Raw genomic sequence first — 72,089 nt, 5'->3', positions numbered from 1 at the left:
GCATCCTTCCATTTTTTTTTGTTTTGAATTTTTAATAAATTCTACTGCTACCTAGATTATAGGATGCCAAACCAACCCACAAAGGTGCCCCCAATCAAGAAAAATGCAAGCCAACCCCCTTTTTTTGTTTTGGTCTCCTGGGAAAAATGCTTTGGTCCCAGTGTTTACCCAAGATCGTCTTTGAAGCATGTAGGGGTTTTGGGGTCTTAGATCTCAATGGCTTTGGTCTCAATGCTTGTGAGGGACACAGAGTGAGTGATGGAAGCAACTAGAGGAGAGAGAAAGTAAGAGAGCGAGAAGAATGACATTGACGGACGAGACCAGTGGGGGAGGACTTGGAGAGAGAAAGAGAGAGCCCCAAAAGTCTCCAATGAAACGCTCCGTTTCATTTTCCACATCAGCGTTTGGTGCGCAATTGGTCCGCGAGATCACCTGATTCAAGAGTTTTCCTAAAAATAAACATCCAAATCTAATGCACTAGAATTTGGACAGTCCAAATTTGGAGCAGATGGTTGGTTTTGGTAGTTTTGGATGTGCTCCAGTAGTGGCACGGACTGCAAGCATGTGGCAGTGGGTGGTTGATTAGCGACATAGTGGAGATGTATTTGAGGGTGAAGGGTGATGATTTTGCGATGTTTTAGGAGAAGGGAGTGGTGGCGCATAAGATCCACATGCGTCATCTCCCGCATGAGATCCACGTGCGTCGGAGACAACTCATGTGACGTATGCACTTATCATTTGGGGACAAGACTCTTGCCAACAAAAAGCGGACGGTGCCAGGAGTTGCTAGAGTCAATGCGTGGTGGCTGACATGGTTTGCTGAGCTTGTTTGGGAAGTTAAATGATCCCATCTCATTTCAAAATTTTTCATAATTATTTTTTCAAGTATCATTTAAATACAAATACTTTTTAATTTTTAATTTTTAATTTTTTCATTACCTACTCGTTATAACTTTTTCAAACTTTCAAATAAAATATAAAGAATAATACTATTTTCAAATTTTAAAATAAAAATTATATTAAAAAATTATATTATAACAATGTTGTAATTTTAAAATATTTTTATTCAATTTTCTTTCTCTTCTTTTCCAAAACTCAATAAAACATCTTAACTCAAACTCTTTCTTTACTGTTTACAAACTATTTCACTATTATTTACAGAATTCTCATCTCATCTTGCTTTCCAAATGAGCTCTTAAGGTTATAGGTGAGGAGGGGGGAGCTCCTCCCTTGGCCTTGGTGGTGATGGCAGCTAGAGTGCCGAGTTGAGACTATTTTATATACAACATACGTAGAGTAAAGTTAGAGAGAAAGAGTCCAAATGCATATCATTCAGCAACTTGCCCAAGTGAAAACCTTGATAACATCTGGTTACACAAGAAAAATGAGAAACTACTCAAAAACTGAAAATTATATTTATACGTGAGTATGGAGGATATGCCCTTATATGTGATAACCATGATAGGTTGATAACATCTGCTGATATAGTAAGATTTAATTTTCAAAAGAATTTCATTTTAAATCGTTTTGTAAATTAAATTCTCTTATGTCAACAGCCATACCTGTCGTAAGCGGAAGGACTTTTCAAAAGATTGGGAAATTTGATGGTAGAAAAGAAAATTTGGGGCTAGCGACCAAACTTTAGCATATGATTGAGCTTTGGCTAAGGCCTGGTTTGGATGGTGAGATGAGATGAGATGAGATAAAAGTTGAAAAAAATATTGTTAGAATATTATTTTTGTTTTGTGATTTGAAAAAGTTGAATTGTTTATTGTATTTTGTTTGAAAAAGTTGTAATAATTAGATTATATGAGATGAGATAAGATGAGTTGAGATAATTTCACTTTCCAAATCAGGCCTAATGCAATAATGGGGCTTACATCAGTGTTGCATGCACCACCGTGATATTTCATCCAATATTTTTGCGAACGAGTTCGCATGTACTTCTCACTAATCCAATAAGATCTAATAGCTTTATAAGCTAACGTATTATATCAAATTACATCAATTTGTAAGTTTACTTTTATAAGATCTCTTTTTGGCTGTAACATCCCTCTTTTTGTACAAATGTACTAAAGATCCCTGTTTCAATATCATTGCAAGTCTTTTTTAAGTTGCATAAAGCAGAACAAGTCAAGAAAGACAACTTTGAGTTCTTGTTGTTAAATAAGGTTAATTTGAATTACCTCAAGGAGCGGAATTCCCACAAGTCTGGATGTTTGATCATCTTACAGTCCATGTCACTTTGTTGTTTGCATATCTACGTTGCTTAGGAGGCTACTAGAGTCTCTTAAAAAATTTTACGTTAAGATCAAGAGATCTAGATAGTTTTTGTAGGAAATTGTAGAGAGAGAGGAGAGCTTTTCTTTTTGTACATTTAATTTTTTCACACACCTTAATTTGATATACATATAACTCTTACTGAAAGAGTTTTCATATGGGAGGTTAATTAACTTCTTGGAAGTTAAGTGGTAGTGGTGGGGAGTTAATTAATAACCTCCCCACCCATGTGGACACATCATAGGACATGGGGTACCCACTACCAACATCTCCCACTTGTCCACGATGGGTGCTATGCTTATTAACAATTTCCTCCTGATCTCTCAATCAATTATCAATCATATAGAAAATGAAGCGTGTGACCTGAGGAGAAGGCAAATGGTAGGAGTGCTATATTAAGTTACCAATATACTAACATAGTACAGTACTCATAATATCTTGTTTATGCCTCGGACTATTTGATCTCACTAGGTCAACGTCCTTAATCCCTAACGAGCTTATAATTCAAACCAATTATTGATCTCATGTTATATAATATGCTCACGATTATATCAGGTAAAAAATGACATAATCACCCGAGCTATGAGACATAAAATAACAAGTAAGAACCCAAACAATCTTTCCTAAACATTCATGTCAATTCAACTAGACTTGACTGCTTTCTTAAACATGCTCTGCGAGACCATATCATTCGTTGCCTTAAGAAAACATACTAAAGTAGCAACATTAAGTTTTCATTTCATTAAATAGTTTCGGATTCAAGGGCATAGGAATAGATCATTTATTGATCTATTAAGGCTCATACAATGATGGAGCAGAGACCCATCCAATCACCCCCTCATATGGTCATCTATAGCATATATAGTATGAAATGTATGTTACGGCGAAACCCACACTTAATTGGGCTTGTCACATTCAAACGTTGTAGGAATCTTAGTCTAGTAACCATAAAGGCTCTCTAACTTGAGTTTCTTAGCATAATCACTTATCTAGCGCCTACCTAAGATCTTACATTCTACTTTAATCAGGCTTCATGAAGTTGTGCAAATATTTCATCTACAACTTTTGAAAGTCTCATCTTAGCTAAGCTAACACGACAACCTTTATATTTATCTTTAATGCTTCAAAAGCATTAACATGTTTATTTGCTCGCTTTCCAAGCACCAAAGTAATCGATTTGTCTCATCTTACTCAGTATTCAAGCGCCATTGTGATCATCCATGTGAGTGGATTAATCTTTGCTTGGTGACATATTTATAATGTGTACTTTTCACTTAGTATCAATTAATTAATAATATGAGATAAACAAAATAATCTCAATGTAATAGATACTAACAATGTCAAATATATAATAAATTCTAAGGTATTCTCAATACAACATATATCAAATCCGATGAAGTCTCAAACTCCTAACATGAGTTTGGAAAACATTTCTACTAGTAGCCTTAGGAGGATCAGCTACCATCTTGCTAGTAAAGATATGTTGTAGGATTAGCTCACCTCGCGTAACAACATCTCAAATATAGTGAAAATGAATTTCTTTGTGTTTGATTCTGCCATGGTATTTGGGATCCATGGCATATGCCAAAACTGCCATACTATTGCTGTATATCTTAAAGCTTCATCTGCAAGAGTTGTAACCTCTAGGTGTTGAAAAAATCTTCTTAGCCAAACAGACTCTTGTAAAGCTATTAAACAAGCAACTTACTCTGACTCCATCTTGGATAAAACATTGCATGATTGTTTCTTGCTACACCAAGAAATAGCTCCCCAACAAGCATAAATGTGTAACCTGTCGCAAATTTTCGCTCATCTTTGTCACTAGCCCAATCAGCATCACTATAACCCTTTAGTCTCATAACTCCACCTGATAGCAAAGAATGAGGTCTGTTGTCCCACGAAGGTATTGAAAAATCCTCTTAACTGCTTGCCAATGAACAGGTCTTTGGTTACTCTGATAATGACTAACCAATCCAACTGCAAAGCAATTGTCAGGTCATGTACACAACATAGCGTACATCAGACTTCCAATTGTAGTTGCACAAGAAACTCTGGTCATTTTTTTTTTCTTTTCCTCATCATTCTTAGAGCAATGTTCTAGGCTCAATGTATATGGGTTTTGAGTTGTGCATATGAAATCGTCCTAGAATTTTCTTAGTGTAAGTCTTTTGAGACAGACTAAGAAGATTCCTAGATCGATCCCTTGAAATTTTAACTCCCAGCACATAATTAGCTTCACCCATGTCATTCGTAATTTGCTTTACCCATGTCATTCACCTCAAAAGTAGAGGACAATTACTCTTTTGTGGCAACAATTATACCTCTTCCAGCTTTGATTTAATCCACTGTGACATTTGGGGATCTTATTCTCAACCATCTTTGCAAGGGCATCATTATTTTCTTATAATTGTTGATGATCATAGTCGGGTCACTTGGGATTTATTTGATGAAATTCAAGTCTAAAACCAAACAACTTTTACAAAATTTTATTCACATGGTGCAAACTCAGTTCAACTACAAAATAAAACAAATTCGAACAGATAATGAGATGAGATTCCATATGCCCAATTTCTATAATTCAAATGGAATTCAACATAAAAAAATCATGTGTTTACACCCCACAACAAAATGGAGTCGTGGAGAGAAAACATCAGCATCTTCTCAATATGGCTCGAGCTCTCCTTTTCCAAGCTTCTCTCCCAACTAAATTTTGGAGAGATGCTATTCTAACTACCACTTACCTGATCAATAGAACCCCTACTCCTCTTCTAAACAAGAAGTCCCCTTATGAGGTTTTGTTTTCTTCTCCACCTTCCTATGCTCATTTGAAGGATTTCAGTTGTTTGTGTTTTGTCTTAACTCTTAAGCATAATAGGACCAAACTTGACCCTAGGGCTGCAAAACACATTTTCATTGGATATCCTGTTGGTGTGAAAGAATACAAAGTCTATAATTTGGAAAATCATACCACTTGCATTTCCTGAGATGTCACTTTCATTGAAACTTTTTTGCCATTTCAAAACTCATCCTCGAGTCAATCTTCTCCTCATTCAGATCTTGTTCTTCCACTAGCACTATTTGATTTACAAACTCCTATTAGTACAACTGATTCTCCTCCCTTAGCTGACACTCATCTCATAGTTTCAGAACAATCCACACCTCTTTTCCCTTCACCTTGACCTTCTCAATCAATTGGTTCTTCTTCTTCAATTGATTTCGTCCCTATAGAACCTACAGAACCATAACCAGAACATGCTCATTCTTCTCCAGATTTGGAACCAAATTCTGCTATTGTTCCTAGAAGATCATATTGGGTAAGACATGCTCCTTCCTATTTGCAAGATTATCATTGTCATATTGCTTCACAACTTCTATATTATGCCTTATCTCATTCTTCTACCCCTTACCTCCTTACCTCCTTACCAATCACATAACATATGTTCATTTATTTCCCTCTCACCGAGCATATCTTATCTCTCTCACTTACCCATGAACCTAAATCATACGATGAGGCTGTGATCTCTACTCATTGGAGAGATGCTATGAAGTCTGAAATTGAAGCTCTTGAGGCTAATTATACCTAGTCTATCACCCTACCTCTTGGAAGAGAAACTATTGGTTGTAAGTATGTTTACAATGTCAAATTAAAATCGGATGGGACCATAGACAAGCATAAAGCTCGTCTGGTAGCCAAAGGCTATACTCAATGAGAAGGCTTTGACTACTAAGAAACTTTTAGCCCTGTGGCCAAATTGACTACAGTTTGTCTTTTGCTTGCTATGGCAGCAACTTAACTAGATGTGCATAATGCGTTTCTTAATAGAGATCTCGATGAAGAGATATATATGGATTTGCTACTGGGTTAAGTGGTTTTGTGGGAGTCTTCTCAGAAGAAGAATATGGTCTGCAGGTTACATAAATCGCTTTATGGCTTGAAGCAAGCCTCTAGGTAGTGGAACTCAAAATTCACTACTGCTCTGACTTCTATTGGTTTTCATCAATCTAAAAATGACTATTCTTTGTTTACTAAGACTGATGTGAATGGTTTTACATCACTCTTGATTTATGTTGATGATATAATTGTGAGGAGCAACAACTTAGTTGCCATTGAAACTGTCAAAACCTTCCTTCACAATCATTTAAAGATAAAGGATCTTGGTCCCTTGAAGTTCTTCTTGGGGATATAAGTGGCCAGAACTGCAATTGGTATTCACATCTGCCAGAGGAAGTACACCCTTGTGATCTTAGAAGATGCTGGCCTGTTTGGTTGTAAACCTATTAATACCCCAATTGAAACAAACCATAAGTTGTCTCACTCTTCTACTAATGTGCTGACAGATGTTACAAGCTATCAGAGGTTAATTGGGAGGCTTATTTACTTAAGAATCAGCAGACCAGACATTACTTATGTTGTGAGTGTTCTTAGTCAATTTATGGATAAACAAGCTCAGATTCATTTACATTATGCTCATAGAATTTTGAGATACTTGAAGGGATTGGTCAAGGGATTTTCTTTTTAGCTGGTTCTTCTTTACCTTTTAAGGCTTACAGTGATTTAGATTTGGTAGCATGCCCTGAGACTTGAAGGTCAATTATTGGTTTCTGCATCTTTCTTGGAGACTCATTAGTGGGTTGGAAATCCAAGAAACAAGCTACAGTGTCTCAATCTTCTACTAAGGCAGAGTATCGAGCATTGGCATACACTTGTTGTGAGGTTGTTTGGTTGATCACACTTTTAAAGGACTTCAATATAGAGCACAAGAAACCAGCACTACTGTACTCTGACAACCAAGCTGCAATCCATCTCACCAAGAATCCCATTTTCCATGAAAGGACGAAGCACATAGAGTTGGATTGTCATTTTGTTCGAGAAAGAGTAGTTTCTGGTGTAGTTGTTCTAGTGCATGTGGGATCAAGGTTTTAGCTAGCAGATATTTTTACAAAGGCGCTGCCAACTGTAAGCTTTTATTTCTTATTCTCAAAGATGGGCATTCTGAACATATATGCCCATCTTGAGGGGAGTCTCAAAATCCAAGTCAATGTGATCAACAGGAGGCCACGGCTACCTGCAGTAAAGGTAAGCAACATCGAGACCTCACACCAAGCAACAGAAGGAATGGAAATTTGCTCCCTCCAGCTCAGCCTTATTAGTTAGGATTCTTTTCTGTTATCTTTTTGTACAACTAGTCATTGTTCTAGAATTGGATAGAGTGGTTGTAGGGTAATTATTCTTTCTCTCTTTTGATTGGTTAAAGTGGCAGTGCTGGAATTATATATAAGTCACTTTGTTTTGTACATTCAGGGTGTGAATGAGAATTATATAATTTTCCCATCTTTCTCCTTCTTATTCTTCTTCTTCTTCTTCTTCTTCTCAGTCTTCTTCTTTCAACAGATATGAAGACTACACTCAATTTCAAACTCAAAATTTCGAAGTTCTTTACCTTGCATTTCAGGGAATGTTGGAAATAATATCAAATCAAGAATTATATTGATTTGATTTCATAATTATCAAATCAACTGATTTGATTTTTGTATTATCAAATTAAGAGATTAGATTTTCAAAAATATTTACCTTATCTGTTCTCCATGTAATTTTTCTATAAATAGGGATTAATGATTTGTATTCAGTCACAATTGAGAATAGTAAATATGTAGCAGTCAAAGTCTTTCTCCCTCTTTTTCTCTTCTCCACCTCATTTTTTACTATATATATATATATATATATTATAATGATATTAGAACCGCTAGACTTGATCATGTGGACCATTTTTTTAAAAATATTTTACTAGTTTTACCTCTCACAAATTTTAATCGCTGTTCAATTAGTCTCATCTCATATCCATACATTTGGAGTATCTGTATTAGATGTGAGCTTGTTTTATTAGGTTTTGATTTGTTGTGAGTATTATTTGAAGCCCTAGATCTATTTTGGGCCTTTTGATTTTGGTTCTATAGTTGACCAAGACTATATATAGTCCATTGTTGGCTGCAACCCTAGATATGATGTTCTAGTTGCCATTCTCTTCATAATCAACACAATTTTCATCATCTCATTAGCAATCAATCCATGGATATGAAGTCTACACTTAATTCTAAAGTCAAGATTTCAAAACTCTCCACCTTGAGTTTGACGAGTGATGGAGATAATATCAAATGAAATTCAAATTTAATTTGATTTTCATAATTATCAAATCACTATGATTTATTATTATCTCGATTAGATTTTCATAGTGATTAAAATATTTACCTTGTCTTATCTCAATGAAATTTTTCTAGGCATCTACGCCTTATATTTAATAACAATTGAGAATAGTAAAGATGTAGTCCTCAAATTCGCTCTCCACTCCTTTTCTCTTCTCATCTCCTTTTCTATTATGTTTTATTTTCTACCAGAAGCTATACTGAGGCTCTAGGAATGATGTAGAGAATGGCATTGGCCTATGGTAGTTTTGATACCATGAAAGAATATTTTGAGGAAACAGATGTGATCAATATGATCAACATCACATATTGTGCTATTGATATATAGTGCTGTACATAATCATTAATAAATGATTATACAATCTAGATGATATACATAATCTCCTATGCACTGAAATAGAATCAATGTTTATTCATAGATTGAGAGTATCTTTCTGAATCAACGAGGAGTTTTGCTACTCATCATCCTTACATACCACACACCATACTTATTTTAATTTTCTTAATTTTTATTTTATTTTATATATTCTTTCCAAACTAAATGATTTCTTCTACTCATCATCCATAAACCACATATTTAGTAAGAGAAAAAAATAAAAATATTATGTGTGGTTTGTGGTCATGTGAGGATGATGACTGATGAATATAATCCTTCATTGATGATGGTTGTCATATTATTGACTATGGCTGAGTGATTGGCAGGAGTTGGCTACAGGCCCACTACAAGAATTATGGCCTTTTGCCATGAGGGGGTGCGGTCGAAAAAAGTGCATCTTTCGTGGGAAAAGATCTATTTCCTACCAATTCTTGTCTAGGAGGCTCGTGGAATAAAACGGGTGGGGAAAGATACTTTTTCCACCAAATTGAGATTTCATGGGTAAAACCTCAATTTTTTCCACCACATGAACGGTGGATAAAGCATTCTAACTTCGTGCCAAATAAGTTTACTAACATCAACTCGTGGTCAGTAATAACGTGATTACCCATGGCAGTAGGTCGTGGAAAATGTCCTATATCCATAACCAAACTTCGTGGCAAAAGTCATGTATTATATGTTTTACCCACCAATTTATTCATGGGAAAAAATTACTCTGGATGGTGACTTTTGGTGGAAATAAGGTATTCCCACCACAATCAATTGGTGGGAAAAGATCACTTCCTATGAACTAATCGCGTAGTAAATGGTTTTTTCCGGTTAAGCTCATTTCATAGCAAAAGCGATCATTACTATATCCCACGGGTACTATTTCATGGCAAAAGAAGGTGTCTCATTACAATAGTCAGTGGGAATATCAGTTTTTACTCAGTTTTGTGCTATACTTTCCATGAACGTCATACACCGAAAAAGTTCATTACCCAGGAATAATAGTCGTGGGAAATATAATTGTTTCAGGTACGAGTGTTTTCCCACCAAATCAACTCCTCATAAATAGGTTTTGATGTGTAATATCTGCCACTATGAAAAAAATCAGTTTCCTGCCAATCAATCCCACAAACAATCCAACCAAAAATATAGTCACTTTCTACATTTATGCCACAAATAGGCCTGTATTCAACCTCTGTCAACACAATAATCCATCAACAAATGTAACCAACACCCAAAAAACTAATCCAACCAAACCACCAAAGTTGGTAACATATATTATACATAATTAATATTGTACTTTACAATTCTGTCCACTGGGTTAACCAGTCAATTAAGGCCATCAAAATACAATGAATAGAGCAAATAAAACCAAAGTACAGCCCAACAACATGGATGATATGCAGCCTTGGGATTAAAGGACATCACTGCAGTAAACCTGTCATGTGATAGTAATGTTGATTCACCCGCGACAATCTTCATTCTTGAAAACATCATTAATATTCCCCTCTTGATCCACAAAGCATGGTGTCCTAAAATCCACCCGAACCAAATTGTCATCCATGCTTAACTGTATTAACCAATAGAAAATATTTATTTAGGCAAAGGTAGTAGCTAGAACATTACAATAGCCGTTACCAAAGGCAAATTACAGGAAAATAGTGCACAATTATATTAAAGAACTGGCCAAATTAAAGCTGGTCTTTCTTCTGAATCCCCCTTCATTTCATACACCAATTCCTAAGTCTTTCCATTCATGTTGGGTATTGATGGGAAATGTTTCTGATGAGAACTATGTCCATCATATATTAATACTTATATGGCCAAGGAAGTGAGATGGGCTGGGAAGCTTACTAATGATATCAAGAGTTGAATCACAAATAATGAGTCTTAATTATCCATATAAGTTTTGTTGTAACATGATAATTGTTGTAACATGTCATATACAGATTTACTTATTTTCATAGTGCATTAATCACAAATAATGAGGCTTCCCAAAGAGAATATCCTAGGGTCATGCATGGAAAATGCCAAATGTCCTAGGAGTTGAATCTCAAATTAATTTCGAGCAAATTGGTAGATATATATGCTTTTTTTGATAAGTAATAAGTTATTGTATTCATATAAAACATGAAAGTATATATATATATATATATCTACCAACTGTTATGCTATTTTAAATACTTAGTGACGTATACATGATGATTTATTCTGCTATAGCAAAATACTTGGTCCTGCCTGTCACTACATATTTCTTGTCAATTAGTTATGGTTCTCATGGCTGACAAGTCATCATGCATGGACCAAATTAGGAAAAACATATCATCATGCATGGATAATTTGGGTGACTTAATGCAGGTAATTAAAGCATGCATGGAATTGTCTAAGAGCTTGTGCCCCCACAACCCCCTAGTTTTAACCAACCAAACCACCCAATGGATTACAAATTATTTTCAATTCAGTATTTGTAAATGTCAATAACAACCAATCATGAATTTTCTAACACCTACCATCATCAACATAATAACCACCAGGTCTCTAGGGGATGATAGAATAAAGTTATTAAACTATATATTTTTTACATGGCCATTAGTCTCATGTTTCTGATGCTCAACTATCAATATATATACACATCTATATATAATGAAAACCATACTACTGACCATGTCTGAGATGTATATTTGAATTACAACCTCAATGTAACATGTGAACATTATATCTAGTTGAGAGAGAGACCAAAATAGAGTTATATTCTGACCAGAGTGCATATCCAACTAGTTTGAAGTTGGTCTAAGCTACTTGAGAATCATAGTCTTATAATAAGATGGGAATAACAATAACCAACCTCCATTCTGCACCTTAACACCTTCAGGTATGTGCCAACCGAGGATGTAGTATGACAAGTCATCCACCATGTACACAAGCATGATTAACTTGAATAAAAAATAGGAAATGGGCTGAAAAATTACTACTTACTGCTATCAAATCCTTCCAATGCGAATGTTGCCAGCAACCTTCACTTACTGTATCTCCACCAATTTTTGTTCTATCCTTCCATGGAATTTTCCCCATAGTTATACTTGAGATAGCTTAAACCTGCATACAGTGAAATCAAATATCTAATTAGCCTAAAAGTGGTCTGGTTTATTATATACACAGTCCACAAAACGTTACTAGGAGAATTATATACACAAATTATAGCCAGGAATTACCCATTCATTACCACAAGTCTCTCTGAAGCAGCAAGACATGAAAAATTATGTGACTTCCATATCATGTTGCCATTACAACACGCTAGCAAAAAACGGCATGACCAAAACTCCTGTTAATTTGCCTGCACTGGTTCTAACATACCCAACCTAACAAATACTTATAATAGAAAAATATTTGCATTTCTACAAACCCCAATGGGCATTGGACTGTTTTCATTCACAAAAAATATCCACAAAAGAAGTCCACAAAAAATATATACTGGACTTGGGACGCCTATGCATCCTGCTGAGTCTCTCTATGAGACTCAGTATTTTGCTCCAACTCCGATACCCGAAAGTTTATTTCTTTCTCGTATTCAGAAAAATTCCTCCTCAAAGCCACAATATCTGCCATCATCTGGTCTAGTTTGGCCTTGTACATTTCCGCATCACTCTTATTCCGTTCATTTTCCTCCGCTAGATGCATATAAGCTTAGTTCTTCTTCATTGAAGGAGAGGGGTCAGGAATGACCATGTGCCCCATCCCCTATGCGTACCCTGATTTGAACCCTAACATGTTTTTGACAATGTCAGCTGCCGCTTCTTCATAGTCCTCGGGATCTTTTTCATTCAATCTCTCCACCATGATATTCTGAAAATAATATGAAAGAAAATCAAATATCCTGTTAATTTTGATATACTTTATAGTCTAACACAAGTTATTTCAAACACAAGAATTTCCCACATAATTGTGTTCAGTTGTGACATTCAAGAATTTCCCCTTCCATGCTGACCAATGTGTTTGTTTATAGAAATCGACCATATTTGGTGTTGTCTCCCGCTGCCACACATCATTAACCATATATGTTAATATTCAAGTCTCTTCATATATATAATACTCACTAAATACATCATAAATTTAACAAACCTTCTCTTCCAAAATCCTTACAAAGGATTTCCTCCTGCCGGTATGATTCACCTTTAGTTTTTGCCTATTTGACGTGTTCCTTCGTGACTTCTCCTGCATTTTTTACCCAGAAAATGTATAAACATTTTTCACATTTGTTGCTGTAATTTAACCCAATAGGATTATATATATCTATACATACATATATATATATATATATATCACAGCTAACACAAACCCCAAAAAAAAGGTTACAGTCATGGATAGCCATACTTGAAGCTGAAAGTTAAGGCATATATACCTTGAATGTCTTGCTTGCCCACCTCTCAAAAAGCAACTCCCAAACAGGTTTCTCCACCATGGGTGTCCCACCATGCATGGCCTCCTCATGCGATCCATATTTTTGGTAGATTTTGTGCAGTTCATAATAATATGCATTATACTCGTTGGACAAATGCAACACAACCATTTCCCGATGGTTGTCTTTCCCCCAATCCAATACAAAATCAGCCTGCAAGTTTAGTTATGATTGTTGTTACATATTTTCAGCAAACTCACTATAAGCAAAATTATTCAACAACTACATTTTAATTGGTTACTATAAAATAACTCTCCTACCCTAACCTGGTCAACCAGCTCTTGTTTCTCCTCCTCAGGTACATAACTCCAACTTTCATGCCTCATGTCGGCATAAACTTTAACGATCCACATAACTCGACCAATGAAGATGGAGGCATTCTCGCACGAAGGACCTCGATGGCCATCCTTTATATCCAAAGAAACCTTACCCACCTTCCAGAGGTGTTTAAATAGTGTGCCTCGCGCAGTCCCTCGACCCCGTTTCTAAATAGGTGGATCTATATCTTGAAGAAGGTATGGAGTTAAATCAAGAATTAAAATACATGTGAATACAAGACTAAATAAATTCTCCAATTTAACTCCTCCATGAATTGATCACAAAAGATGCATAAGTTATGAGTACTATGAAAGGCTTACCTGTATTAATATTCCCCTCTCCACCCTGTGCTGCTTCCATGCACTCTTGTACACCTGCACCTCCTACTGCCTGAGTTGATTCATTTGAGTCCACCTCGTCTCATAAATTATTTGCCGGAGGCAACGCTTTTGAATCTGGAGTGCTACATATGATCGGTCTTGAGTGTCGGAGTCGCCCCCTCCTTCCCCTCTTTACAGATCTCCACATACTTGCCTTTGCTTGATTTCAATTGAAAAACGTTGTAACATGTAGCAAACAAAACACTAGTAAGCACTTTTTATTAATATACTATCCAGAACATAGTAAACCCAGATAATAGATCATTCCGCCTCTGTATGTAGAGTAAATCATTATAAATACACCACTAGAGAGCATGCCTTTATAGATGAACAGATTTATAATAACTTGAGATTCACTACTACACATATATCAGCATGAATATTACTAATATTGCAACCATTTATTCACCCAACTTAGATCATACATGCTTAACTAAGAAGCTTTGATGGATATAATTCCTGTTGTAATTATATATTGTGGGGTTCATAGATAAATCAATAGTAATGGGAATGTAATGCAAATGTTGCGACCTTGTAGGATTCTGAAGTGCCTTTCAGGTTATTGTTAACTCGATAAAAGTTAGAGGCAACTGGAGTATGTGTTGCCTCTTTTATTATACCTTCAGTCATGTAGATGTTAATTTTTTTTTTCTTGCTCATTGAACATTTTTTTAGGCTGAAGCTCTTAATCTACCAAATCACTAAGTTTGAAATTGATGTATGACTTTATATACTTGTGGTTTTTCCGTCCATTTAGAATGTCTATTAGGTTTTAACTTTTTTTTTTTTATTATTATTAAGTAGATTTTAACTCATTACTAACTTCTTATAAAGTGTATTACCATTACACTTTATGAAATTTTCAAACCCAAAACATCTATGACGTTCTGTTTTTGTGAAAACAATTAACCATGTCTCTTACATCTATGTATTAAATAGAGGTGGATGACACTCTACGTTATTCTCTACTGAAAACAACCATCTTTATAGGGAAACATCTAAGAAAACAGCCTCTGGATTTAGAGTAAATCATTATAAATAGACCACTAGAGAGCATGCCTTTATAGATGAACATCTGGAGTATATTAGCTTGAGATTCACTGCTACACATATATCAGCAATTGAGCATTACTAATATTGCAACCATTTATTCACCCACCTTAGATCAGACATGCTTAACTAAGAAGCTTTGATGGAAGTTAGAGGCAACTTCCATAGTGTTACCTCTTTTATTATACCTTCAGTCATGTAGTTGTTAATTTTTTTTTTCTTGCTCATTGAACATTTTTTTAGGCTGAAGCTCTTAATCTACCAAATCACTAAGTCTAAAATTGATGTATGACTTTATATACCTGTGGTTTTTCCGTCCATTTAGAATGTCTATTAGGTTTTAACTCTTTTTTTTTTTTTTATAAGTAGATTTTAACTTCATTACTAACTTCTTATAAAGTGTATTACCATTACACTTTATGAAATTTTCAAACCCAAAACATCTATGAAGTTTTGTTTTTGTGAAAACAATCAACCATGTCTCTTACATCTATGTATTAAATAGAGGTGGATGACACTCTATGTTATTCTCTACTGAAAACAGCCATCTTTATAGGGAAACATCTAAGAAACAACCTCTGGATTTAGAGTAAATCATTATAAATAGACCACTAGAGAGCATGCCTTTATAGATGAACATCTGGAGTATATTAGCTTGAGATTCACTGCTACACATATATCAGCAATTGAGCATTACTAATATTGCAACCATTTATTCACCCACCTTAGATCATACATGCTTAACTAGGAAGCTTTGATGGAAGTTAGAGGCAACTTCCATAGTGTTACCTCTTTTATTATACCTTCAGTCATGTAGTTGTTAATTTTTTTTTTTCTTGCTCATTGAACATTTTTTTAGGCTGAAGGTCTTAATCTACCAAATCACTAAGTCTGAAATTGATGTATGACTTTATATACTTGTGGTTTTTCCATCCATTTAGAATGTCTATTAGGTTTTAACTCTTTTTTTTTTATAAGTAGATTTTAACTTCTTTACTAACTTCTTATAAAGTGTATTACCATTACACTTTATGAAATTTTCAAACCCAAAACATCTATGAAGTTCTATTTTTGTGAAAACAATCAACCATGTCTCTTACATCTATGTATTAAATGGAGGTGGATGACACTCTATGTTATTCTCTACTGAAAACAGCCATCTTTATCGGGAAACATCTAAGAAACAACCTCTGGATTTAGAGTAAATCATTATAAATAGACCACTAGAGAGCATGCCTTTATAGATGAACAGATTTATATTAGCTTAATGTTCACTGTTACACATATAAATCTAGAAGAGAACTAGAATGTGTTGGGAAACCAGAGATACATAACACTCGGCATAGTATTCACTTTGGTCACAATTGCACAACCAAACACAATAACTGAAAAAAATTTTGAGGCCATGTTCTGATCTTCCAGGTCTATAGGGTTCTTCTTAATAAGTTAATAATTATTAAGAAGAAATTTGCTGTCACATATGGGTTTCACAGCCCATTTGAAGTCAAGTGTAGACCCATATTGGTCCAGCCTATTCCAAATGCCAAAAGTGCTGCCACATCTGTGTTCCTTTACTTTTTGAAATGCAAAAAGTAAAACTGAAAATGTCTAAGCCTGTGTTGGCAGACTTGCATTTGCAGCCCAATATTCTAAATAATCCCAAAGTCAGGAAACAAATAACAGTTGAAATGAAGCAGACCACTATTGTCGTTATACTGTGTAAAACATAGTATAACAATACAGAAATTATCAAGGAAGGTAGAATGAGGCTAAGGAATAAATTAGAAAAGCAAAACAACTTGTGCCTTGTTTTGGGTCTGGGTTGCGTGTACCTGATGCTTGGAGAGAAGTAGATCTTCTTGGTGGAAATGAAGACTTGCTCAAGCTTTAACCTTTTGTGGAACTGGGAGCTTTCTCGCTGGAACAAGAAGGAAGGCAAACTGACTTTCTTTTCTTTGACTACCAAAATGTGTTCCCTCAGTTTCTCTTCACGGAAAAGCAGATTACAAGCAAGTCCAACCAAACCATGTCACCCACTGCCAGCTGTCCAGGAAACAGAGCTAACACATCTAGTCATATGACCCCTGGCGCCATTTCCGCACCAATTCACACTTATATGCCAAATTCTCATTTTGCACCTTCCATTGCAATATTTACCAAAACAATTACGTCCAAATTGTAATTTATAAAAATCTGCTTTGCATTAATTATACTTTGACTACCAAAAAATATTTATCATATAAGCCTAATAATTTGTAATATCATTTTGCCTTTGAGCCTAATAATTTGTACACCACCTTTGTACATAATATAATGTAATACATGAATATTAAATTTGTATATAATATAACGTAATACACATTTTCACAACACCTTTGTACATAAATTATACTGCAGTGTCCCAAAAGATTTAGGTGCATGAATAGTAAATTTATTTAATTTGTAATACATGACTAATTTTTTGTCTTTTCTATATTTGTCCATAACACCTGATTCAACCATCAAAACCTCATATGACATGTGTCTTTTCTTATTTTTATTAACATATGTTAAAAATTAGCATACTCAATACATTTGTAGCAATATGGTTAGGTGCATGAAGTTTAAGTTGCTTTCATTTTGAGATATCTTCTTAAATTGTGTTCTTAGGAGATTTGTTTATATTCTTGGTTCACCCAGCTTAACCACACCTAAATATTTGTGTATACTTTTGGGGTTTTTGCATATAGCTCCCTTCAGAGTTAGCATTTCCTGACTTGCATTCACAGCCTTTTTTTCAAAAAGTCTCCCCTAATTTTCCAACCCCCTGTGACAATATATGTTAACCATCTTGAGTGCAATCTAGATACTATGTCATGGCCATGCAGTTTGAATATTATTCACTTATACATTTACACATCATTCCTATTTTGTGACAATATTACTCCATTTAATGAAATATTGCGTGGTAATCACGTGGATCTCCTATATCCCATAGTTGGCACTTCAAAGAAATCGCTCATCATCCCATTGCAACTACTTTCGTGCCTCGTCCTTTGATGTAGGTGGACCAAGAACATCTCTTGTGTGTAAAGTAACCATTGTATCTGCACACAATGTAATTAAGAATCACATGAGACATTCTTTACTTCCTTTACATAGCTAATAACCTCGTATGCTTGCTAAGTTTAAAATGCCAATGCAAGATTTGTCTTTCATTCATCCATGGATCTTAATAACATGTTATAGGCACATGTTACAACTCTTCTTAAATGTAAAACAACACTTTTGTACAACCCCTAGTAAATTTTAATATCTACCAACAGCCTAGACGCAACACTTATCTAAACTCAGCTGTTAAACTTAGATGTCTGGACATATGACACCCAACCAAGACTTATACAATATATAATAAACGAATCCAATGTGTTTCCCTCGGGAGGTTATTGGCTAAACATACATGTGAATCCACAAACTTCATATCTAGATAATCACATGTTTTACGCAAAACCTACCCCCAAGTATGAACCAACAACGTCCAAATACTAGTACTCATGTAGTTAATTATAAAATACCTGATGTATTGCTGAGCTATCAACAAAACTTGGTTCTTACACTAACTACTCACCCACCTTCAACGATGTCGACAATTGAACTCATGCGATGTCTGCGATAGCCACGTATACAGTAGTAAGCTAATAGAATAGGTTCTCAATACATTAGTAACCTGTAGGTAACAATTTTACTTATATCAAGGGTTGTGAAATGGAAATCATGACAATAATGCATGGTACCACAATGGGTGCTCATGGGTTATTCATGCATGAAGGGAGAGAGTGGATGCAGGCAACCCATATGTGCCTAGCACATATGGATTATATATCATGTTGCTCTAAATTCATTATCCTTTATATCGAGCATGTCATGTCTGCCTTATGAATTTGAACTTAAATTAACATACTCAATACATCATTAATATTACCGTCATCATCATCTGTCTCCTCGTGAAGATGTTGCCCAGACTCGCTATCGGAGTTATCATCGTCATTTATGTCATCCATCCCCAACTCAGCATCTAGTGGGTCATCATCAATAAATGAATCATCGTCAACTGATTCGGATGGGACTCGACGTGATATGATTGCTGGATCAACGAACAAACTCTCTTCATCAACTCGATTTAATAGATTGCCCATGGCTGATTCACTCTCGAGAATAGGGGATAGTTATGGAGATCTGTGTAAACATCATCTTTTGCTTCACCCCCAAACGAGTTGTCATCACCATTCTCATCATCAACAACAGTCATCAAGCGAATGTTGTAAATATTCCTATTTGTAATCTTATGTACAACTTGCCAACTTCCCCCAATGTTAGGTCCGTGAGATAAAACACTTGCAATGCTTGGCAGCAAGGGCGAAAGGCTCATCTTTATACATGTGCCTAGCAGTATTCACTATTGTAAAGTGGTCCCTCACATGTATCCCCCTTCTTGGGTCGCCAACGTCATACCAAGCACAACTAAACAGATAAACCTTGTGCCAACCCATATAGCGTAATTCTATAATATCATGCAACACGCCATAGAAGTCAACAGGAGATCCATGGTGCTCGCCATGAACCACCACCCCGCTGTTTTGGGTGCGCCGATGCCTTTCACGCTCTTTCGTATGGAAGCGAACTCCATTCATTATGCATCCGGCATATGATGCGACCCACGGATCTGGACCACATGCTAATGCATATATGTCATCGGTTACCTCACTTGGCCTAATTGCACGCAATCTCGAATCTAGGACATAAGAAAACACAAAACAATCATTTTTCCATCATTATATATAGAAGGGAAACATGTGTATGCTAAGTAGTTTGGTATCTTACACGTGATTTGAACCATGAGGGGAATTGACTCTGATGCCTACGATCGATATTATGAGGGTCCTCTTCTTTCAATATGTTATAGTGCTCCCTGCATATGTGTGAGCAAAACGTTACTAGGAGAGTAAATACTATAAAGTTGAAGTTAATGCTGGAGCGGCAAAAGAATGTTGTACTTACTCTATGTATCGTTCAACCTCCGTGCAATTATTAAGTACATACCATTGGGCCTTTCTCATTAATGTGTCAGACAATTTCTTAGAGCTTGCTGTCCCAAGTGGTCGAACCTTTTGTGACAAAACAGATAAACAAGGCTTATTTCCCGACTCATTCGAACCACCAACCACGTCACTGTTACGTTCCTCTCGGTTATATCTAGTCTCAATATCGCGAAGATACATAGAGCAAAATGTCAGACACTCGAGATGAACATATGCCTCAGCAATTGAGCCTTCTGGATGGGCTCTGTTGCGAACGTACATCTTGAACTTCCCTAGATACCTTTTAAAAGGGTACATCCATCTATATTGCACGAGTCCTACTAGCAATGCCTCCTCTGACAAATGAATGGCTAGGTGCACCATGATATCAAAAAATGCGGGAGGGAATATCATTTCCAGTTTACAAAGGATAATAGGAATATTAGCTTGAAGTTGATGCAACACTGATAAGGGCAAAGTTCGTGAACATAATTCTTTGAAGAACGAGCTTAAGTCTATTAAGGCTTGACGCACATTGGGCCATAAGAACCCACCAATAACAACCGGCAACAGTGCTTGCATAAAGATATGACAATCATGGCTCTTCATTCATTTGATTTTTCCATCACTAACACTAACACACCGTGCAATGTTTGAGGCAAAACCATCCGGGAATTTAACTTCTGACAACCATGCACAAAATTTCCTTCACTCATTTAAATTTAACATGTAGCAACCAAGACTCATAGAAATACAATCGCCATCATGTTGTAAATGCAATTCTTTTCTTAGTCCAAGATTAGCCAAATCCCTACGTGCATTGGCGGAGTCCTTGGTTTTCCCATCAATATTGAGCAAAGTTCCCAACACGTTATCACATATGTTTTTCTCAATATGCATAATGTCCAAGTTATGTCTCAACCCCAAGTCTAACCAGTACGGAAGCTCAAAAAATATAGACTTTTTTGTCCAATTTAGTTGATTGGGAGTTCGTTTCCTCTTCAAAGAAGATTTACCAAACTGGACATGTGACACCCCACGTAATTGTTCTAGCAATTCCTCTCCCTCGACCCTTGATGGTTGGAGTCGATGCTCTTCGTACCCATTAAAAGAATTCTTTTTCCGTCTCCAAATGTGATCTGGTGGCAACCATCGTCGATGACCCATATAGCAATGTTTGCGCTCATGTACCAACCATTATGAATTTGTGTCAACTGTACATGAAGGGCATGCCATCTTGCCCTTTGTGCTCCACTCGGAAAGATTGGCATATGCGGGGAAGTCATTGATAGTCCAAAGTAGCGCTGGATGCAACCTAAACATTTGCCCACTATAGGCATCATAGGTATGAATACCCGCTTCCCATAACTCCTTCAACTCATTGACAAGAGGACGTAAGAACACATCAATATCATTCCCTGGTGACTTAGGACCAGGGATTAACAAAGACAGCATGGTGTATGGATCTTTCATGCATGACCAAAGGGGCAGGTTGTAAGGAACAAGTAGTACCGGCCATATGCTATACGGTTTGCTCAAGTTATTGAATGGGTTAAACCCATCCCTCGCCAAAGCAAGTCTAACATTGCGAGGATCTTGGGAAAACCTGTCATGTTTGTGATCAAAGTCTTTCCATACACTAGAATCTGCTGGATGTCGCATGCATGTTGGATCGTCAACCCAAGCTTCTACATGCCATCTCATGGCTTGGGTTGTCTTCTTTGACATAATTAGCCTTTGCAAGCGCGGCTTCAGGGGTAAATATCGGAGAACTTTTTGTGGTATCTTCCGTTGCTTACTTGTGCATACAGTCCACCTGGATGCGTCACATTTAGGGCACTCATTTAACGATGCATTTTCCTTCCAAAACAAGGCACAATCATTTGGGCACACATGTATCTTTTTGTAACTAAAGCCCAAGCCACGCTGTAAGCGGCGAGCATCGTTATATGAGTCAGGGAATAGAGCATTGGGAAATGCAGCTTGCAAGAGCTTTATCACCATGTCAAATGACTTGACGGTCCAACCACCAATGCTCTTGATGTGAAGCAACTTGACGATGAATGATAGTTTTGAGAACTTATCACATGAAGGATAAAGTGGACGTCGTGCATCGGCTACCAACTCCTCAAAATTAAGGTTTGTTGGAGTATACGAGGTAGATGGTTGATCATGTGGGTTTGCATTTCCTTCATATCTAGCTGAATTATCCATAAATGAGCCATGACGAATGTCATCTAACATCTCGTCGACATCATCAATGTAGTCACTGTAAGCAGATGCATTGTCTGCTTCTTCGTAAAAAAATGTAGCATCTAGGAAAGGATCATCTTCTCCATGGAATATCCATTCCGTATAAGTAGGATCAATCCCTATGATGAACAAATGATCTTCAACTATATGAATAGAGTAGAAAGATCTATTCCTGCATCTCCTACATGGACACCTAATGTGATCAAATCCGAGTGTGTTGGCTTGCACCATTGCAAGGAATTGTCTAACACCTTCAGCATACTCATTGGATTGCAATCTATCTTCGATACGCATCCAAGCCTTATCCATCTTATGCAGGTGACCAACAAGTAGAAAAGAGATTGTTACGTCCAAGAAGACTTAGTGCAATGACAAGTGTAAATATTAGTCTCCATACTTGGAGACAAGCTTTGGAATTCATGAATATTAGAATAAGGGACATGAAATAGCTAAATTTGCATTTCAGACAATGCTCATTGTTTCTGATGAGCATTAAACAAGGGAAACGTGCCACTACGACATAGCTTAAAAGGTTTTTATAGTTGTGGGGTAACAAGATTCCATGCTATTTACATTTCACATGAACTAGCTTAGAGTTTTTAATCTTAAGCACTTATTTTGCCTGCTTGGGGGTTCACTACAACAAAGAACAATCAAATTGCATGGAAAACTTTACACATGACTAATTATTTTTCATTTTTACCTATTAACACAACAGCCACTAGTAAGTATCACTATATTTAGCTACCATTTTGTTCTTAAAATCTAAATTGCAACCACAAATGTTGATTGCCAGGTCTGACGTATGTATATGGAAAAAGGTTATGTCAAAGGGAAAGCTGGGATTTTCTTAATTTTCTATTGAGGAGATATGGCTTTGGAGTTTAATGGTGCTCATGGATAAAGCATTATGTATCAACTTCAGAATTTTCTATTTTGGCGAGAAAAGAACAGGCTGGTTTCCTTTATAGTTCTCGTGGTTTGAGGCAAGGTGATCCCATTTCCCCCATTAGTCTCATGAAGTTATGATTATGGACGCCATGAGTAGAATGATTGAGAAGGTTGTGGAGGGCAATTTTTGTCCAGTTTTGTGGTGGGTGAATGAGACAAGGTAATAGTTACAAGATTTGTAATGTATTATTGGATGATGATTCCTTTGGTAGAATTTTAGTTTGCCCAATTATGATAATTTATGTGCGTTGAGGGCACTATTGCTACAGTTTGAAGCTGCTTCAGCGTTAAGAGTTAATTTATCGAAGTCTTAAATTGATGGACGTGGAAGCAGTTTTGCTAAATTTATCAGTTTTGGCTTAATTACTGGGGTGCAGAATCTCTTCACTGCCTTTAAGGTATCTTGCATTAATAATGTAATTAATAAACATTGGTTTAATTATTTTTTTATAGGAACTTTTAATTGGCCACACTTCAATTTGTGAAGCCTATATATGTAGTAAAACTTAGTACTTCCAACATTATTTTTTTGTTTATATATTATTTGACATGGCAAATAACTCCTGTTAATAATTTAACGGGTGTTACCTTAATTAATTCGCTAGCTCACTACATACACCAAAATATGTGAGATTTACCCAACTTTTCAAAAGGAGGCATTAATATTGGTGATTTATAAGATGTTGACATGGAAATAGAACAACCGATATACTGCAGGTTACCAAGCTAAGCACAAAAAAAGTAGGGGAAGAGTGCATGGCGAGAGATGAATAGTCGTGATGAAAGATATTATCATCATGTTTATGTGCTTCAAAATAATTTATACTTGAGTTGAACAATGTCCACATGACTCTGTGGGTTGTTCTCCATTCAAACTCGATGTAGCAATTACGAAGATCATGTGTTGCTTTAGTACTACATGATACAAGTACATATATAGATCAGAGATTGAAATAGTTACACCGACCATGCTAAATGATCGACTTTCATAAACTGACCAAGTTAATAACGTGGTCCATGGATCTTATGATGTAGCCAAATCTGTTTGTGAAAAACGATCATCAGTACAGGCCATTATCTCCTCTGTAAAAAATAGAGCCTTCGTTAAACCCCCACACCTCCCTTGATCCATTCTTGGGCCCTTTTTGTGTAGCTATATGTGTTTGGGATTCATAGCTCCCACTATCTATTAAGTATTATTTATAAAATAATACTAGTATTAATTACTAATTAGGAAAATAATCGGTGTATTCATTTAGTTACATCTATTTTTGTTGCACCAAAACGATACAAATTTTAATCATGGAAAGGCATATATAGGTCTCCTATACTAGTTTTAGAAAGTATATATGAGGTTAAAAGGTAGCTAGAATAATGTTTTAAATACCGTACCGAACGCCTTACCGGTCAAGGCACTGGAACGAAATATTTCGGTACTGGTACCGTTTCGGGATAGCGTTTCGGGATAACATTTCAGGATAGTCGATATATAAATAAATTATATATAAATACATATATATAAAAATTATAAATAGTCTAGTCTGAATTGGGGGTTAAAAAATAAGCTTGTAGTTTGAAAAAACGAAAAAAAAAACACACAGGCCGAAATATCGGCTGGTATTGGCCGAACTATAGGCCGGTACATGCCGAAATTGAGGTACCGGCCGGTATTTTGGCCTGTATGGAACAGGTATAGTACCTGTACCGGCCGGACAGTCGAAACGAAAAATTTCGGCCGTACCGGCCGGTACGGTGCGAAATTTAAAATACTGAGCTGGAACCAAGACATTTTTCCTAAGCATGCTAATGTATTTGGTAAAGAGCCATCATATACCAAAACTCTCGACGTGTCACATCAAACTTCTCTGTGTTCCCTTCTTTCTAGAAAAGAAGAAAAAATTGGAAGAAAAAAATAAAAGTGAGAAAAAACAATTATCGATGAGTTTCACCCTAAATATCGTACTCCAACTGTTGTCCCGACTCATTCAACCTTTCTCAAGCCGTCCACCTAGACAAGTCTTAATTGAAGGTTTGACGTTAATTTAAGCTGAGCTGTTTACTTTTAATATCTTTGAAATAAATTGACAAAGTAACACAATGTTATTTAAAATGTTGATGTGCATTTTAACATGTGCCATTGAAGGTTATTGTTCTTGATGTGAGAAGTGAATATGGCATTTTATATATGTTAAAGTAATGCTACTGAAAATATCATATGTGCGTTGAGGGCACTATTGAAGTGTTTTGAAGCTACTTCGGGGTTAAGATTTAATTTATCGAAGTCTGAAATTCATGTTTGTGGGTGCAATTTTAATAAATTTATCAGTTTTGGTTAACTTACTGGGGTGGCAGAATCTCATGGCTGCCTTGAGGTATCTTGCATTTCCCTTTGGGGGACTGTTTTAATGCTGTAGACATATGGGATGGGATGATAGAAAAAATTGAAATGAGGTTAGCTGGTTGGAAGAGGATCTACTAGTCTATGGGGGGAAGATTAACTCTTATAAAAAGTACTTTGTTTAACCTGCCCACCTATTTCCTTTCTATTTTTCCTCCTCCAACAAGGGTTTCAAAGAGATTTAGGAGTTTATTTACTAACTTTTTATGGGGTGCAAATGTGAGGAAAAAGAGTTTCATTTGGTTAGTGGGAAGAAGGTTTGTCAACAATTGAAAAGTGGTGGTTTGGGGATTTCCTATAAGGATTGAATGAACACTTATTTTTCAAATGGATGTTAATGCTTTAACCAATGGATGTTAATTAAGGCATTGCCGGTCCAACATTTACGTATTCAAAGTTGGTGCTAGAAAGAGAGGATTGTGGATTATTGCTGGAAATAAACTGGTCTGATGATCGTATTGCCAGGTAATAAGCTTCTCCTGATCATCTATCTCACATGCCACGTTTCATTCAAATTGAATCATACTCATATCCTAGATCTTGTTTACATTTCCTAGTTGTGCGACAGGTGGGCTCTAAAAATAGCCACCCATAAGAAATAAAAAAATAATGTCACTGTTATGAATCTTCCACGAAGATAACTAGGTAAGCTAACTGGTCCCTAAGACACATTAAGGCTCATCTGGTTGGTGGTCCAAGCATAGAGATAAACCCCCTAGCAATCTAACATGGAGTATACTAAAATTGAGAACCATGCATTATGATACCAATCCGTCCACCAATTTGGTAGGATACATGTGAAGTTGTCTATAATTGTTGTATTGTACCCTACGATTCTATTGGAGAAAGAGTATGAGAGTTGTGCTGTAAAGCTTGGAAGGGATGTGGGCAAATGCAACAAAATGGTTTAGGGTCAGTTACAAGCAAAATGGTTTAAGGATCTGTCTTTAGGAGAAACGTGTAGAAATAGAGCAGCCCAAAACTAACAATAATATGAGACTCAGTCCTTCCCTAATATATTTTGTTTCAATCAGAAACAAAGGCAGGGTTTTATTGTGATCAAAATTATGGAAATATGTTTTACACAACCATGCATATCATCGTATTCATATACAGAAATTACATAATCATATGATGGCAAATTACACAATATGTTACAGAATCACCACCACAGATTCACATTACATAGATTCACAAATTACAGAGAATACACATGACACAATAGAATCAACAAAAATTTCACAGATTAACATTACACAGATTCATATATTACACAATCATATCATCGAGGATTACACAGAGAGAAGAGGAAGGGAGAAGAGAGAGAGAGGCTCACTATGTGGAACTGGAGTGCGTCTATTGGACTCCGGCAGGCGGAGGTGATTAGGGATCACGATGGGTGGGGGGATTGGGTGAGGTCACGATGGATGGGGGGACTGGCTCTAGGTGACTGGGTGAGGTCTCGAGGCGGGGGGGAGAGGGTCGGGTCGTGATGGAAACCAAGTTGGGTTTACTCTTAAAGATCATTTGCAAATTCCAGATGGGCCAATTACAAGATCAAGGGCCAAGAAGATCAAGGAAGCAATGCACAGATTGGTGCAATCCACTTTGGATGAAGCTAGCAAGAGCCCAACACACAAGATGGGCTCGAAAAAAGGAGAACTAGCTTTGATCCACTTGATTCAAGCTGTGGAAGACATGACTTAGAGATAGGGCCTATTGTTATTGGAGACTTCCAATTTGGTTAAATGATTTATTTTATTAGTTTAGAATAAGTGGGCTTGAAAATGCCTGGCCCACACGTCTTATTTTCAATGAACTAGGGTTTTCAAGAAGGCCTTGTATTTTGGCCAAGGGCTTATTTGGAAAGTTACTTTTTAGGAATTAGGATTTTAAGAGGTACTGTAGCGTTACTGTAGCCGTACTGTAGCCGCGCGTACTGTAGCGCGACACTGTTCATCAGGGGCATTTTGGGTAAAAGGGGGCTTTATTTTGGCTAGGGTTTTAATTAGGTTTAGTTTAAATACTCATTGTAGCCTCATTTGAAGGTTAGACAATATTGAATGTTCTTTGTGAGTTGAGTTTTCTCCTCTTGTTCTTGATTGAACTCTTGAACTTATCAAAGGTAAATCACAACCTTTGTGACGTTCCTCTTTTGTAATTTAGGTTCTTGAGACGGGTTCTTCAACAGGTCTAGATTTTGATATAATCTAAGTTCTTGAAACGAGTTCTCATCGGGTCTAGTTTTCCATTCATTGACTTGAATTTGGCTTTCTTGGAGAGTTTTCAAATTGATTGTGGGTTCAAGGGATTTCATTCCCGCGGGTTCATATCAGGTCGTAGTGGCAGCGAGAGATAGGCTGTGAGGTTGCGGCAAGGAATTGCAGGGAGAGAGAGAGAGACGAGAGCGGCGCGGGTTGGGGGAATGGGGGAAGAAAGGGAAAGGGGAAAAACAAGGGGCAATTAATATTATTATCTTTTGGGCGACTTTTAATCGCCGCAATATTAGGAAATATCGCCGCAATAACCAAATAATCCAGGCAAGTTTATTTGCGGCGACACAATGTCGCTGCAAAAAGTCAATAACTTCGTCGTTACAACATCATAACCCACGAACGGATAAAATATCTGACCAAACTATTTGCGGTGACCAAAATTCGCCACAATAAACCATGTTTCGCCAGAACATCCTCTTTTCCCCACAAAGTTTTAGTTGCCGACTAAATTTTGTGAGAAAATGCTTGTTTTATTTTCCACGAATGGTTTTTGTGTGATTCGGTGATTATTTACCACCACCGTCTGTCTTGAAAAAAGAATTCATGGCAAAAGGTCATAATTCTTGTAGTGAGGAGGATTGTGCTCTGAGGCGTCTGAGACAGTAGATACACTAATGTTGTGTTCAGGTAGTAGAGTAATTTGAAACTTCACACATTTTCTTTTAAAAAAATTGGATAAATCTAAAAATCACATAAAAAAGATGATTTTTTGAAGAATGAACCTTATTTTTTTCGAATAAAAAATGTGTCAGACTTACACATCTCAAGATTATATCTAATATTATTCACTAAGTTTAAGCTAGATGTATAGATTTATTGGATTCCATATGCTTCATCCAATGTGTAAGTCCATTTTTATCTCATCCATTCACTGTGAACCATCTGGGTAATTTGAGGCATCATGCGACGGAAACCACCAAAAAAAAAAAAAAAAAAAAGACAATTATACACCACCAACTCTTCTATAATGATTGTCCTAGCAGCAGTAAAGTACAAGAAAAAAATAATTATTTAATATAAACCAATTGGTTGTCATTATATCATTTTTTAAAAAGAAAAAAAAAACTAAGAATGCCATGAACAGTGGTGCTGTACTTAATTGCATAAAAAATGTATTGCAACTTTGTCGTTTGTAAAACAAGATAAAAGTAGAATTTAAACATGACGCCGGAGGAAGAGTACTCTGATCTCTTTGTAACCATAATTACTAGAAGCACTAGCACCAAGCCAATGCCGATGACATAATATTGGGAACCTCAAAAGGGTTTTGACCAATTCTTTTGAATGTCGAAGCAGTAACTCACGTCCAAGTAGCATTTTCCATCATCATCTAGGAACTGAGACCAGAAAAAAACAACCAAACAAGCTAATTAAATAAATACAAAATTCTTTATATATATATATTTATTTATTTAATTAATGCTAAAATGAGCTTGTTTTCTGTCTTGTCAACATATACGTACCTTGGTTCTTGCCTGATACGAACCTCTCGCAAGCATTCCCGAAGGGGTAATTTCGTCTTCCATTTCACATGCGTAAGGCTGTTTTTGAGGACTAAAAGTTCCCATCATCTTCTTTGAATTGTCCACTATCGAAAGAATTTCGATCAGTAGTAACAGAAATGCGAAATGGGTATAAATCATGTCAATGAATTAAAGGGTGCTTATAATTGTATTTATACCTTTGACACCGGTCTTCCAGACAACGTTGGCGTACTGGAGGCCAGAGACGATGTTGTTGGAGACGGTGAAGGTAAATTTGAGGCGGTACTGGCTTCCTTCCTTGAGGGTGAAGAGGCTTTTTTTAGTATTGTTTTTTGATGGAATTGGCAAAATCACATCTGGTCGGTCCGGGCATATTATTGTCAGGCTTTGTATCTTCACTTCTGGTTCTTTAGTCTCTGCTTTTTTCAACGACACAACGTATACGTAAATGCTATATATGCATGTGTTGGTACTAAAAACGTAAGGATTAAGCTGGGAGTTTAGTTTTTCTCTTGTGCCAAGAAAATTCCATGAGAGAGAGAGAGAGAGAGGTACCTCCAACAGATGACAGATCAACACTTCCAAGAAGTTGTTCCTTCCATTTCCTCAAACTCTCATCATCCTTCGCAAAACAAACATAAAATTAGTAAAACCGCACAAAAAAAGTACCCAATATATATGTATATGTCAGATTAACAAAGTCTTGTTCAACCAAATGCAAAAGTACGAGAGAGAGGCATTCATGAAATGAAATGAAAAATGAAAATCATAGTACCTTATCTTTCTCAAGCTGTTCCTTAAGAGAAACTTGGGGTCCAAGATCCAATTCCTTCTCAGATTTCATCTGGGCGTCATTCTCTTCCTCTAGTTCATCACCATCATTAATGTCATTATCTGCATGGCCATCATCACTGTGCGGGAGCTCTCCTGGTTCACCACCAACATTGTTCATGTTCTTGTTATTTTTGAGCTCTTCTTCCTCCATTTGACAATTGAATTTGACGTCCTTGGTTGTCGAGATAGCTCCTACAGCGGCCGACATTGTCCTCAAAGAAAATAAACCGCCCCAAAAGAAAATGTGGAAGGATTGGAGAAGAAGAAGGAGAAGTAGAAGAAAGCTGGAAGCTCTGTTGAAAGTTGGTTTGTGGCCCTTCCAACTTTGTGCCAAATTTAGATAGGAGATAGGTCCTTTACTAAACTTGGGTGTTTCTTTTTTTATCTGTATGTTGAAGAAAAGCTAGAGGTTCGCTGCTTGGGATGGAAATAAGGTTTGACGTTGGATTTGTAAAACCCGCAAAGAAACTCATGAAGGACGTGGTTGGAGTAAGTTGGACAGGTGAGGGAGAAATATTATTCCCCAACTGTCGGGTGTTCCATTCCAATTTATCTGAGCAACCTATTTTTTGCCCTTTTTTTTATTTTTTTTTTCATTCATCTCATTTCGTTCGTGTCTAATAATTTAAAAAAGAATGCTATATACAACTATCATTCATTCTCACACTCTTTACTTAAAATTTTTTCATAGGATATATAGGGTGTTTTTCATAAAGTGTAGAGTGTGAAGTGATAAATAGTAACTAATGAGAAAAATTTTTCTTTTAAAAAATAAAAACTTTATGTACGCAGTCACGTAATTTAATATATACGTGGTTAGTGAGCAATTTTAATAATGAACTCAATGAAAATATTATGACTTTGTATCTACATCTATTTCTTATGAAAAATTTTAATAATTATTTAATGAGCAATGTCAAATCAACATAACAGATTAAAAATAAGATATGAATACACTGTATAATATATAGAATAGCTTAACTTAGGAAAATTCTTGTTGCAGTCAATCTGCACACCCAGGTGCGCACCTATCCAACGTGGCAAGTGAAACGGTGTGGATTTGAGGTATAAGGCAGTGGCAAAATTGGTATGTAGCAGGATTTCGAAATTTTGAATCCATTTACTAAAGCAATGCGTTTAATTCATTTACTAAAGTGAAATTGAAACCCTATACCTTTCGTATGCATCTCCTCCCACACTCTTCCCTTTCCCCTTCTCCTTCCCCTTCCCTTTCTCCTTCAAACATTTTCCACTAGATTTCTCCTCCTTCATCCATTCCCACACCCTTCACCTTCTCCCTCATCCATTCTGCACCCTTCTCCCAAATCTCATTCAGAAAAACTATAACTCAAAAGGTTTTGTCCATTCCTTGGAAGTTTTCATCATCCAGAGGCCCCCTCTTGTTGAGCCTAGGCCGAGCATCCGCTCTCCTCCACGTTACGCCTCCTGCGGTGTGGTCACCGTTCAACAACGCCTTCTCAGGTGAGGATCCCTCTCCTTTGCCTCTCTCTAGCTCCCTGTGTCTCGGATTTTTGCGATTTGGGTGAATAACAACATTAGGTGGCTGTACCTCCAGGTAAGCTTCCAAATATTCGAAACCAGTGAGAATACTTTGCTCCAAATTAATATCATACGCCCTTTGAGGCATTTCACCAAATAGTTTGTAGCCTCTTTTGTTTTAAACTTCAATACGGAGCAAGTTTAAATTGAAACTTTAATTAGGTAGTAATCTAAAGTTTGGTGGTGTATTTAAGAATGTGGTGGTAGATTGGAAGAGTTAATTGTAATATATGCGCATTTATATCATTCAATATCTTGAAATTAGACAAAAGCTTTGTCTAGAATATTCTAAGATTACAGGATAATCTGAAAAGATTTATAAACAAAAAGACAGATTCGATAATTCATACATAATCACTTGTGTTAGGGGCTTGAAAATGGCTCAAGCTTTGCAATTATTTGTCAAACCATTTCCGCATTCTTATAGCATTTCAGAAAAAAGTAGTTTTTATTTTTGGTGCGCTTATGTTTGATTTTGAGTTGTGAAAATATGTATTGATTTAACTCTTGTTTTTTTTTTTATAGGTAAACGTTCAAGTGAGAGTTGAAATCTTTGAAACAGGAAACGATATGATATATTTTTCTTGGTGAAGTGATGGAGTAGGTTGGGATTATACTCTTACAGTGATTGGATTATACTCTTATAGTGATCAGTGATGGAGTAGGGTTGCAGTGTCATGGATTTTTTCATATTTGTATTAATATGATTGCTACTTTAATTTAGCCCAGTAGATGAAAAAAGAATAGATGTAATTATGAATTGCAAGATCTTTTGTAATGAACATTTGTTTTGTGTTTTGTAATAGCTATCGACTATTTATGTTGATAAGGATAGTTTTGCGGGTAGTATGTGTGTGATATAAAATGCCTGAATGGTTGAGGATGACCTCTGTTAAGATCACGCTAACCCTTGTAACTCCAACCCTTCTGGGAAAGAGTTTCTACAAGCAAGATTTCACGTGTGCTCCAAAGGGGCTAATTTGGACAAGGCATGTAAATAGGTGTTCAATTTTAGTGCTCATGTGAGCAATATTCTTTGCAAAAATAATATTGATGTTCTAATGGCATGTAGCATTCGTTATGACTAATAGCAAACCTTTTTTTACAACTCTTTTTACAAGTCTATTTTAAATGGTGGGTGGTTTTCTCATCATTACAGTTGAAGCAAATTATAATCTTGTTACCAAATGTTGCACAACAATTGGGACCAGAAAATTAAAAAAAAAAAAATCATCGCAAGCCACTTGAAAATATCACTGATGGAGAAACCTGAAATAAACTTTTCTGGGATTATTTCATTGATGAACCAATAAAATTTGTATAATTTAATCCACTTGGTACATAAACTTCCCACTTAGTGGGATCTAAGTAGTCCCATTTTCTTAATTGATAAACAAGATTTAATTATGCACAAGGCTACAAGATTCTATTTATGAACAAGTCTCATCATTGCTCATCATCCCACCATGATTGCAAACTTTTATCCTGTTGAACTCCTACGCCACCTTGCTACCTGATCCACTCATTCCAATCTTTCCAGTCATCTACTATCTAAGGATTGAAGGTTTTGCACTCTACCCTGAAGAAGAAAGGCTTTCTCCAGTCCACTAAGAACAAGGTAGAGTTGCCCGTAAAGGAACACATAGATTCCAATTACTGATATCTGTGGATTCCAACATAAATGCACAACCTAACTTCACAAAATAGTCAGATTCTAAAATAGTCATTAACTCCGCCACTCCAATTTCTAAATGCACAACAGAAATGCACAAAAAAAAGTCAGATCCTGAAAATGCAAAACAATCACCTTTCGCTAATAAGGTCAAGCTTTTTACTAAAAAAAAAAAGGCATTATGAAACCCATTATGTGTAACATCCCGGTCCTAAAGGTTTGGAGAGTTAGTTATTAATACCTAATATCAACTTAAATAACACAACTATAAAATCCAGAAAATTTCATAAAATATTAATCCATTTAATCAATCCAAATATCTAAGTTCCTCCATGGGGACAACAAAGAAATTATCAATAACATAAATTAGAAATTCTCCAAAAAATTGAAAATATCCTTAACTCGTCAAATCAAAATACCCGAAAAATAAATCAGTTTACTAACTACGACTCTCAAATGAGCACTTGTACCCTCAGGCACTTATTCCACTACGATCGTCACACCTTGCTAAAACTTCCTACTCCAGTTCTCCAGCTGAACCATCAAAATTATTTGAAAAATATATGGAGATAAGGGTGAGTTATCAACAACTCAGTAAGCAGAGGACATATACTAGTGTGTAAACATGAACATTTACAGAGTGCAGAATTCATAACAAAATATTTTCTTTCACAATGCAGAATCAGAATATTTGTTATAAAAAATATCAGAGCAAAAGTTCAAAAATATTCATAATCAAAATCCCTTTGGCATGTATAAACTGAAACATCACATCTTATCTTATCAGATCAGAACAAATATCATGTTTAACCTCCGTGGTAGGGTTGTGCAAACCTCGATAGCTAACCGAGCAGAAACAGAATATGAATCTTCCCCTTATTCATTCTCGGAGCCCCGAGTGTGCACACATGAAAGACCACGCAGAAAACCACTTTGTTTCCAAAGTGGGTGCACTAGAAACAGAAAAGTTGGTGATTGAGTTAAATTATTGCATATTTTCTATATTTAGAACCAATATATTTTATTTATTTCATTACATTATTATTGGTTTTAGATTGAAAAATAGTTAAGATGAATAAATTCAAGTTGTGATTTAAATTGATTTATAGCATAGTTTATGCTTAATTTTATAACTTGTGATTTAATTGGAAAATATTTCTTCACATACACAACACATTTTTTTTTATATATTCTATTCTTTCTTTTTATTTTATTTTATTTTATTCTATTTTATTTTATTTATCTCTAATTTTTATTTTATTTTACTTAATTATCTTTTCAACCCAAAAAATGCAAATGAGAAAAGTCAAAGCTTGAAGAGTTTGAAAAGTTTATTTGGACGGAAGCAAAGGCAACACACGGGAAAAGGAAAAGAAAAAAAAAAAGAGAGGAGAAACCCATGCACACATGCAAGAAAAAATGGTGGCTGAGGCATTTTGAAAAACAGTTTTAAATTTCACTACTTCTTCCTTTCTTTTGGATTCGGACGCGGAGAGACGCACACAGTGCCGTTGAAGAACCTTGAAGGGTCCATTGCCACTGCCACTGCTTCCATTGCCTACCACCTCCATCTCCATTTATTTGGCTTGCTCTTTTTATTCCCTACTTTTTATTTAATTTCAGTTTAAAGTTTATGGAATATTTTTGATATTTTTGGCTTAGACCTTTGGGCATTTTTATTTTCTATTTATTTACTTCATGTTATTTATTTTTCTCGTTTCTTTAAGTTTTCATTTAACAATGATTACAATTGCTATGGATTGATTTTGAGAATTTGTGATTTGAGTACAAGGATGATTTCAAGAATCTTGATTTTGGGGCTTTTCAATTCTCAGTTCATATTTTGTCAATCAATTTCTAATCTAGTTTAATTCTTACCTTAGTTTTATTACTCTCTTAATTCCATTGCTATTAGATTGATTAAATCTTAATTAGGACTTAAATAATTTCAGAATTATTGTTTAATTTTCAGATTAATTAAGATTGTTCAGTTTAGTTGATTCTTTGATTGTTAATTTCAATTTGTTAGTATTTTACATTTCATTTCGACACTCAAAAATCCAAAAATATAAATCTAGTCCATGACTAGTGCTCTTTTCATTCTTGTTGCACTCTTCCATTCATTGCACATATCATCATTTTTATTTTCTCTTTGTGAATATTTTTACTATTTTAAACGAGTTTGATTTTAAGTAACTTTCCCTGAGGAGGCGATCTAGGAATTTATTTCTAATTATTACGCGACATCCTCCTACACTTGGGATAGCCTTTGTGCTACTCATTTTTGAGTGAGTCAAGTTTTTGGCGCCTTTGCTGGGGAATAGTTTCTTGATGTAAATTTAGACTCGTTATTTCTTATTTTTTATTTCAAATGTTTCTTTCACTATCTGATCTCTGATTAGACATTTCATTTGTCACCTACTACTCAGTCACTTGAACCTTACTTATGCTATTTGGACTAATGTTTAATGTCATGGGTGAGAGACAATTCAAATAGGTTGGTTAGAGTTACATCGAGCACTGAGAGTAGTATACACAGTCCAGAGACAGATAGCTCTTCTATTTTTTCTACAAACGAAGATATTGAAATTGAACAAACCATGGCTGCACCTGCACCACGCACTCTTAGGGATTATTTGCAGCCCACTCGCACCACTACACCATCATGCATTATTTTACCTGATGATGCACCTAATTTTTCCATTAAGCATGACATGATGTCAGTGATACCTCAGTTCCACGGGATGGATTTTGAGAGTCCTTATCAGCACTTGACAGATTTTGAGTTGGCCTATACTACTTTTATCAATAGAGCCACTACTGATGAATTTATTAGACTTCGTTTATTTCCTTTCTCTTTAAAGGATAAAGCGAAGATTTGGTTTAATTCTTTGAGGCCTAATTCTATCTCTAGTTGGTCTGATATGCAATGTGAGTTCTTACAAAAATTTTTTCCTTTTCAAAGAACTCAGTATTTACAAGAGCAGATCAGCCAGTTCAATCAGAAATCTGACGAGACTTTCCAGGCTAGTTGGGAAGGTTTAAGGATTTGGTGAACATCTGTTCACATCACGGTTTTGAATCCTGGAGGTTGGTGAATTATTTTTATACTAGTCTCACTCCACAATGCAAGCAGTTTGTTCAGACTATGTGCAATGAAGAATTCTTTAGCAAGAAACCTGACGAAGCATTGCCATTTTCTGACTATCTTGCTGATAGTGCACAACAATGGAACACTCAGACTGATCGAGTTTCTTTGACAGCACAACCATTGAGGGCTATTGTTGGTGGTGACTGATATGAGCTTAAGGAGGACACTGACATTCAAACCCGAATAGCTGCATTGACTAGAAGATTGGAGGTCATGGAGATGGAAAAAATGAAGGTTGTGAAAACAGTAGAGGCATGCTCTATATGCGCTGATTCAAACCACAAGGCCCAAGATTGCCCGATTACACCAGTATTTCATGAGAGTGGCTCTGAGCAGATGCAATCAGCGAACTAGGTAAATAGAGCACAAAATCAGCCTTTCTCCAATACATATAACCCAGGATGGAGGAATCACCCAAATTTCACATGGAGGAATGATCAGCCTGGCCGGTCTCCACCACCTTCTCAGCAGCCATTTCATCAGGCTGCTCCTCAGCACCAGTATCAGCCATATCAGAGTTCTCAGAGCTATCCTTTTGTAGCACCTCCATGATTTCAGCCTCATGTAGCTGCACAGAGTTCTCAGCCTCAATCAGGATAGTATGGCACAGATGGCCAATACACTTCAGCAATTCATGCAGATTCTGGCCACCACAAACAATCAGAACACTTAGGCCATAAATGACTTGCGGGACACCATCAATAAAATAAACACAACATTGAGCACTCAAGAGAAAGGAAACTTTCCAGCACAGCCTCAGTCTAATCCTCAAGTATACCGACAACAACAACAACAAGTGCATGATGTCTCAGGGAGGTTTTTGAGACAGCAGAGGCCGTTCTTACTTTGAGAAGTGGAAAGGAAGTTCCCCAACCAGAGATGACTATGGACACATAGGTAGTTGCTCCTACACCTGTAGATGCATCAGAGACTGATGAAGCTGAAAAAGAACCAGAGATAGTGAGACCAGAGTCGAAGAAGCTTGTGAGTGCTGATGATGAAACTAGTAGGGGGTATCAACCTGTGGTTCCCCATCCTCAGAGATTGGTAGCTGGCCAAAAGAATAAATACCACACAGATTTAGGAGATCTTTAAGCAAGTAAAGATTAATATTCCACTCTTGGATGCCATACAACAAGTTCCTTCCTATGCAAAATTTCTGAAGGACTTGTGTACAGTGAAGAGGAAGCTGAATGTAAAAAAGAAAGCTTTCCTAACGGAGCAAGCTAGTGCATTGATATTAAGCGAGACTCCTCAGAAGTTTGGAGATCCCGACTCTCTTCACATTTCCATTATAATTGGTGAGTCACGCATTGGGAGAGCTCTACTTGATTTGGGAAGTAGTATGAACTTGCTACCGTTCTCAATGTATGATCAGTTGGGATTAGTTGAGCTAAAAAATACCTCCATCAAGCTACAGTTAGCTGACAGATCAGTCAAGGTGCCGAGAGGTATTGTTGAGAATGTGCTGGTCCAGGTGGACAAATTTTACTACCCAATGGATTTTGTAGTTCTTGAGGACCATGTCTCTCACTAGTTGGCGGGGTGAAGCGTGTGTGCACAAACTTAAAAAAAAAAAATTGCATTAATGTGATGTGCGTTGATACACATACACACACTCTATTTTTGGTATTTTGTGAAATCTGAGTATCTTGGTGAAGTAGTTGAGCAGAATCATTTTGTGAAGATTTATTTTCAAGCTTAAGCATAGAGCATGATTTTTGATGCATCATATTTTGTTGATGTGTGGCTTGAAACACCGGGACGCTATACTTATTGAGATGAGACTTGATAAGATTTTTATAGAACGAAGGGCAAATTTTGAAAGGTATTTTGCACATGCTTACACTTGTAGTGTTCTTTATTTATTCTTCACTGATTTAACACAGGAGAAGTAAACTGCAGGACTACCGAGCCATGCTGTCCAAAAAAAAAAAAAAAAGAGAAAAGAAAAGAAAAAGAAAATAGATTTGAAAAGAATAAAAAATGAAAAAATGAAAAAAAAGGATAAAGGCGACTTAGTGAACTTTCCTAAGTAAAGGGCTAGAAACAGAATTTCATCTTTGGACCAAAAACAGGCAAGGGGTGGAATACCACAAAGGGAAAGTATACCTAATAAAAAAGCAGTTTTTGTAATTGGCACATGTTTTGTAATTGGCACATGATAAAAAATGCATTCATTTCAATTTTTTCGCAAGATAGTAAGAAGTATAAAAAAAGAGATTCTTTGTATATACATTCGAACCACTGTAGGTCATATTTCCCTTTATCGAGAAATTGAAGAAGCTATACAAGGGTTTTGCCGGACCTGCTCATATGGTACCTAAGATTATGGTCCATTTACAGGCCAGGGCCATAAAGGCCTATATGAGATCCTAACAACGCCATGGCATGCTCAATTATCTATTAACCTAGTACCATTCAACTATATCCGCTTGTCCTTGATACACAATGTATGGACCATATTTGGACAGAGCTAGGCCAGATACTCTTTTTTTTGTATTCATTTTTTTAATTTTTGAATTTAGATTATTTATAAATTATTATTATTATTATTTTATTCTTATTATTATAATTATTTATTATTATATTCTAATATATAAATTAGAATATATAATATAAATAATTAATAATTATATTCTAAAATTGAAATTTAGGGAAGTGCTTTATAAACATATGTATAAAAAAAAAAAATAACATATTTCATTTAGCCTCTTTATGCCTACCATAACTAGTTATTTCGGTTTTCTACTAGCGGTTTTAACTATAACTTCAGCTCTATTTATCAGTTTGAACAAGATACGACTTATTTGATTTCTCTAATTATCCTAATCTGTAAGATAAATTCTTTGATTCTTTAACTTTGATAAAATCGGAATAGTTCCTTTCATTCTTATACTGCTACATTTGGATTAAATTAAATCTAATTTTTTTTATTGATTCCTTTCAAAAATAATAATAATAATTTGAATAGAAGGTCGATTTTTAAATGTTCTTAGGATTTTATCTATTCCACATCTTTAACTATTAAATAAAAAAAAAGACTCGTCTAAATTGAAAGATAAATAAAAAAAATATAATGATTAGTGAACAATAATGGAATAATTCCTTCATATTTATAGAGATAGGGGATATAATTCACATGGATATAGTAAGTCTCGCTTGGGCAGCTTTAATGGTAGTCTTTACATTTTCTCTTTCACTCGTAGTATGGGGTAGAAGTGGACTCTAGAAGTACTACTAATTGAGTTGAAGAATCAAACTCAAACCATATCAATTGTTTTGGACAAACAATATTTCTTTTTTTTTTTTAATTCGCCCCTTTGCATCAAAATGGCAAATAAAAAAAATGATATGATTCAACCTCAAACCCATTTAAATGTAACGGACAACAGGGGGGTCCTTAGAATTACCACTACTTAGCTTTCAATTTACCTCTGACCATCAAATGAAATGTGAATAATCCGTCCTACTCTCTTTGAAACAAGGGACGCTTCTGGTTTTGTCGATGCTTGAAACAATTTTGTCTTCTCCATATTACTATATCTCTAGAGTCAATAATTTTATATGAGGAACTACTGAACTCAATCGACAAGGAATTCCATTAATAATTGGCCGTTTTGATCCTTTGGAACAACTCGATGAATTTCTTTCCTTTTTTACGTCCCCATGCCCCCCCCCCCGTGTGGCGACATGGGGCGAAAAAAGGGGATCCTATCAACTTGTTCCGACCTAGGAAAATAAGCTCTACCCGAATCGGAGTTTTGTGCATAAAGATTCCACTGGCCTGTAAAAAGTGGGCCCAAGACTTTGGGGGTTGAGTGTTCAATCTTTAAAAACAAAACTGGCGTGAAAATTGCTAGTCTCTTGGGCTTTGAGGTAGTTAGAATCAGCAATGATTAATCTTAAGGTTGAAAAATCCTATAAAAAATCATGGCTAGTAATGAGGAACACACAACCAATTTAGCTCCACACACACATTTGAGTTCTGATACATTTGCCTCAATTCTATGTGAAAGATTGTTGAGATAGTCTTGGTGGATATAGCATCTGGGGGTTGAGTAGTAACGTGTCACTTTAGTGAGAATTCAGAATTGTGTTTGATTCTTTCTGTTTGGATTTCGATTTTTATGCAATATTCATCTCAATTAATTTTCACTATTTTGCTCAAGGATTAGCAAAATGTTAGTTGGGGAGTGTGATTGAGCTGAATTATTGCATATTTTATAAATTTAGAACCAATATATTTTATTTATTTCATTACATTATTATTAGTTTTAGATGGAAAAATAGTTAAGATAAATAAATCCGAGTTGTGATTTAAATTGATTTATAGCATAGTTTATGCTTAATTTTATAACTTGTGATTTAATTGAGAAATATTTCTTTACATGCACAACACATTTTTTTTATATATTCTATTCTTTCTTTTTATTTTATTTTATTTTATTTTATTTTATTTTATTTATCTCTAATTTTTATTTTATTTAATTATCTTTTCAACCCAATAAATGCAAATGAGAAAAGTCAAAGCTTGAAGGGTTTGAAAAGTTTATTTGTGTAACGCCCCGTTCCCGGAGGTCTGGAGAGTTAGCTCTTAACACTTAACATCAAACATCAATAACACAACTATAAGATCCAGAAGACTCCATAAAATGTTAATCCATTTAATCAACCTAAAAATCTATGTTCCTTCATGGGAACAACCATGAAATTCTCAATAACATAAATTATTGAGGAGCTACCTGCCTCCGTTAAAAAAGAAATTTGGGGTAGATGAATGGTGTTGAGGAAGAGATTTGGAGGAGATGAATATGTTGAGGAAGAGATTTAGGGGAGATGAATGCGTTGTGGATTAAGAAATTTGGGGGAGCTGAAAATGCGGGCTGCGTTGTTCTCCCTCTGAAAATGTGCTTTTTATTTTCCTCTGCGTTGTTTCTTTTATTTCTTTTTTTTTTTTTGGTTTTTTTTTTCAAATCTCTGACAGAACTCTCCACATAAGCAGTCAGTACGCAATCGGTACACACCACCGCTTGCATCGTGAAGAATTGCTTAACTTAATACCAAAAGATTTCTCCTCTCGTGGCACAATTCATAGCCTTTTTGGAAACTCTTTTTCTTTTAAGAATAATTGATAGTTAATGAATAATATTACGTCAATTTAATGAAATGAAAATAAGGTAACTGGACTCCATTTCTTCTAGATAGGAGAAAATATTGATTCCGCGGGTTGTAAAATCTCACTTTTTGTATAGTTGTTTTTTTTCTCAACACTCATTTTTTGTATAATTAGTATATTATATAGAAAAAATTTAGAGAGCAGCCACTATTTGAGAACAGCCAGAACTGTAATGAACCTTCTTGTAATTCAATCTAAACTTACAGAGTCTGCTGTGATGTATAAGCATTGCTGCAGAATGTAATAGAGTGCTTGCGGAAGAATTAATAAAAGCAGGGTAGGTGTTTGATAAAAAGTGTCACAAACTCATATGCATTGATAAGGAAAACTTCGAGGGTTTTGAACCTCCATACACAGATCATTTCTTCAAAAGGTTCCAAAATGAATCTTCCTCCCCTCAGTCCCTTCTCATATGCTCATACAAAATAACAAACCATACAAATAAAAGACTGACACGTATACATCTAGCAACTAACTATTACAAGGAGACAAAATACAATAATAAGCTGAAATTCTCTCAGGATGGCAAATGGTGAGTATAGCACCGATTATTGAAGTTGTGCGTTTAATCTCATTTCTCCAAATGGTGCACTGCATCAGGTTCTTAACAATCTCCTCCCTTTATTGAACCTTGTCCTCAAGCTGTGTAAAGGGCTAGAAGCTTCCCAACTACTTTCGTCAACCGAAAGATCAACCCATTTCATCAATGTAGTTTACCATAATAATAGCTGCATCTCTGAATATGTCCACCTTAGTGATGGTGGATCCAAGATGGCAAGGTGCTTCCCCAAGTTTCAGCTCATCAGTAAGTGCCTTCACGGCATCCAAGAACCATTGCAGCTTCTCATTTCTGATGCCAAATTTAGAGTTTTTATTCCTAGTAGCAACATAAGGATGGACCTGGGCCCACGTATGAGTTGATCCGAAGTAAAATATCAACCTTCTTGTCCACTATTCTTGTAGCTGCTACAATATTCTCCAAGTCAAATTCACTATCAATTTAACAAAGACACCTTTTTCGATAGCTGAAACCAATTCCTCTTTTCCATTGCCAATATACACTTTACTAAGATTTCTACAAGATTTACTAAGTTTATATTTTTCCCATGTATTGAAGCAGTAACTAGAACTCCTCTCCCCCTCAAAAGACTCATGTCCACAAGGTTATTAGTGGTGGCGCAAACCTTGACTACCTTGCCCTTAAAGCTAAGAGGATCCTCTGAGATAGTTGCAAATATGAATTCTTCTCCTTCAATTATAAGTACAGGATCAGAGAAATATAGCCCTTCTTTTCTAGTGACAGTCATATATTCCCCATCTAGAAACCAGTGCTCCACAAGGTAACGAAGGACCACGGGTGTTCCTCCAATCTTGTATACATCCTCCATGACATATTTGCTACTAGGCTTAAGATCCACAAGAAATGGAACCTCATCGCTGACCTTTCGAAAATCATCAAGAGTCAGTTCCAGACCAACAGACATTGCAATAGAAATCAAGTGTAATACAGCATGTGCAGAGCCACCTAGTGCCATGACAATAACCATCGCATTACGTAGGAATTTTGGAGTGATAAGATCTCGTGGTTTCAAGTCCATCTTTGGTAATTCCAAAGGATACTTTCTTGCTAAGCGGCACTTATCCAACTTCAATGGAAATTCAACAGGTGTCGAAGAGCTGTAAGGCAGGCACATTCCCATTACTTCAATAGCAGACACCATGGTGTTGGCCGTATACGTCCCACCACAAGCCCCTGCTCCAGGGCATGAGTTAAAAACAACAATCTTCCTCTACTCATCAGTTATGGATCCACTAACAAATTCTCCAAAACACTGAAGGGTAGAGACAATATCATAAGAATGGCCTTTGAAAATGACAAGCATCCTCTTGTGCATGATCTTGTAACTTTTCAAGAATGGTTTCAAGGAGAAGAAGATAAGAAACTTCTTCAATAAAGACCCATCCATCATTCCATGGTCTTCCTCTATCAAAGGGTTTAAAAATCACTTTAAGTGGCGATACACCAACCCGATAGTGAGCAAAAATTTGACACCACTCTCCATTTGACCATATACAAGAGCACATTTGCTTTCAGCCTCATTTTCATCCCCCTTAATGACACCAACCTCCATCATTTCCCTGTACAAGTCATTACCCTCTTGAGTGTGTCCTCCAACTCCAGCAAACACAGAGAAATCACCATGAGCTTTTGTAGCATTGTTGATAAGTTCCATGCTAAGCACAGTTTTTCCTACACCAACATCAACAAACAGACCAATATTACCACCCCTTTGGTATGGTGCAAGAAGATCAACAACCTTAATTCCCATAACAAGGATTTATTTTTCAGTTGCCTACTCAACAAATGTTGGAGCTTCTCTATGGATTGGCAAATAGTGATATGTTTTTATTTCCCCTACTCTCTCAAAGGGCTTAAACAACATTTTAAGTGGAAATATATCAAGCAAAAGATGAGTGGAATTCTTCTTACCTCTCAGGTTTGTCTCCTTCCCAAAATCGAACACCATGCTTTGATAAAAACTATCTATATTCAGAGACAGCCCCATCTGAGTTGGACGAATGCTTTGATAAAAACCATGCCAACTCTCCAATCCCTTACCCAGTGACTGCCTCCTTCCCAGATCAGGAGAATAAAATAAACGATCCACTGAACAGTACCTAATAGTAGGTAATTCATGCAGGACAATATCAAGAACTTGAAGTGTTTCTTAGGGTGCATTAGCTTGCCTATCAACCCCATTATTGCTTTCTTTTGAGTTGATTTCCCTCATTCTACAACTCTCTTGACCATCATCCGTTGTAATTTCTTGTCCATTAATATTGTCATATGAATTACATCAACCAAATACTCACTAAAATTAGATACAATGCTATCACTGCTGTAGAATGAAGTAGTTGGACTGATCATCAGTTTTTTATGTTGATTCGCACCATCCCACTCTATAGATTCTCCCTCTTGCTTCTTGCAACAAAATTTACAAGAACCACCACCGGCTAAGTTCTCATCGTCGTCGTCAAAGAAATGACAATCAGAAGAGTTCACGTTCATCTCCTCACCATCAATGTCATACGCGTCAAAGGAAGACATCTCTCTTGAAATGCTACTCTGAGTTTCATCAATTGCATCCACAGTCTTTTTCTTTGCTTCAAGAACAACATACCCATCGTTAAATATCGCCGTCCCTATCAACATAACATCATTTCTAAAACAATGCCTCTGTGTGTCACTTGGTGTTGCTTCAATGGGTAGATGTTTCTCCCATAAGCATATTCGATATTGAGCTTCACATAGTAAATAATGAAGGAAGAATCGACTAAGATTTTTAGGTTCTTCCCGTTGGAAGACTTCACTGTAAGAACCATTTGGCCAGGATCTCTATAGAAACCATCATAGAGTGCACGGTGATAATTTTGAAAACATTATTGAAGTTCTTCATGACTCAACTCCATAGCAAGATTGGTGGCTCTAGATACCACTTATAATGTACCTTCTTGTAATTCAATGTAAACTTACGAAATCTGTTGTGATGTAATAAGGATTGGGAATCTCCTGTGATGTATAAGGATTGTTGCAGAATTAATAAAAGCAGGGTAGGTGTTTGATAAAAAGTGTCATAGAATCATATGCATTGATAAGGAAAACGTCGAGGGTTTCCAGCCTCCATACACATATCATTTCTTCAAAAGGTTCTAGAATGAATCTCCCTCCCCTCAGTCCCTTCTCATATGCTCATGCAAAATAACAAACCATACAAATAAAAGACTGACACGTATACATCTAGCAACTAACTATTACAAGGAGACAAAATACAATAATAAGCTGAAATTCTTGAAGGATGCCAAACGGTGCGTATAACATCGATTATTGAAGCTGTGCATTAATCTCATTTTCCCAAACAGTGCACTGCATCAAGTTCCTAACAGAAACACAAATGACATGGCCTAGCAAAATGACCAATTTCTCCCTACAACAGCTGCACGTTTCCTCTCTCAAATTTTACCCATTTGAAATATGAAACAGAGCTGCTCTCCCCCATCCCTAGCTTGGCGTTCCGTCTGCACTCTCCCCCCACCCCCACCCCCTCATCCCAAGCCTAAGCACGAAGGTCTCCCTCCCTTTCCTTCAATCGTCTTCTCCCAAAGTCCTCAATTCCCCCCACCCCCAAGTGCAATCACGATGGGCGACGTCCCTTTCCTTTAGTTGTCTTCTCCAGAAGCCCCCCGTTCCCCCTACCCCTGAGCCTAAGCATGAAGGTCTTCACTATGATTTCCCCCAAACAAATCCTCAAAACACGGACAACACAACACGACGAGCACCTCAGTCCCTCCCATGTTATTTTCCCCATCTCAGTCCCACAACCCTTCTTCTCTGGCTCACCCTCCCTTCACCCTAAATCCTTCATGCTGCCTCTTCTCAATCCCGCAACGATGTGAGTCTAGAGATCTGAAGAGTCAAGGGTAATGTATTTTCATATATTTTCAGTTCCTGTAAAGGTAGTCGATCTCTGGATGTTGAATGTTGTAGTTAATCTCTGATGTAATTTTATATATTTGAGGATTTTAGTCGATCTCTGTAATTTGCCCCAAATTGATTATAAGCTAGGGTTTTCATTCTATAGCACATGTGTTTCTTTCTCTAAGAGTTTTTGTCCTTCTACAAATGCCTCTCTTCTCCATCTCATTGTTTCTTTTCTCTGTTATCTAGCTCATTGTTTCCTTTTGCAGTACATGCGTTTTCCTTTCAAAGAGAGTTTTTTTTCCCTTCTGCAACACAGTAGCCATCAGCTGTCATGCATGGATTAAAAGTAAATAGGTTTTGGTCATTTGGACCACCACCATGTTGTTCTTCCTCTCCCTTGATATTCGAGGCCCAAAACCAAATGTTCTTGCCTTTTTTTTTTTCATGGAATTCATCTCTGATGATGGAGTATCAAACACTTTCCAATTGTTCAATAGAATCCATTATTGGTAAGGAAAGGTAAATGAGATTTGGTCTCCAATTGATAGACAAAATGCATGTTCTTTAAAAGGGTGCAAAACTATATAGAGTACTGGTGCCTTCAAGCACAATGAGTGACCAGAATGAAAAATCAAAGAAATGACCTAATATTTGATTTTCTTAGTGGAAACCAAACCTCATGGATTTGCATCATTTATGACTATTTCTTTGGTATTAAGTTCACAACCTATTATGTTTTTCTTTTTAATATCTACTATATAAGTGCCCCTTGTTGAACTTCAAGTTATTTAGATCTATAAATGCATTAATGTTTCCATTGTGGGGCATTATGGATATCAAGCTCTAGAGATAACCTGCTTGCACAGTATATCAAACTAGATGAATTAATGGAAATTTAATCCATCCCTCATATATTTCTTTGTTTTGTAGAAATAATAATGGAGATCGAAAATTGAATTGGACAGGACTTTGGAGACTTGCAGAACTGAAGATTTATGGAAATAGTTGCAGCCAAATAGTGGTCATGGGAGTTGATTTTGTCTTTTGTTGTTGTATTTGTTTACACTCAAGTTAGAGAAGTACAATACTTTGTTGTTGTTTTAGTTTTGGAACTAAACTGGTGTATTTTCTTTGATTCATGTATATTGAGTTATTCATATTAATGAGTCTTTGTGAAGTAAGAAGTCTGTTATGTCCTCCAACTGTTGTATTTTGGATTTTAATGAAATGAGGTGCTGCTTGGACAATACGTCATATTCTTATCATTATATGCAACTTCTTTTGTGTGCAGTTGTGGAGATGTACTTGGTGTTACTTATGAAGATTGTAGACTCAGAATTTTGTGTGCAAACACTTATTGTGTTGTGGAGATACTGTAGTGGGATTGTGTTGTGTTGCAAACACTTGTTGTGGGATTTTGTATACAAACACTGGTTTCTTATCATTATACTGATAAGAATATGACAGTACGTCATATTCTTATCATTATATGCAACTTCTTTTGTGTGCAGTTGTGGAGATGTACTTGGTGTTACTTATGAAGATTGTAGACTCAGAATTTTGTGTGCAAACACTTATTGTGTTGTGGAGATACTGTAGTGGGATTGTGTTGTGTTGCAAACACTTGTTGTGGGATTTTGTATACAAACACTGGTTTCTTATCATTATACTGATAAGAATATGACAGTACGTCATATTCTTATCATTATATGCAACTTCTTTTGTGTGCAGTTGTGGAGATGTACTTGGTGTTACTTATGAAGATTGTAGACTCAGAATTTTGTGTGCAAACACTTATTGTGTTGTGGAGATACTGTAGTGGGATTGTGTTATGTTGCAAACACTTGTTGTGGGATTTTGTATGCAAACACTGGTTTATGCACACCTCTACAACTTTTTTGTTTATACAAGAATGTTAATTAACTCAATTCAATTCAAATAAAGTCTAATTCAATAAGTAAATATCAATGTCAAGACCGACATTTCACAAACAGGTTAATCTCCAATTCTCCATACTAACAACATAATTTCACAAACCAACATTTTCATACTAACAGCTAAATAACAAATCTGATACTCTCTTTCTCATCCAATTTCGACAGCATACTCAAGACTCTCTGCATCAAGTTATATCCATCTTAAACTATAAACCCATTTCAGCTAATCTTTCATCTACCAAATTCCTTCAGTTCACTTCTTAAATTCACAAAAACTATTCATATAACTAAGTTTGAGTCCACCTCACCAAATTCAGAAAAGAAAATCACCAGCATCTTACTGGAAAACTAGCCTTGATGAGGTGCAACATGCACAAGATCTAAAAGTAGGTGTTTCTGAAAATAAAAACACCAAAAAAAAATTATGTCCAACATCTTACCAGAAAAATGTGCCTCAATAAGGGCAATGCGCATGCACAAGAGCAGAATGAGTAGGCTACTGAAACTAAACAACTTCAAAATAATTTAAGCCACTATGTCTTCAAACAAGTTCCAATCATGTCTTCAAAACTCAGGTTGTATTAACAAAAAACAATAGTTTAGAGACCCTGTTTTTATGGAAAGAACACTATTTTTCTCCATGCCCTAAACCACAATACCCAACTCAAAAAACATAAAAATCACAGCTCGATGTACACAAGAAGAACAAAATAGTATAGGCGGGAAAATGGTACAATATTTACCTACGAAGCTGAGCAAACCATTTGGCAAAACAGAGTTATTGGAACTTGCCATTGGTTCGTTCTGCTCAATCAGCTCGTGGGGAGTGGCAGCGCTGGGCAGAACGTAGGAGCGTCTCGAGGCGGCGCTGACCAGAGAGACACCATCATGAGGTGGTGCTGGGAAGAGAAAGCAGATGCTGGTTCGTGGCGAGGAAGGAGGGTGGGTTTCGCGAGATTCAAGTTTGGTTTGCTCCATTCAACGAGATGGCGGCGCTGGGCAAACGGAGGAGCACCGCTCGGTGGTGCTGATGAGAGAGACAGCATCGCTGGGAGGCGCTAGGTTGAGGAAGCTGAAGCGGGTTGCTATTGAGGGAGGAGGGTGGTTTCACGGGATGAATTCGAATTGGGGATGAAAATAGGAAACCAATTTTCGAATAGAATCAAAACGCACGTTTTGATTTAAAAAACAAAAAACAAAAAAAAAAAAAAACAAAAGCAGCCTCGTAGTGTGTGTAATGTGTGCATTGCTACAGTGGCTGCTCTATAGCAAACCTCTATATTTATTTTTCTGTTCCTTTAGATCTTCAAACTAGTAAACAAATCGAAGAATTTTTTTTTCTTGAAAATATTACAATTCATTCATTCGAAAAGTCAACCATTGAAAGATGATCAGCTGGCTTCAAAGAATTATTAATAATGGTGGTTAGATTTTCCAATCTCTCTTATTTTTCCATAGTTTCATATAACTGTGGTGCATGGCTTTATTACTGGATTTTGGGTTGTTTGTGTGGCCCATTGGCATTTAGCCCTAATTGGAGAATTGAATATTTTCGATTTCTTAACAACTCTATGTAACTCCAACAGTATCTTTAGCAAGATTGAAGAGAAGGCTATAAGTGTGACTTTATGTTTCAACCTTTGATCACTTCCTTTTCTCGCTCAGGCAACTTAATTTGTAATCACTTTAGTTTTCCTGCTTTTGATCATTTCTGACGTTAATTAAGGAATAAGTAGACTTTATATTCTCAAAGTGTAAGAGGTAATTTATACAATTCATGTACTCCAAATTATCGAAACCAACACATTACACTCTCAAACTATCTAAACATGATATTTGGCACCTTCAATTAAGATTGACCATCATGATGAGAGTAACACTGCTTATTTTTCATCTATTTAATGACATTTATAGTCCCGGTGTATAAGTCTTGCATAGTACTACTTTTAGAAGAAATGGATACATCCGGGATGTCATACATAAAAATTATTTTTTAATAATAGATCCCAATTTTTTTTTCAAAGAGTATGCAGGACTTAAACAGTTTAAAATTATACTAGCATTACTCTTTTAAATATAAAGTAGAGGAATCTAGTAATTTGGTCTATGCAAACCATACTTCTTAATTCCTTTTCGTTTGACATACGTTCACATGAGTTGATATGTAGTTCATGAGGACTAAAAAAGGCACTCACCTTTTAGGCTAGCTGAAGTTACCATGCATGATGTCATTAAAGATGTGTGATTTTGATACTTCTGCATTTTGGGGAACGGTTAGAGATGCTATTTCACTCCCATGCTTTGTCATTAATGTCACATAAATCTCCCACTATCAGGCTGCTAATGAGGTGAATGAATGTTATAAAAACACGCATAACTCGATTAACATTATACATATACAAAAAAATTTTAATAATCTTAAAAAGAATAAATTTCTTCCTTTTGGCATTATTCATAAAGATGATGACTACGAAAGGAGAACGACCAACGCGCGACTTGTGAGTGGATGCGCTCTATGTGGATGGATGATGTTTCAATTCCAATTGCTGATTTTAAACAAGCAATATTGATATATAGTAGGGCAAAATCTCCTGCTTTATGTGGCTGCATGCGCTCACGCCCTATCAAGTACTCTAAACCGATATATGTGACAGCAGTTCCCTCTACACAAAGCTCCCTTACTCATGATTCTGCGTTATAAGATTTAAGTACTTAATTATTCTGTGCATGCAATCACTGCCTTCATTGTCAGAAAAATAAAAATTCTAGTAGTTCGCTTATGATTCTGTTGTGAATTGGCGATGGAAGCTATTTTCGCTCTTTGGACAGCTCAAGTGTTGGTAGAGGGAAAATAGTAAAGTATGAATTAAAGAGTTTTGATTTCTCTAATAAACAGCGACAAATATTCTATCAATTCAAGTCTCATCAATATTAGTTCTTCAATCAATTTAGACGTACGAATCAACAATGAATAAAATTATTATGCCTCCCAACTTTGACTGCTCCATTTGAGTAGTGCTGGTCAAATTTTTTTTTTATTTTTATTTAATGATTAAGGAAGTGATTTTAAATGTATTGGTGTATTTTTTTATTTTTAAAAATATTTTAGTGTATTAAAAAAATGTGAAAAGAAAAAAGGTAAAAAAAAAAAAAAAACCACTGGGCAGTACGCCCAGCAGTAAGAGTGGGGCGGCATAGTAGCCCCACTCATCAACAATTATACAAGAAATCAGTGGTACTGTATCTATTCATGAGTAGAATTCTAGATTCTCTTGCCTAACTCATTTGAGGTGCTATATCAATTTAGAGGTACGAATCAACAATATGCTATGTTAATGATGGATGATGTTTCAATTCCAATTGCTGATTTTAAACAAGCAATATTGATATACGTGGCTGCATGCACTCACGCCCTATCAAGTACTCTAAACCTATATACGTGACAGCAGTTCCCAGCTCTGCCCAAAGCTCCCTCTCTCATGATATATTCTACATTAAAGCTTTGCAAGTTTTTGTATTCCCATGCGATGTATCGATTCCAATTTCGATATTGTACATATTTTATAAAAATATATGTATTTTTTATATATTAATCATATATATTTTGTATAACTATAAATTATAGAGTTAATTAAATTCAATAATATACTAGTATGAACAAATTATTATAAAATAATATACTTATATTATAATATAAATAGACTAAATTCACTAATAATTGTTTAGTATATGTAAACACAATACTATTAACTATTACTACCATGTAACACTAATTTGTAATAAAAACTAATGTATAATAACATTTAATACTAATGTATTATGTATAAATACAAATATATAAATTTATAATAACATGTAATACTAATATATAATAACTAAAATATAATAACATGTACTAGTAATGTATAATAATCAATGTATTTGCACAAATTGTGGGACATGGCAGTCCAAATTTTGATAAGTTTCTCAAATTGTGGGAAGTGGTCTGGGCGTCGGTGAGGGAAGAGAAATGGCATGGGCGTTCGTGGGGTTGGAAGAGAAAGGGTTTGGGCATCCTATGTTTTGCGGTTCAAGATATGTCCTCTAAAAGGTCTACGTGGCAGTATTTCAATAGAAGTAATTGAAATTACCCAAGTACCCCTATAATGCAGTGGAAATATCTACCAATTCACTCAACAAATTGGTTAGTTGTCAAGCATGTAATTAATTTGATAAACAATCAAATGCATAAAATAAATAAATTGCATAACACTAAAATTGGCATCGAAGGGAAATCCTTTAAAGAACTCTTTAAAGGTAAAACCCTATGGGGCAGCCAAATCCTGGAAAGTCAATCTTATTATTTGAAAATCAATTACAAGTACTCATCAATTACAAAACCTTTGCAACTTGACTCTCTTACTTGTCCAGACAAACGACCCGTTTGTCTTTTACCACGATAGCAACTAGAACTTCTGGCGATCTTCAAATATTGGCTTTCCTCCAAAAAGTCTAGGGGCTGAAATCCAATCACACGATCCTCCACGCTCGAAGCACGATCACACTCAAAGAGAGATCACAAATATAAAAATTCACTAAGGAATTTTCTCACCAAACAATGCACTAGAAAGTGCTCTAGAAAATATGTAGATCTGAATCTCTAATGATCTTAACCAGTAGAATCCCTTAAATAAACTATCTGGAAAGAGTTCCAGTTCCAGTAGGATTCTGCTGACAGATAGAATCTATCGCGAACACGTCTCCTAACGGATTGTTGGCATGTCGCTATGACTCTTCTCTGCAGTAACTGATTTCTGTTCAGCGTCTGTTCTGGATAACTTCTTGATAGTTCAAATTCTTTATGCTTGATATCTTCTTTTTGAATCTTCTATCCAAATCACTTGATATCTCCTATCTTTTCGAACATTCAATCTTGATCAAAAGTCTTTTGAACCTTTATCTATTTAGCCACTTATCTTAGAATTTAAATATTTATAGATAAAGATAAAGACAAGCCTTTATCTATTAATCTATTTTTTTTTGAATTTAAATATTCATAGATAAAGATAAAAACAAATTATATTCATCCAATAATATTCAAATAGGTCCTAGTCATCTAATCCTAGCCAACAAACTTTTACATCAACAATCTCTCCCTTTGGTGGATTGGTGACAAAACCAACTTGATGAATGTAATATAAAACCTGTCAACAGCACAAACAGTAGACCAAGAGACCGAGTAGAGATTTCAGGCAAAAAATAATGACATAGAACAATGACTAGGATTAAATTTTACAAGATTTAAAATCTAAGTATGTTATAGTCTTGGAGTTGAATTATATCCATATTTTAGTTCGCCCCCTCAATATTAAACTTTATTAATTAGAACAATAAAAATTCATTCAACTCCTCCTTAACAACACACTTACTCAAACTCCCCCTAAAACTCACAATACGAATTTCATAATACCCGAAGTAAATCAATCTTCCAATATATCTCCCCCTTTTTGTCACTAATCTTCCAATAACTCCAATGTGTCTCAACTTTTCATGGATTAAATGCATCTGATGTATTAGCATGAATGCAAGTAAATTTATGACAAAATGAATGAAGTAGCTTGGTTGAGACATAAAACAAATACTTGGTGGGCATTAGTTTAAAACTGACATGAATAATCCCAACATTGACTCATACCTCAATATATTTTATATAAACCAAAATAAATGAATAATAAATATTTTTAACAAATTATTTTTTTTTTATATATAAGCAATGGGGCAAGTAACATGTCTAGATGCATCTTAGTTCAAAGCATATTGTCACTCACAAAAAAACATTCAATAGAGTACACTCTCTTATTTGCAACAATCACCATGGATGTTCACACCTCATAAGATCATCAATGTCAAAGTTCATGTGAGTGTGTGAGTGAGCAAACTTAAATAAAATTAACTCTTTATTTCTTTTTCTCTTCAATATATTTTTGATAAATTTCTTCATGAGTATTTTTTTCTTATAGATGCTCCCAAGGGATTGTCACTCATCTCAAAAGTCAAACTTTATGTTAGGGCCTAGATACATGAGTATTTCCTCCAAACACTAGTTTACACAACCCCTTTAATGTCCATTTTTGTTACTCATATATTTCCACAATGATTTGAGCCACGATTCTTTCTATAAGAACTTAAGGGATAGATCCGTGTATGGTGTTTGTCTTTTTCCGCAATGATATAACACCGATTTTTTCTATATAGATCAACTATTTGTATTTGGCAAGGGAAGATTTTTTTATTATTGTACTAGGTTCAACTAGCATTAGTCAATTCAAGGCATGGACTCCCTCTATGGTAAGCATCTCAATAATAAATATGGAACTTAATTATAAGGTGCATACACATAAGTTTCTCACAGTATTTTGTAAATGAACTTTGTCAAGATGACCCAAATAGTTAGTATTCATAAAGTGAATGCACAAAGTAGAGAGATGCATAAGTTTAAAAATTTATTTTGTGAAAAAACATGTGCTCAAAACTTTGTCATATCAAACATGCACTTCCCAAAAAAAAAAAAAAAAAATTAGAAACAAACCAGAAATTTTTTTCTATTATTTTTCTTATTTAAAAACTGAAAACAGAAACATAAATTAAAAACAGAAAAATAAAATGCATATCCTAGACTAATAAAATGAAATGCAAGGAATGCAAGAATATGCAAGTGGCCCTATCAATTAATGTGACACGACATTTTCTTTGACCACCCATTTTGCTTTAAATTTTGGCCTATTATTTTCATCAACACCACTTTGTATGAATTTTTCTTTATTGTGAAGGCAAAATTCTGCTAGTTCACCAATCTTTAGAGTTATGAAAGTGATTTGTTGACTCATCTCATCAACTTGATTTTCTAGAGTCTTGCCATTCTTTTTTAGCTTTCTTTCACCTCCATTTTTCTCCATTTTATTCAAGTTAAAGCAATATGGTCTTATATGACCAAGAATACCACAATGATGACAAGTAAGAATAAACTTACATTTGGACTTACCTTGATTGGGCTTCTTTGTCATTGATCTATCGTGCGAGGCTCTTGGAACATGAGTTTTAGACACGGCTTTGTTTGGAGCTTCATTATCTCGACTTCCTTTAATAAAAATGATACATTTTGATAAAGTGGTAGTGGATGATGAGCCTTTAAGTTCCATACCTTGGGAAGTTGTATACCCCAAACCCGTGCGATCACAACTAGATCTTTGAAAACTCAACATATCTACTAATTTTTGTGTTGCTGTTTTTTGCTTGCACTCCTGAAACTTTTCCAATTCTTTTTCAAGTGTAGCTTTTTGAGCCTTCAATCTTGATATCTCAACTTCAGAATTTTTCAGTGCCTCGGAAAGGTTATTCTTTTTATTTTCCACAGCTGTGAGTTTATTGTACAACTTCTTGTTGAGTTTTTTTTTTTTTTTTTTAACTTGACCACTTCTTCACATAAATCATTATAAGCTTCATGTACACTCAACTCATGGTCAGCATCAACAATAGATATATCCAAGTCACTATCATCAAATTCACTTTTAGATTTTATATCCACAATATTAGAAAAATCATTAATTACAATAGAAAAAGTCACAAAAGAATTTTAATCATCAGATAATGATCTTGAATTTTCAGATTCTGAATTTTCACTAAATGTGATATTTAATGCTTTTCCTTTGTTTTCTTAAAGTTTGGACATTCAATTCTAATATGACCATAACCTGAGCATTCATAGCACTTCACTTTATCTTTTTGCTCAGATTTTTCTATATTCCATTTTTCAGAATATTTTTTCTTTGCAGGAAATTCCTTACCTTGTTTTTGCTTTCCACTAGCTTCCTTGGCAAACAAAAATTTCTGATTTTCCTTGCAATGAGATCTATATCCTCATCGTTCAAACTTTCTTTAACAGAAAAATCATCTTGATCATCATTTATTGTTTTTAAAACAATGGACTTATCTTTTCTTGTTTGAGGAAGTGAGGATTCATACATTTGGAAGGAACCGACCAGCTCTTCAACCTTTATTGCATCAAAATCCTTACTTTTCTCAATGGCAGTAACCTTAGGCCGAAATCTTTCAGGTAGAGACCTCAAAATCTTTCTCACGACCCTTGAATCTTCCACCTTCTCACCAAGATTAAACCTGGAATTAACAATATCGTTAAGCTTAGCATAAAAATCATTAAAACTTCCATCTTCTAGCATCTTAATCTCTTCAAATTTTGAAGCAAGCAATTGTAATATTTAGTTTTTCACAATTTTTGTTCTTTCGTGTGTAACCTCCAAGATGTCTCATGCTTCTTTAGCAATCTCTCACATGGAGATTCTCTTAAATTCTTCGGGGGATACAGCCATGAATATAGCATTCAGTCCCTTACTATTCCAATTACAGTTATTGATCTCATCTTTTGTCCAAGCATCAATACTTGCTGCTAGTTTAGTCCATCATTTTTCAACGGAATACCACACTCGTTCATCCAACGATTTGAGAAAAGCCCTCATACGAACTTTCCAATATGCATAGTTTTCCCTATCAAAGTGTGGCGGGACATGTAGCGACATAGTCAACAAGGGAATGGATCACACTCGAATGAGTGAACCACGCTCTGATGCTAATTGAAATTACCCAAGTACCCCTGTAATGCAGCCGAAATATCTATCAATGCACTCAACAAATTGGTTAGTTTTCAAGCATGCAATTAATTTAATAAATAATCCAATACATAAAATAAATAAATTGCGTAACACTAAGATTGGTATCGAAGGGAAACCTTTTAAAGAATTCTTTAAAGGTAAAACCCTACGGGGCAACCAAACCCTAGAAATTCAATCTTATTATTTGAAAATCAATTACAAGTACTTATCAATTACAAAACCTTTGCAACATGACTCTCTTACTGTAGCAGCTAGAACCTCTGGCGATATTCAAATATTGGCTTTCCTCCTAGAACTCTAGGGGCTGAAATCCAATCACACGATCCTCCACGCTCGAAGCACGATTACACTCAAAGAGAGATCACAAACATGAAAATTCACTACAGAATTTCTCACCAAACAATGCACTAGAAAGTGCTTTAGAAAATATGTAGATCTGAATCTCTAACGATCTTAACCAGTAGAATCCCTTAAATAAACTATCTGGACATAGTTTTAGTTTCAGTAGGATTCTACTGACAGATAGAATCTGTCGCGAAGACTTCTCCTAAAGGATTGCTGACATGTCGCGATAACTCTTCTCTACAGTAACTGATTTTTGTTCAGCTTCTATAATGGATAACTTCTTAATAATTCGAATTCTTTCTGCTTGATATATTTTTTGAATCTTCTATTCAGATCACTTGATATCTCCTATCTTTTCGGACATTCTATCCTGATCAAAAGTCTTTGAACCTTCATCTATTTAACCACTTATCTTAGAATTCAAATATTCATAGATAAAGATAAAGACAAACCTTTATCTATTAATCCATTTATCTTTGAATTTAAATATTCATAGATAAAGATAAAGACAAATTACATTCATCTAATAATTAAAATATGTCCTAGTCATCTAATCCTAGCCAACAAACTTTTAAATCAACAACAATTTTTTGGGCATAATCAGACTTGCCGATTAGAGGATTTTGCCTTCCTATTGATATTGCTTTTCCAATCAATTATAACTCTTATAATATATATAGCATAAAACAAAAATATGATAAAACCAAAAATTGAAACAAAATATATATTTCATCGTACACTTTTTTTTTACAAAAGGGATCATATTTAATTCATAAAAAGAACATACAAATTTGACTTAAAAAAGTCAGTTACATACGTTAATAGCTCCTCAGCACACTTTCCTGGCTGACTTGGTCTAGTCCAGACGATAGATCACTAAAGACCTAGGTCTAAAGGATTCATCGTACACAACTTTATCTCAGACAGAGAAATAGTAACCAAATGACAAAACCCATATCCCGACTACGCGGAGTAGGGTGCACCAACCCCATACACTATCTAAGTGGAGAAGGGAGAGAAGGGACATCACACCGTTTGGACCAAGGTCCGAAGGGACAACATTTTTGGATTTTTTATTTTTTCAAAAAAAGAAAAACAGGACACAAAATAAAATACAATGGAAAAACCACTGTAACAACAGAAAAGTACAGTGCTCCACGCGGCTGCGGTGGCGCGTGCAGTACACGTGCCACCCTGGGAGAAACCGTTGACTGATCTTGGAGGTTCCGGACTCACATACCCCAGCGGCGCCGCGCGTGAAGACGGTAGAGGGCCTCCTGGCGTCGCGAGAGAGCCACTCACCGAACATCTCCGAGATATTTTGGCCGCGCGTGCGAGCAACTCGCCTCTCCGATAGGCGCCGCCTTCAGAAGTCTTGAAGATCGGCGACTGGGCAATGCCATGGAGAGGCGCGTGCTGATCTATAGTCGCCGGACATCCAAGATCCGCGATTCTCCCTTCTTTAGCCTACAAACACAACAAATACAAAAAAACAAAGCACTACACAAAGGGAACGAGAGGAGAGAGGGAGGGAGGGAGGGGGAAGGAGCCTAAGCTCCCACCCCCTCGAGACAGAACTTTAATGAGGGTTTAGAGGGAGACGGGTTCGAGCGGGAGATGGGTTTGAGAGGCAGAGGGGGAGGAGGTATTTCGTCGTACTCTTGAAATAAGTAGGTGAAAAGAATATTTGTAACATAATCCCAAAGAATATTTGTAACATAATCCCAAAGTTTGCATAACGTGGTCTTATCATCTTATCATAAGCTGCATACTAGTAAAATTATTTTCTGTAAGAACTAATTTTTAAAAACATGGCATATATAGATCATAGATAGGACAAATTTTGGAAAAACAATTATTACGTATTCCAAAATATTCATGATATGGTATTCTTGTACTGTCACAACATCATTTCAATGAGTAATGAGGGAAGCTGCCATCCTCTATATATCAAGATAACAATGCACCCCAGATGATGTATGCATGTAGGCGTTAACGCCGAAATGAGCCTCCTCCCAGGGGTGCTACCCACCCCCCAACAGGGCGGGGCGACCCCCCGCCCCTGCATGGGCGGGGGTGGGGAATTTTTTCCCGTACACCGCCCTCGTCCATGTAGGGGGAAGGGTATCCCGTCGGCTACCCGGGGTGCAGGGGTGGACCTCCATCCATCAGCCCACCTATTGGGCCGAAGGCCCAATTCTGTTATCTGGGCCCTAAATGGCCCAAAATCGGTTAATGGGCCACTTTGGGCCCAGAATTTAACTAAAATAAATAAATATATTTAAAAAATAAAAATAAAATATAAAATATATAGATAGAACTATTAACTATATACTAAGTTTCAACTAATACTATTAAGTATTAAGTAATTAAGTAATAATCATCACTAAGGCACTAAGCTATTACAATTTACAATTATACAAATTAAGAGAACTAATAAACTATTACAATATTACAAACTCAACTAAAATAGTAAATATTACAAATTGTACTATTAACTATTGTAACAACATTACAATTAATTGTAAATTAACAAAATCATAACATTTCAATTTGATCAATTTGGGGTGGTGCCGTGGCGGTGAGTTCACTGAGTGGTGAGTTGTGTCGACTGCTGTGAGACTGAAAATCAAGATCATAAAAATTAATAAGTTATAAAACTTGAAATATTTTTAAGTTAAAAATAAAACAAATTAGAATCATAAGGTTATAAAGATGAAACAAAAATTTAAAATACAAAATATTAAAAGCACTAACCAATATGAGATTGGATTTGGGCCATTGGAATTTGGGATGGAGATGAATCATAAGGTAGATGAGTATAGATTGGTCATTAGGATTTGGCATATGTATATTGAGAATATAAAAGCTAAAAAACTTATATATATAAATATATATATATATAAGAGCTAGCATGTATGGTTAAGCAAAGTTTTCAAACTTAATCCAAATTAAATTTAGGGTATTTCAAAATCCTAAATTAATTTAGGGGGCTTCAAAGATTGAAATCCCTAAATTAATTTAGGGTTTCAGATTGGAATCCTAAATTAGTTTAAGGTTCCAATCTGAATTAATTAGCCACAAATTCACTATCAATGATTCACTATCATGTATTCAATCATCAAAATTCAAAACACATTACATAATACAAATCCAAAAAAATAAAAAACACACGGACAGATTCACACTGTCACACATTGTTCATCAATCATCAACGATTCAAACCACATGCACAATCAAGTCTCCACAGCACACAATTCACAAAATCACATCCTCCATCTCTGATTAAACCTTATTCTTCCAAAAATCTCCATTCCATAAATCACAAAATAGAAAACTTTAACATCATTTCTTACCTTTGGCGATGGAGATAAAGACCGAAGGATACGGCGACGGCGTAGTGCTCATGACAGCGACGGCATAGTTTGCTTGTTCTTCAACGGCGATGGAGATTCAAGAATCAGAGATGCAGAGAGAGGGAACGAGAGAGAGAGAGAGAGAGAGAGAGAGAGAGAGAGAGATGAAAGAAATGAGAACAAAGGGCAAAGCAGCTCAAGCCGAGGGGGAAAGTAAAAAAAATCTAAGCATGAAACGATACGACATTGTTTCATGCCTGGGCTTTTTTTTATAATATATATATTCAGAAATACTATATATACAAAATTATATGTATATATTATATAAGACGGGGGTGGGGCGGGCGTACCCCCTATCCCACCCCTACCTTGAGGGCCAGATGCTGGTGGGTGGGCCACTAGCGCCTCATCTGGCGGATGGGATAATCCACATCTATGTATTCAATTCTAAACATCTGACATATCTAAACATCAAATCTGAAATTATTTCCAAAAGTCTGTCGAAAACCAAAACTTCTTATCCAAAAGTCTGTATAACCTCCAACCTAGCTTTCAATTAGCTTATGTACACCTTCAAGAGTCTATACATCAAATCTTATGATGATTCTTCCCTATAGTCCACAAAGTAAGCCTACCTATTCTAAAACTCCAAGTGTCTTGAAAGCCATTTCTTAAAATCTCTAAGAATTTAAAATCTTGAATCTTATCAAAGCAAATTCCAAAAACTCAATCCGTAAAATCTATAGAATCTCAAACTTTAAATATCAATACACTCCTTATTATAGTCTGTAGAATCTCACACCTTGAATTTCATTACACTCATTCATACTCTTAAATACTTTCTTTCATTCTCAATTGCATTCAGATCTGAAATGTTTCGTAACCGACAACGAGGTGGTATGTGGAAAACTTGGATTTTAGTAAACGTTCCAAAATATAGTCATGTATATAATACTTTGAAATTATAAAATCACCTAAATAAAAAAAAAATATATACAGGCAACCGTAGTTACAATATGTTTCCAAAATCTAAGCCTTCAATCTTATCAAAATCAATTTGTAAAGTCCACAACATGAGTCTACAAAATTTAAAACCTCTATTGTCTTGAAATCAATTCTTAAAATCTACAAAGTCCAACACCTCAAATTTCATGAGACATCTTTCCTAAAGCCTAATAGAAATGAAAGAAGGTGGGGAAATGATTATGAAAATTTAGGAAATGGTATCAAAAAATTTGTCTTAAAACAGACAGTCACTTCTTTCATGATATTAATCCTCTGTTCTTAGTTGAAATTTTGAACCATATATATATATATAGACCAGCTTTGTGATAAAAAAAAAAAAAAAAAAAAACAGTGCAAACATCAAACAATTCAAACATAAAAAAAATGAATTTTAGAGCTGTGAATGCAATGGATATTGAGTAGGCAATATATATATATATATATATATAAGAGCCAGCTTGTTCATTCCAAAGGAAAATTTAAGTCAAAACATTGCCTAAAACATAGTTATATCCAAGTTTCCAAACTAACTGAAGTGGAAAAGATAGTAATAAAATCACTAAGTTCATAGTCTGCTCCTTCTAAGTCTAGTCTGCCTGCTCATACTGATCATCGTCACTTGGGTGGTGAAAAACATGAAACAAACGAAAATGAGTCGAAGACTCAGTAAGAAATCCATCATAATGTAAACATAATAAGCATAAGCTTTCCATGAACTTTTCATGCTGAGAGCTTAAAATCATGACTAATCATACTAATGCTTACGCTATGCATGGCTTGTCATGATTTATCTAACTAACTGATTTAATTGATTTGACTGATTTATCTGATTAACTGATAAATCTGATTAACTGATTAATCTAGCCCACACACTTAACCCTGTGTACAAGATTGTGCATCTACCCCACATCCCACTATAGTAAAGGGAGCTGCTGAGTAGTATTCTAGCATACTATGGTGGACGACTCTTGAGTTCATGGCTTGTACAACCACCCTGAATACTGAACTGAATGGCCATCTGATTAATTGATCTGACCTTATCATGCACTTTGACTTTAAGATAGCTTATGTGTCTTATACGACATAGGATGCATGATAAATGTACTGATATAAATAACTGTAATTTCTGAATCTGAACATGATGCTGAATGACATGATCATATGTTGTACTTGGTGACATGCTTGTATATGACATGAGTGGTGCATAAATAATGGCTGTCAATGAACTGTCTTGAATAATACCTATATATAAGTGATGATCCTAATTTATGATCAAGCTACTTACCTCATGCTGCTATCTCAATTCACTTCATAGCTTGTCACCTATACGAAGTATTAATGTTACTAAATCTGTTTAGGAAAACGTGTACTACTATCTGATTTAATCAAATTCACATCGTAGAACATAATCAAAGAAATATTTTGTTCATCACAAAAGATCAATGAATACTAATATCTTAAAATATTTAAGATACTAATAACATATTTTTACTTTCAAAATATAACTTGGTAGCGAACTTGGGCTATTGTCATAAAAACCTCGATTCTTAAAATAGGTTACCTTTCTTATAATTTACATAATTATTCAATCATACAAAAAATCTAATAAATAATAATATCATTTAAATATTTTTAACATATTTCTTTATTTTCAACCTACAACTTTCATATTATAATTATATCAAATCTATTGAAATAAACAGTAGAAATTCTCTTCATACAATAGACATAAAGATTAAACACTTACTATTTACTACTGAACTTTAAATACTAATATGATATCTAATCTTTCAAATATCATTAACTATATATATATATATATTGTATCTAAAAATAATTGGTGGAAACATTCGATTAATAAAACTAGACTTAATCATATTTCATTACACTTAGATTAATACATAATAATATTATTCAAAACTCATTACATATTCCTTAATTTCTTTTTTAAAGTATAAGATAAAGAATTTTATTAAAATCCTACTAAATAGACAAAGGAGAATATTAATCAAAATAATAGGCTCAAAAGTATACTTTAAAATACATTTCAAATTCTTTAAGCATTTTCTTATAAAAATGAGCTTATGACTAGTATATTTATTTAAGTAAATAAAGCCCATGTAAAAGTAATGTTTTTCTGAAAATATAACCAGCCCAATAAAATCACAAAAACAGTTGTTGAAGTATAATAAGATCAAGCCCAATACAAGACAATTTAAAGTAAGCCCAACACTCTTTTGGTAATAAAAAAATGCACTTGACCATATAGGCTTAGGGCCCAAGGGCCTGTTATGAGTCGAATGGGTGGTTGCCCTTCTTGGAACACATGGGACTAAGAGAAATTGAATGGGGATTGCCATGCGTAAGAGAGGGACTCACCGAGAGAGGGAGAAGGCTACTGCGATGGTGGGTCTAGTGGTTGGTCGAGGTTCACGGTGGAGCAGCTAAAGGATCCTCTTAATATGGTGGTGCGGCCCAAGAGAGAGTGAGAGAGTTAGAGAGATGAACTATCAAACCAAAGGCACTAGGAAGAGAAAATGGTTCTTTTTTATGTGTTCTGGCCATGGGGATTTTATAGAGAGTGAAAAGGGAGGATAGGATTATCGATTTATAGATAGGATTACTGAGTTGGTGGAGATAAGAATACAGTAAGGAGATAAGGATGAGTTGAGGATGAGGCTTGGAGATAGGAAGAAATAAGGCTTAACAATAGAACACTGGTGGCAATTGCAAAAATCTAAAGGGTCATAAAATAGTAATAGTAATAATAAGAATATGATAATAATCCAATTAAAATTAACAACGTAAAATCTGATAAAATTATAATAATAATAATAATAATAATAGAATATTTATGGTTATGTGAAAAATATATAAAACTTATCCTATGGCCTAATCTTAGGATTAGGTTGTTACAAACTCCATTCCTTATAAAAATTCCGTCCTGGGAATATGGTAATACCTCAAGCAACCTACATATTTGTTCATCACATTCTTTCCGTGTTTCTATTTTAGATCTTTGATCATTTAGTCGAGCCTAACATTTCAAAATTTTAAACCTCAATTATTCATTCCTAAATCTCGCATATTTTCCTAATCCTTTTGCACGTACACATTCGTGCACTGGCGATATGTGAGGTGGAAGTGCTAGTTTGTAAGCTGTAGCACCTATTCTTTCTAAGATCTTGCAAGGACCTATGTACCTCGGGCTTAACTTTCCCTTTTTACCAAAACACATTATCCCTTTTATCAGTGCAACCTTCATATCTCTTATGCCTCTCCTGTGCAATGGCAAGTTTCTTCCGAATAATGGAAATTTTCTCGCACGTCCTGAATAATTTCTTGTCCCATTATTCTACGCTCTCCAACTTCATCTCCTTTTTGGCATCAATCAAAATGAGTCATAGTAACTAATGCCAATGGATTGATGAAAATCGTGTGTTAGAAGAGTTGAATAATTGGAGCCGCCTGGGTCCTGACAAGTGCTACAAAGTCTCGAGCCTTGCCCTGGTCCCTACAAGTGCTATAGAGACTAGAGCCCCGCCTGGGTCCCGACAAGTGTTGTAGAGCCTCGAGCCCTGCCTGATGATATTATGGCAGAGCAACAGGATTTTGCAGAGATTTAAATGCTCTCGGTTTCTATTTAAAAAGACCATTTTCATTCTTCGAATACTCACAGAAAAATTTCTCACATTGCTCCTTGACCTAGTTTCTTGCTTATCCAAAATGATACTATGGCAGAGCAACTTTCTTCCATTAATATTCCAAATTTGAATCAGGAACCCTTTATGCCTCAACCGCTAATTTTCTCTCCTAAGGTTGTCAAGACTGTGATAGGAGTGGAGATGCATTCTTCTGGCAGGACAGATTCTGAGGTTTGCCTTTGTATATCTAAGATTTAAGGACTTCACCTTCTTTATTCTATGCAATCACTACCTTCATTGTCAGAAAAATAAAAATTCTAGTAGTTCGCTTATGATTTTGTTGTGAATTGCCAATAGATGCTATTTTCTCTCTCAGAATATTTTAACTGTATATTAAAAATAACACTACAAAAAAATTACTTATTTGTAGCCAATTATTTCCTGCGAAAATGATTATTTCTTGCCAAAAAATTAGTCTATTTTTCACAAATAGTCATTCTTGTTGCAAATAATCAGTCATAAATGCTCATTTCTCTTGTAGTATAATATTAAAAAATTATAATCTAACAATATTTTGGTTTTATAATATTTGTATTCAAAATTTTCCCTCTTTTCTCAAAATCGTATAAAACATCTTCACTCAAATCATTTCAATATTATTCACAAATTTCTCATCTCAACAACCAAATGAGGCCTTAATAATCTGTTACTTAACACTACTATTGTCATTAGGGCTATTATTAACATCTATCTATCTATATTCTACTTAATAAACAACGATAAATATTCTAAATATAAGCTAAAGCATTTTTTTCTGTTCGTGTCAATTCAAGTCTCGTCAATATTAATTGTTCAATCAATTTAGAGGTACGAATCAACAATTATACAAGAAATCAGTGGTACTATATCTATTCAGTTGAATTCTAGATTCTCACGTCATGGTTATCAGGAACTTGTTGCAATAAACTCCTGTGTAGAGGAAATGATGAGTTTATTGGCTATGGAATCGAACGATGTTTGCTTTGTAGGAATTGATCATGGGATGGGTGGCACTGGTAAGACAACGCTGGCCGAAATAATTTATGATTGAGCTTCTTATCAGTTTGAAGGTAGCATTATTACTTCTTGTATTAGAGAAGAATCTAAAGCTCGTAGTCTAACTTGTTTACAAAAACAACTTCTTTCTATGATCATGCAAGAAGAAATACATATATGGGATCATCGCTAGGGAATCAAGGTGATAAGGTGCATGCTACGTATACAATAAAAAGGATTTTATCGTCCTTGATGATGTAGATCAATGGTGAAAAAGAACTAATGGCATTATCAGGGAGTCCTGATTGGTTTGGTCCGAGGACTAGGGTGAATATCATAACTTCCAGAGATAGTCATTTGTTGAGAACAAATGAAGTGAATGATATTTATAAGGTTAGATCATTCACTTCTTCAGGAAAATGTAGCCAAGTCAATCAACAACTTTATCAAACTAATTTAATGTTTGGCATTGGGGCTGATAAAAAATTAAAAAATTCAATTCTGTTTTCGACTCCTTATCGACTCTGGAGTTTTTTAACTAAAAAAGTCGGAGGTGGCGATGTACTGACTCCAACTCTGGCTCCGAAATTGTACATATTTTATAAAAATATATGTATGATTTATATATTAATCATATATATTTTATACAACTATAACTTAATTATATAGTTAATTAAATTTAATAATATACTAGTATGAAAAAATTATTATAAAAGAACATGCTTATACTATAATATAAATAGACTAAATTCACTAATAATTGTTTAGTATATGGAAACACAGACTATTAACTATTTATACCATGTAACACTAATGTATAATAACATTTATTACTAATGTATTATGTATAAACACAAATGTATAAATTTATAATAACACGTAATATTAATATATAATAACTAAAGTATAATAACATGTACTAGTAATATATAATAATCAATCATGTATAATAACATGTAATACTAATGTATAAACATTAGCATATAATAACATATAATATTAATATATAATAACATTAATTTGTACAATGATCTATTTTTTTTAATTTTGGTTATGTTTTAATGAAATTGAAATTGAAAAAATATTTTTTTAGAAAAACTAAAATCTAGAAGCTTAAATCCGATTAGTGAGAGTCTAAAATTGTCAAATTAAAATTTCAAATGAGCTAAGAAAAGAAGTCTAATAAAAAAGTCCAAATCCGACTCCGATCCAACAAGTTGAAGTCGAAGTCGAATCGGATGCTATGCGAATCGGAGTCGGAATCGGAATAAAAAATAGGACACTCTTAGTCCGATATTGTTGGTGCTCAGCCCAATTTGGCATCATCCTATTGAACACAAGACAAGAAGAGAAATTGCGCAGAACCTTCGTATGCATTCATAGGTCCAAAGTACGCGTTTTAATGAATTGTATAGAGAGTTGACGGAACCGTGCCATTCAAAGAAATTTCTTCTTTTACGCGTTTCATTAATGATCTTCCACTGGATCATGACCGGAGAGTTGAAAAAGTCTTCTGGTGTCATTAATCAAAGGAATTAATTCCTCTACGCGTTTTATTTTTCATGTGCAACTTGTGATTAGACTTGGATCGATAAATATGGCCGTTGAAGGTATGCACACAGAGTTTTTACGTTGAAAATCTACTGTAATAGTTATCCTTGTACTGTTAGGTTTCGTTTATTTTCAAATTCATCTAAATTATTTGATTTAACAATTATAATTTATTCAAATTTTTATACAAAATAATATAAAAAATTTATTTTTTTCAAATTCTAAAATAAAAATAATATTTAAAAAATATATTCTTACGATATTTTATTCAACTTTTAACTTTTATATCAATTCATCTCATTTGATTTCATCTCGTCTATGCAAACAAACTATCCATACTTGAATTGGGTTTGAAAAAATGAGGATTGTTTTTTAATTTTTTTTTTTTTACTCAATGGTTAAGGAAGTGACTATTAGTGAAGTTGTATATTTTTTTAATTTTTTCTTAATGATTAAAAATGTTAAAATAATACTTAAAATAAAATAATAAAAAAATAAAAATTTCAAATACACTATAGAATAGTAAAAGGGTAGTATGAGAGTAATAAGAACTGGTTTGGATTTAGAGATGAGATGATATATTGTTAGAATATTATTTCTTAATATTATTATTATTTTAGAATTTGAAAAAATTGAATTGTTTATTATATTTTGTGTAAAAATTTTAAAAAATTATATGATAAGATGAGATGAGATGAGATAAAACGCTTTCCAAATCTAAACGGGGCCTAACACTATCATTATCCTCCTTTGAGTCAAGTAGAAGCAAAGTTACGTAGAACCTTGGTGTGCAAATTGGCCCAAATTCATTCGCCCTACGCGTTTTAAGTTTCTTTCTTTTTGCATACATTATTAATGTTGATGACTACGAAAGGAGAAAGCTGACCAACGTCGACTTTTGAGTTGACCGCGTGCTCTGTCGATACATGATGTTTTAATTCCTATCGCTAATTTTAAGTATGCAATTTGTGAGTGCTCTGTATCTGAAATTTGAGTACTTCAACTTGCAACTTTCCATCTCAAGTCGACCAGTACTACTAGTACTCCATGGCTAGCTTCTATGATATATGTACATACAGATTACCTCATGATATCTTCAGTGTTCTTCTCATTGTCTAAGCCCACAAATTATCAATATTCCCTTCCACAAGTAAGCTTCTAAATCTCTATTGCATTCATGGCCACTCAAAGACCCTCTTCATCTACTTCCGAAGATACTAAGAAAAGAAAAAGAGACAATTCATCTTGCTCGAAAGAAGATGAAAAAATCATAACCTCTTCCCCATCTTCTTCCTCGACACCTCGATGGAAATATGAAGTTTTCCTTAATTTCTATGGCAAAGACACTCGCACGAGTTTTGCAGATTATCTATATGTTGATTTAAAATGGAAAGGCATTCTCGTATTTAGGGATGATGAAGCACTCCAGCGAGGAAAATACATTTCTCAAGTGCTTCTGAAAGCAATTCAAGATTCACAATATGTCATCGTCATTTTTTCGAAAAATTACGCTCTTTCCAAATGGTGCCTCATGGAACTTGCTGAGATCGTTGAATGGGAGGAAAAGAAAAAGCTCACAATTCTTCCTATTTTCTACCATGTGGATCCTTCTGACGTGAGAAATCAGAGCGGGTCTTTTGCAGAAGCATTCATTGCACATGAAAAAGATTCCAAGATAGACAAGAAAGATATGCATATGTGGAGAAATGCTTTGAGAATAGCCAGTAGTATCGCCGGATGGCACATACACGACAGGTAACATTAGCACTCATTTGTTTTCACAATTATTCTCATATCATTTTATATAATCATTAATTTTTCTTTTAAATATTCACATAAAATAAAATAAAAAACTCGATTTTTTCAAATCCTAAAATAAAAATAATATTAAAATATATATTTTAATAATATTTTATTCAGCTTTCATCTCAACTCATCTCATTCGCAAAAATGAGAACTTAAGAGCATCCTCAATGGATTAGCTAAATTCCAAAAAATTACTTCAAATAGCTATTAGGACATAAAAATTGATGGCATTAATTAGGCAAATTTCAAAAAGATAGACTTCAACTACAGTAAATCTAAACTTTTGGTTATATTTGGATGTGCACTGTAGCACTACCAAATTAATTATTTACTATTAGAAAAACACTAATTTATCCTCCCATTTGTACTGCTCCATTTGACCGCTTGACAAAATTATTATTATTTATTTATTTATTTTTTACTTAGTGATTAAGAAAGTGATTTTAAGTGTATTGGTATATTTTTTTATTTTTTAAAAATATTTAAAATGTATTAAAAAAATGTGAAAAGAAAAAAGGAAAAAAAAAAAAAAACGTTGGGCATAGCAGCCCCACTCTTACTATTATTTCATCTCCCTCCTCTTACTTTTTCTCTTTCTATTGAAATCTATGAAGAAGAAAAAAGGTCTAAATAAAATTAAATAAATTATGTAATTAAAATTAAATAAATAAGTAGAATAGTAAAATACGATAAAATTAAGTAAATTAATATTTTAAAAAATAAATATTTTTTAAATTAATATTATTTTATTACTATATAATGAATAAATAGATAATCAAATCATGTGAGGATTTGATGTGAATGGAATAGTCAAAATCAAATTCATCTCATAATATTTTATTATATATTATATAATGAAAAAATGGCTATAGCCTATTTCAATATGGGAATTTGATGTGAATTAAATAGTCAAAGTCAAATTCATCTAATATTTACTAAAGGATCATGCTACAGCCCCCGCTGGGGGCTCCCGCTGGGCTTAGCATGTACTTTTCTTTGTATATTTTTTTAATTTATTTTTTATATAGATTTTTTTTACATTTTTAAATATTTTTAAAAAATAAAATAAATTTAAAATATTATTAAAAAACATTTCCTTAATCAGAAAGTAAAAGAAAAGAATCATTAAAAAATACTTCCTTAATCAAGAAGTAGAATAAAAATTCTACTTTGTGATTAAGAAAGTATTTTTCAATAATATTGTAATTTTTATTTTTTTTAAATATTTAAAATTATTAAAAATATCTATATAAAAAAATTAAAAAAAACACAAAAAAAAACACTAGATCAGCGGGAGCTCCCAGCGGGGGGCATCTAGCATTTTTCTAAAACTTGAGTTTGACTTCGGCTATTCCAACTAGAGTTGATCTGGTCTGACAGCTCGAGTACTGTTGCAAGATGCAAAATATTGAAGTACGAATTAAAGTGTTTGGCTTCCTCTAATAAACAATGGTAATTATCAACTAAAGCTAGCGCTTTTTTTTTTTTTTTTGGTTCGTGTCGATTCAGCTCTCGTCAATATTAATTGTTTTATCAATTTATAGGTACGAATCAACAATTATACAAGATATCAGTAGACGTATATCTCATGAGTTGAATTCTAGATTCTCACGTCATGATTACGATAAACTTGTTGCAATAGACTCCCAAGTAGACAAAATGATGGAGTTATTGGATATGGAATCGGATGATGTTCTCTTTGTAGGAATTCATGGGATGGGTGGAGTTGGTAAGACAACACTGGCCGAAATAATTTATGATAGAGTTTCTAATTCTTATTGTCGATTTGAAGGAAGTAGCTTTATTTCTTGTATTAGAGAAAAATCTACTACTGCTCGTGATCTAGCTTATTTACAAAAAGAACTCCTTTCTACAATCATGCAAGAAGAAATATATGTATGGGATCATCACCAGGGAATTAGGATGATAATAAAGATGTTGCAGAATAAAAGGGTTTTTATTGTCCTTGATGATGTGGATAGTGACGAACAACTGACGGCATTAGCAGGGGATCGGAAATGGTTTGGTCCAGGGAGTAGGGTGATTATAACATGCAGAGATAGTCATCTGTTGAGAACACATGAAGTGAATGATATCTATAAGGTTGAGCAGCTTGAAATATCAAAAGCTTTGCAACTCTTTAGTTTGTCGGCTTTCAAGAAAACCCATCCAAAAGAGGATTACAAGGATCTATCTATGGATTTTGTAAATTACACTAAAGGCCTTCCTTTAGCTCTTAAAGTTTTGGGTTCCTACATATATGAGAGAGAAATAGATGCATGGAAAAGTGAGAGAGAGAAACTAAAAGCAATTCCTAATCCAAAAATTATGGATGTACTTCAAATAAGTTTTGATGGGCTGCAGGAATTGCAAAAAGAGTTATTTTTGGATATGGCGTGT

At 35.0% G+C, this 72,089-nt stretch overlaps 3 protein-coding genes and 1 long non-coding RNA gene across 4 annotated transcripts in view; 2 read left to right on the top strand and 2 right to left on the bottom strand.

Moving 5' to 3' along the window:
* Positions 1–19,401: 19,401 nt before the first annotated feature.
* On the bottom strand, positions 19,402–21,273 carry LOC121247331. The gene is made up of 4 exons (XM_041145698.1): positions 20,862–21,273; positions 20,129–20,570; positions 19,939–19,997; positions 19,402–19,820 (listed from the first exon to the last, which is right to left on the bottom strand). Exons 1-4 carry the CDS (start codon positions 21,271–21,273, stop codon positions 19,402–19,404), a joined length of 1,332 nt encoding a protein of 443 aa, XP_041001632.1.
* A 1,053-nt stretch (positions 21,274–22,326) lies between these two features.
* Positions 22,327–39,971, top strand: LOC121246943. The gene is made up of 3 exons (XR_005937192.1): positions 22,327–22,338; positions 32,298–32,319; positions 39,663–39,971. It is a non-coding gene; the product is annotated as an uncharacterized LOC121246943 (long non-coding RNA).
* On the bottom strand, positions 29,059–30,567 carry LOC121246942 (rho GDP-dissociation inhibitor 1-like). The gene is made up of 5 exons (XM_041145267.1): positions 30,244–30,567; positions 30,024–30,090; positions 29,666–29,884; positions 29,448–29,572; positions 29,059–29,321 (listed from the first exon to the last, which is right to left on the bottom strand). Exons 1-5 carry the CDS (start codon positions 30,508–30,510, stop codon positions 29,241–29,243), a joined length of 759 nt encoding a protein of 252 aa, XP_041001201.1. The 5' UTR covers positions 30,511–30,567; the 3' UTR covers positions 29,059–29,240.
* Positions 39,972–69,060: 29,089 nt separating the features above from the next.
* Positions 69,061–72,089, top strand: part of LOC121247330 (disease resistance protein RPV1-like) — a 3,061-nt gene continuing 32 nt past the window's right edge. Inside the window, exons 1-3 of the mRNA XM_041145697.1 lie at positions 69,061–69,638; positions 71,234–71,976; positions 72,054–72,089. The exon at positions 72,054–72,089 is cut by the window's right edge and continues 32 nt beyond it. Coding sequence (XP_041001631.1) covers positions 69,061–69,638; positions 71,234–71,976; positions 72,054–72,089 — 1,357 coding nt within the window. The remainder of the gene's footprint in view (positions 69,639–71,233; positions 71,977–72,053) is intronic.

The sequence above is a fragment of the Juglans microcarpa x Juglans regia genome, chromosome 1S (genome assembly GCF_004785595.1).
Source record: "Juglans microcarpa x Juglans regia isolate MS1-56 chromosome 1S, Jm3101_v1.0, whole genome shotgun sequence".
Taxonomy (NCBI): Eukaryota; Viridiplantae; Streptophyta; class Magnoliopsida; order Fagales; family Juglandaceae; genus Juglans; species Juglans microcarpa x Juglans regia.
The sequence above is the reverse complement of the archived record's forward strand: the minus strand, read 5'-3'. Positions and strand labels throughout refer to the sequence as shown.

Coding starts and splice junctions, on each gene's coding strand:
- LOC121246942 (XM_041145267.1), bottom strand. CDS start 30,510: ATGTCGGCCGCTGTAGGAGCTATCTCGACAACCAAGGACGTCAAATTC. Junction 29,885..30,023: donor TGATCTGTCATCTGTTGGAG/GTACCTCTCTCT, acceptor TGAAAAAAGCAG/AGACTAAAGAACCAGAAGTG. Junction 29,573..29,665: donor CTGGAAGACCGGTGTCAAAG/GTATAAATACAA, acceptor TTCTTTCGATAG/TGGACAATTCAAAGAAGATG.
- LOC121247331 (XM_041145698.1), bottom strand. CDS start 21,273: ATGGGTCATCGACGATGGTTGCCACCAGATCACATTTGGAGACGGAAA. Junction 19,998..20,128: donor TTAATGAGAAAGGCCCAATG/GTATGTACTTAA, acceptor ACACATATGCAG/GGAGCACTATAACATATTGA. Junction 19,821..19,938: donor TATCGATCGTAGGCATCAGA/GTCAATTCCCCT, acceptor CTTATGTCCTAG/ATTCGAGATTGCGTGCAATT.